The sequence below is a fragment of the Porites lutea genome, chromosome 5 (genome assembly GCF_958299795.1).
Source record: "Porites lutea chromosome 5, jaPorLute2.1, whole genome shotgun sequence".
NCBI classification, from domain to species: domain Eukaryota; kingdom Metazoa; phylum Cnidaria; class Anthozoa; order Scleractinia; family Poritidae; genus Porites; species Porites lutea.
Genome location: NC_133205.1, coordinates 43573896 through 43645825, shown reverse-complemented (window position 1 = coordinate 43645825; position 71930 = coordinate 43573896). Strand labels below are relative to the sequence as shown.

General features: G+C 42.6%; 2 non-coding genes and 2 pseudogenes across 2 annotated transcripts; 3 read left to right on the top strand and 1 right to left on the bottom strand.

The window, feature by feature from the left end:
* The first annotated feature begins 32401 nt into the window (after positions 1–32401).
* Positions 32402–32601, top strand: LOC140939451 (U2 spliceosomal RNA). Its single transcript, XR_012165797.1, has one exon. It is a non-coding gene; the product is annotated as a U2 spliceosomal RNA (small nuclear RNA).
* Positions 32602–42367: 9766 nt separating this feature from the next.
* On the top strand, positions 42368–43293 carry LOC140938424 (uncharacterized; annotated as a pseudogene).
* Positions 43294–48383: 5090 nt separating this feature from the next.
* On the top strand, positions 48384–49436 carry LOC140938423 (uncharacterized; annotated as a pseudogene).
* A 19263-nt stretch (positions 49437–68699) lies between these two features.
* LOC140939643 (5S ribosomal RNA) lies at positions 68700–68818 on the bottom strand. Its single transcript, XR_012165975.1, has one exon. It is a non-coding gene; the product is annotated as a 5S ribosomal RNA (ribosomal RNA).
* Between the last annotated feature and the right edge of the window lie 3112 nt (positions 68819–71930).

Below are 71930 nucleotides of genomic sequence, written 5' to 3'. Positions count from 1 at the left end.
GTGAGGCACCAAAAATGGTAGCTGATATGAATAAGGGATTCATTCAAGAAAAATTGACTTTCATTCAAACCCAGCAATTGCCATTGCCAGCTAAAATCTTTTTGCAAACCTTAAAAGAGCCAAATTATGTGAAACAAATATTAGATAATCCGGTGAAATAAATAAAGGATTAGGCCGGAAAAAAGCCCATTTGAGCACAACAAAAATTACCAGAAAGAGAAATAGGGATGAAATTGCTAAGTATGATGAAGGAATTGAGACCATAAGGAAATACAGACAAAGAATTGGCATTTTAGAGGAAGGAACAAAAACGTTAAAAGTGGGGAAGGGTATTTACACACAGAAAGAGAGAAACACTTATAAGATTAACCCACAAACTGGTGTTTACGGAAATGCAAATATTGATGTTCCTAAACTCTATGGGCAACTCAAACTAATTGCTCATAAGGATGGTAAAAAGGTCTATGAAAAGCAAGTGGACTGTGATACAAGGGGGTTTAATAGTAAAAAGAAATATTCACCATTATCAAAAATGGTATTTGAAAAATTAAACAGAATAAGTGATATCTCAATTCACCGAACAAGTAATGAATACAAAAACATTGGCTCCGGTGTTGTTTATTATAATAATCCAGCTGACCTTTTGGACATACTGGAATTGTTAGGTGGATCCATATTGGCTGCAAATAATGGTGTCGAAAATTGCTCACACATTGAACAAGTTAGGCGTTCTAAATAACCAGCTTAATAGTCTGTTGAAAGAATACATTCTCTAATAACAGAAAATCTAATAATATATAATCTAATAACATGCAAGAAAGAGCAATCCATATTTCATCTGTTGCTAAACAGAAAATAGGAAAAAATAAAGCAGAGGATTTTATATAATCATCAGTACATGAAAAAGAAGGGCCATAAAACTACTGATGCAAAAAAGACAATGTATATTACATTAACGTAACATTCGTATTGTCAAAATACAAGATTCTCGTTCAGATTGATAACAATTACCAATTGAATCTTAGAAACAGTAAATTAGGCGATTTAATTGGATTTACAGGGAAAATTGTGAAGAAAACAGAATATGTAGATGGTAATCTTCCCAATATCACAAATTCCATTGATGTGATCTATATTAACAGATACCATTACAAACAGCATTTTGAATGGCGTTAACACGAATACGGCAGCTGTTATTTCAACTGACAATTTGACAAGAAGTTTTCCATTCACATTTGAACCCAGAAGACTATTGTTTAATGAAGTTTTGCAACTAAATATCAGTCAAATTAGATTTTATATCACAGATTCACTAGCACGACCAATTGGGTTAAATAAGATTGACTGGTTTATGACCCTAATACTGCGATCCAAACCAGTATAATATAACCTAATTATATATATGAAACAATCAGAACTCAAGAGACGTTATGATGTTAAAATGGGGATATGTTAAGAAGCATATTTATGCAGAAGGTGTTACCGATGTTTTCAAAACGATTGGCAGAAAGTTGTTTGGAAAGACGGTAAAAGAAGCTGCTAAAACAGCAACCAAAAAAGCCATTCAGACTGCTGCTACAAAGACTGGTGAGTATGCAGGTGAGAAGACCAGTGATAAAATTATTCAGTTATTAAGCAAAAAGAATAAAACACAAAAACACCACTAGTAACATCACCAATAGAAAATCCACAAACAAGAGAATAATTTAAGCGATTATGAGATAAATAAACGAGTAAATCAATTATTATCTGGGGGCCAAATGGGAAAATTTATCTAATCTACTAATATCTGAAATCTTTTAGGAATCCAAAATATGTCGAAAGATATGAAGATGTTATTTTTGACTTAGAAACAGCATTGAATACAACTGTTGCAAATAATGGTAATCAGAAAAAAGATGGCTACAGATTTGTTGATAAAAGTGGAGAGGTTACACCATTCGATTGGTATAATGCTCGAATCAGTCTTGATTTCAAAATAAATTTGCTAGCTGATGGTGGTAACATTAAAGTAAACGATCATAATGGAATTGTGAAGGGGTCTTACTCATTTTTTAAACATTTTGATATTAAGCTCAATGGTAAAAAAGTGTACGATTGTAATGATGCAAATCACGCCGTTAATATTAAAAATTTACGTGACTATGGTCCGGCTTACGCAGAAAAAACAGCAACTAATGATACATCAAGATCAGCAGAAGAGTGGGAATTTGAAGTTAGTGGTACAAATCAGTTATCCCAAAAAATAGAAGCTTACAATAAAGGTTTTGCCCTTCGAAAAGCACTTCTGGGTACCTCATCAACAGTAAACACTGAAATACCACTGGAAAGATATTCATTTTTTGAAATGTTAGAAGATGAGCTATTACTCAATACAATGGTTGAAATGAATTTTGAAATTGAGTCAGATGATAATCTAATTTGGCAAGCCGGGGCTGATTGCAGGGTGGTTATCACGAGGATGCAATTGTATGTTCTGCGGATAACATTTAACAGTGAAGGCCAATCATCATACATGAGCCAATATCTTAAAACGCACAAGTGGACTTATTTGAGAGAAAATATTGAAAGATCAAATACCAGCCAGCAGAGATCTGGGCATTTCAGAATCTCAACTGGTATCTCAAAGCCCAGGCAGGTTTTTGTATTTATAATCAATGATGCAAACATCGATGCCCAGACGGCTAATCCATTCTTGTTTAATACATTCTCTGTCTCAACTGACCCAGGGACCTTATTCAATTTGTTTCGCTAGCTGCAATCCACTACGTTCATTACCATTCGCAAAGATGCATTACAACACCTTCGAAACCTAAAGTAGAATTAAAGTACAAATATCACTACGAGAACGCACAAATAAAATAATATAACGAATGTCAGATCAATGTTCCTCGATAGGTACCCGGTAGCAATTGTGTCCTGCACCCGCGAATGTTCGATCCATTGAGTCCTCTCAAATCCACTCTCCACTCTTTTCCACGACGAATCTACTCTTGCAAGTTACAACTTATGTCTTTGAATTAATTACGATTAATCGCCTTACTGAAAGGTACGATTTATGAATACTAAATATTAAGAGCTTCAACGAGCACATGCATATGGAATGTCACGAACTTTCGCACGTATCAGCGAAACACTCCCCCCACAAAACCGCTTGGGGAAGTTTATGTCGTCGCCGTTATACTTGCTCTCTTGTCTGTGCTCGGACAACTGATACATGTATTCCTTCTTACTGCTCAGCGGAGATTTCCTCGGTGTCGTCCACTGGAACACGATTAATCTGTGCACAGCTCTCTGCACGGTGATGAGCCCCTGCCCTCGTACTTGTCGATGGGTTCACCTGGTCTGGGGTTTTTGTATTCCACATCCACTTTCCTTACTCTGGCATCATCTCCAGGGTAAACCTTGGACACTTTACCGAGCTTCCAGTTACCTCGCACCTGATTTGAATCTTGGATCAACACTATATCACCTACCCTCAGGTTGCGCTTCTTTGTATACCACTTCTGCTGCAAAATCAGACTTGGGAAGAAATCTCTAATCCACTTTCTCCAGAAAGCGTCTACAATCTGCTGAACGAACTCAAAGCGGTGATTTGGGTTTCTCGTCTCTCTAAAGGGACCACTAGGAATACTGTTAATATGGAAGTCTTTCCAGTTCGATACTCTAAAGCTCAAAACATGATTCCCACCTTTTCTTGTAGAATGGTCTGTGGAGAGAGTTGGACAATTTCTAGAACAAAAAGGGTTCGAAAAAGAAGTTATTGAAAAATTCGCAGGGAAGCTGCCATTAAGGAGTTCAACAAACTGCCAAAGCTCGTGGCAACTCGATAAATTGTGCAGCTTAGTCGAGTTTCTGGTCTTAATTTTGTTGCAAGAACAAAGAGTGAAAGGGCGACACTTGTCAATTATGAAGAAGTCTCAAGACAAGAGTGTGTTCCAGGCATTTGGACTAACAACTGTTGGGGAGCAGATGGAATTTATTTTGCATATTGAATCCTTAGAGAACATTCAAGGTAGGACCTTACATTTTTCGTTCTCTTTTGTTCCTTTTCTGTGTGTCTAGTCCAACTTTGCTGAAGGCAAGCACATGTTTTTTTGAGTCTTAAATGGAGAATTGTAAAGCAATCGTGATTTTATATGGCTATTGCGAATCATCAAAATTAAAATGGAGTAAAGTACATTTACTTCATTTCACCTCCTGTGCCAGCCCGTGCAAACGATTCGCCAAAATTGCATGATGCGAGGGATTTATAAATTTTCGCTAAACTTCGACACCTTTTCCCTCTTTAGGTGAGGTACATACAGTGCCACAATTAAGTGCAAAGACAAGTTCAGTTGTGTTGCCGAAAAACATCAAATACAGCCCACCTACAAGGAAGGAGAAGTTAACAGCAGCGGAGATTAAAAAACTAGACCCTTCAACTAAATTAGTTTACATGAGTGTGTAAGTATAACAATGTTTCTTTGTAAATTTAAAACTGTGGCCATTTCCCTCAATAGAATATTTTGTCTTTTGAATTGCATTGCAGTCTAACAAGAATACATAAATCCACAAGTGAAAAATTCTCAGGAAATGAAATACCGTCGATAAGATCAAACCCGGAAGGAGCTGCGAAAGTTAATGCCTTAGTAGACGAACTTGCAGATGATTGCTGTATCAAGTCAATTGAGTTTGGGAAAGGTGTGAGATTTTAGTAGTTTTACAAAAACTTTTAACCAAAAGACTAGCTTGTTTTGTAGTTTTTCCTTAAAATAGTGAAAGGTTTTAACCCAGGAGTCAATTTCTTAACCTTCTTACTTTCCATATTTACTCAAAAAAGGTGCCTTAACGTCTTTGTTTGTTGGTGCCATGCCTATTTGAGGGCGCTGCTTTTCGTTTTAAGTAGTGACATGGCAATGAAACTTGAATTTAAAATACTCTAAGAGTACTACAATGTATAACGATATACATATTATGATCACTGTCAGCTGTTTCATAGTTTGGCATTTCAATGAACTATTGCAAGGACAAGCTTTAAATTAATTCCAGATCAACCCAATCCCAATAAACGGCTGTTTTGTGGCAGGCTTAACTAAGTAGCTAATTTTTCCAGATGTAAAAGGTTATGCTTTCTTTTCCTTTGTTTCCTTTCTTATGTCCAGATGGAATCAGACAACACATTAAAGCAGTCCTCTATGAGCGCAAGAGAATGATAAATTTGGGACACAGCTATGAGGTTTGTCGAACAATTTTACTTGATAACACATGTATTTATTCTTGTAAAAAGAAACAAAATGTTTCTCCAGGGCAAAAAAAACACCCTCTGCCCCCACAAAGGGTTTTAGGTTTGTATCAGCAGACATTCCACTAAAGGCTTTGTTTTCCTTCAAAATGTAGAGCTCTTGGTCATGAGACCCCCATCTCTGGGGGATAATTGATATGGAGCCACACAATTATTGTACCGCCTTACCTCGTATATTTTAAACTTCAAATCAGAGCTGTAAAAATAACTTTTTGTTCTTTCCAGAGAAAAAGCAAAAAGGTGCGTGAGTCAGAACCCTCAGAATCTGCATCAACGTCTGCTGGTAATGACACCAACATTTTGTCGGATGATGACTCTTCCAGTGACACATTTAATGGTAAGGTACAGAAGATTTTTATTTCAGCTTCTTATTATATTGCATGTGGTCAGACCACACGCTTATTGTTGTTCCTTGTAGAAGTTCGCATAAAAGCCCTGATAAATGATGTGACTAAGAGAGGTTTGACTGGATGTTTTGTTATTTATAATTTAAGCTTTTCATCACAAAACAGGAAGTTAGGGTCATTAGAAATTTGCTCCTCAGTTTAGAGCTCAAAAGTTGAAATTGATACTTGACTTTATACTTGAGTTTTGGCTTACCATGATTGTGGCTTCTTTGCCATTGTTTAGCTTTGTGCTTACTATATTTTTTGGAGTGCTTATACCATGCAATGTGTTATGTCTATTAAAGAGCAAATTGTCAGTAAAATGTCTACTGCAAGTTAGTGACTTGGTGGCAGATGCTGGATTTCAATCATCCCTTAAAGAGAAATAACAGGTTCAGATCAGACAAGTCAGATTGTCGGGTCTTGGTCAGATTTTCTGAAGTGCTTTCATTGTTTACCCATGATACATAACAGAGTAATGTCTAGCTGAATAATCTTATCCAAAGGATGTCTTAAGAAGATAATTCCCTTCACCATAGTCCAAATAAGTCAACAATAGCAGTCAATGCACTTGTAATCTTATTTTCTCAGTTGAAAGTCATTCCCAAATGTTTTGATGTAACATTTCATGGCAAAGCATTCCAAACAAACACCCATGCAAAAAGCAATAACCATGCAAGAAGCAGTCTGAGGCCTTGAGCAAAGTATAAGTCAAAAATTTATTATTTGACTGATCTCAGTTTCTTCATGTTATTTGTGTGTTTTTGTGCACTTTATTTGTAGAGTCAGTATCAAATCATACCCAGTGTTAAGGTGAAACGATTAATTCATCTACTAGTTTCTTCGTTTTTATCCCTAAAAACTGTTACTTATCCCATCAACAGCTGTGAGCCCCTGTATGCCTCTGCAGTCAGCAGAACAAATAGTTTGTAAAGTGTTTGGAAAGACAACATCAAGTCATGTGCACTTGCATCGTCATATTATACCTGCATGCAGGTATCTCAAGGTTCATGGAGTTAGAGGGAAATCCAAAGTGCATTGTTTAAGAAACCTGGCATCTGCTTTAAAAGAACAAGAAGTTGTTAAAATAGAGAATAATATTAAGATTCTGACAGGTGATGACATTAAGTTGTCTGGTGATCGAAATTTGCTTGATGAAATTAGGGCTTGGGAGTAATCAAATAAACAGAATAAAGAAAATAAGCCTATCAATTCATTGAGGTTTTGTATTTTCATATCATTGCATTCTCATAGTAAATATAAAATTTCATACCTCTTTGCAGAGGCAATACAAGTATGGAGATGCAAACCTTAAATATCTCAAGGACATCTAGGAGGAAGAGACGGTAGTAATGCGTGCACTCTGATAGCAATTATTCTGGGAAGAATGTTTTGTTGAAGTGAATCAGAATTGGCTATTTCCAATCAGAACAGTAATCCTCTGAAAAATTGTTAGGTTCATGCTTTAGCAAATGCTATTGTTGATGGTAACACAGTATATGACAAGAATATTTTGAACCAACAAATTTCACCTGCTTGTTACTTAGGATGTTGAAACAGCTCGCACACTCACTCGGAAAGAGTTTAAAGTTGCTACAATTAATGAACCTCTTCCTGTTTGGTTTCAAGATTCAGATGATTCACCATTAGCAACAATTGATTATCAACTTTTTCTGTTTTCTCTTAAGAAAGGGAAGCATTGTTCAATATTGACATCAAATGGTAAATCAAGTGTTATTTTAAGTGAGGGTAAGGGTAAACTTTTCCTTATAGACAACCATTATGACATTTTGTCTGGCAGTGGCTCAAAATTTGTGTTGGGAAATGCACAGGGAGTATCAGAGTTTATAAGAAAAGAAGCACGTCAGTTCACAGAGAAATTAAGGTATGGTGTATTAACAATGGTTGAGTTTTTATCATAGTATACTAAATGACATTCATCTTTTAAACCCAGCCCAGCTTTGAGGTTTACAGTTTAAGCATCTTAATTTTTTTTTTTTACTTGCATACAATTTGTTCTGTAAAATGATTTTAAACCTGGCACTTCAGTGCTTAAATCACGATCACTATATTCATGGTCACTTCTATCCATTTTTTGAGAACGGTTTTTAAGAAGGAATTGTGCCTAAATTAAAACATATACACAACAAGTGGGCAGGTCTTAATGAGACACCTGCTAAAACTTTTTAATCTGTGTACAGTGAAGGCAGTTTGTTTTTGATTTGTTGATTTCAAAGTGTTAAGAATGGCACATGCTAAGACAGTAACCTTTAAAGAAAAATGTTCTGGTTGCAGTTTAACTTGTTAGCTGTTCAATTTATTTATTTCCCGCATTGCAAACACAACAAAAACACTGAAACAAAGTAATTGAATAGCTTTGGTTTGTGGAAGTTTACTATTCAAATTTATAGCTGAAAACTTACAAAAGATGTGAGGCCTTATGGTACATCCTAATTAAAATTATCGAATCACAGATAATTTGTAAGTTTAGTTTATAAGTTAAACTTATAAATACGGTTTTAAGGTCGAGTGCATTTTTGCTAGTTAACAAAGGTTATTATGATATTTTGCCACCTTGCATTGACTGGTTATAAACAAAACTGAAATAGTTGAAAGCTGATATGTATTTTATAACATACCAATGTATATGTTATGTGATTGATACATTAAAGACAGTTTGTATTCCAGCAAGCCTCGTTTTATTTCATCACAAAAATATTGTAATAAATGTATCCTGACCAAGGACGTTTAACTTACACTGTAAGAATCAGGTACCACGAAATTTAAATTGACAAAATCCCAAGTGTACACTTGGCAATTCCCAAATTTTCGAGGCAAGTGTTAAACAGTTGAATTCCCAATATTGAAACATTCTCCAATATTGGGAATAATACATTCCCATATAGGGAATAGTAAATTCCCAAGTCGTAATTCTGGGAATCGTCTCACTTTCATAAATTTAGGATTTTCTTGGGAATTCTCCAAATACCCTATAAAATGCCCAAAATGGGAACTGGTTATTTTTTCCTGTGTTTATTACCCCATTTTTATGTAACATATTGTATATTAATGATGAAATCTTATTGTGTTAAACAGAAGAAACAAACAGAATGTTTAGAACCTTCAAGGTTATAAAACAGCCAAAAATGGTAGACTTATGTTGTGGTGCACTTGCGGTGAATGTGGAATAAAAAAGTTCAAATTTGTAAAGAAGGGAAACTAATTGGGCCCTCTCAAGCAGGGGGCGATTTATTTTATACCGCCATAGCAACTGCTACTGTTCTGTTTGTCCATCACGGGCTTCCATGGATGGTTAAAAAAGCAGTTGAAATGGGAAGATATTATGGTTCAGAGGCGCTCAGAAACCCTAAATTACAGAAAAAAAGCTATCGATTACGCTTTGGACAAATTGAGTCCGATGATCCAGAATGTCGGTTCTCAAGCTCTTGACCAATTATCAGCCAAAATACCGCCAAAGAAAAACTGTAAAACAAACAGAAAAGATATTGATGGTGGTGCTTTGGACATCCACAAGGCCATTGGAAAATTACAAAGACCAGCAAGCGGATGGACCTTACTGGAGCATAAATATACAGGTCCTTACGCAATTGTCGTCTAAGCCCAGATTCAAGGTTAGTGATAAAGTCAGGATAAGCAAATATAAGAGAAAGGTGTTTGAATGAAGAGATATTCCTGGTCGATAAAATCCAGTCGACAAATCCAAATACCTACAGATTAAAAGCTCTCAACAATGAAGAAATACAAGGCAGCTTTTATGAGCCGGAATTACTGAAGGCAAAACAGGAAGTATTCCATATTGACAAAGTCATTCGGAGGAATTACAAGAAGAGACAAGCTCTTGTGAAATGGTTGGTTTATAGTGACGACTTTCATTCACGGATTCCATTGAGCAGCTTACAAAATTTATATAATTAATAGTACATGGACGATCATATAAGAAAGCTTGATACTAAAATCCGGAGTAAGGAAGCTGAACTCAATGCACTTTACACTAAAATCCAAAAATTGGGAGAAGAGATTGCCACATTACACCACAAGAAATTAATCTCCAAAAAACTAGAAACAGCTGAAACGTCATTAACCGGCGTCCTAGGAGTGATCTTTGGAACGGAGGAGGAGAAATAGTAAGGATGTTGCTAAGATCCTAGGTTAAAGTAATATAATGCAAACAAAATGAGACAGCTTTGTTGGGTTGTAATTCCCAACCTCAAGTCTTAGGTGCTGAAACAGCACCCCAAGCCCAAACTACATTTAGATAAGTCCAGTCAGCTATCTCCCTTCCAGTGTGGTTTTCGAAAAAATCATTCTATCCAGGGCGCGGTTACATATTTCACGGATTGTATTGGGAAAGGCACTGACGAAGGTTGTGTTACTGCAGCGGTGTTTGTCGTCTTTCGAAAAGGCTTCGACAGTGTAAGTCACCAACTTCTCCTAAAGAAACTGCCTGGGCATGGTATCAAAAACCATGAACTGAGGTGGTTCAAGAACTATCTTACGAGTCGATGTCAATCTGTTGTCTATGCCAGCGCACACTCTTCACCTCAGCAGATAAAATCCGGCGTCCCACAAGGGTCCATACTTGGTCCGATTTTGTTTTCGATTTACATCAATGACTTGCCGAACTGTTTACTTCAGTCAAAGATCCTACTTTATGTGGACGATGCTGTCCTTTTCTATGCTGACTCCAATATCGGAAACATAAGTACCGTTTTGAATAAAGATCTAAAAACAGTTGCAGTCCTGGACCCATCTTAATAAGCTGTGCACTCATCCTGTGAAGACCGAATGCCTTCTTTTCAGCACTCAACAATGAATCGCTTCGGCTACTCTTTCAGATGGGCCATTTAGCTTATTCCCTGGGGATAAGCCGATAAATCAAGCGCAACATTACAAATACCTTGATGTGCTAATAGATGCAAATCTTAATTTTAAACAGCACGTGGATAAGGTTCTGGTTAAGATTTCCAAGAGAATTGGTGTCCTCAAAAGAATTAGAAACAATCCAACTGTCGATGCAGCCTTGGAGCAGCATTGGGAAAATAGAACGTGATAAGTTAGATCGAGCACAGAGAAGGGCGGCTAAGATTGTTTTAAAGACCAAAGATTCAGATGCCGAGAAGAATTTAAAGTGGCTTCCCTTGTCTATGAGGCGTGATATGCACACTATTAATTTGACTTTTAAATGCTTGAAGGGATCCCCTCCAATGTTTTTTAAAGATTATTTTAAGGCTTTTAGAACAATCCACAACACGAAGGGAAGTGGGCACAACTTTCTGCTCCCCAAAGTCGGCACTGATCTATCCTTATTAATAATATTGCAAGTGAAGTAAAGGATTCTAAGTCAGTTGTGATTTTTAAAACTCGTACTTTGGAATTACATAGATCAAAGGTTTTTTAGTTACTTGTTAAGTGTTTGTATTATTTTAGCTTTTAAATGCATTTTAATTGTTGTATTTTAGCATTTTTTAAACAATTTTTGTTAATCTTGTTGTGTTTTTAACTTTCAGTCTATTTTAGTTACTGTAATTTAGGCTATTTTTGTATATATATATTTTTTATTTATTTTTTTTTTCAGGGCCCTCATTGATAGCAGCATTTTATGCTGAAGAGATAACCCTGGCTAAATAACATTTATTATTGTTATTATTACTATTTTAATCTATCATATTTACAATTTTTATTGGCCTGTATGATAATATTATCTAGTTAATTATTACCACCTGCTAGTATCACTATTACACCTGAACTGCGCGCGATGATCGAACGACCAACTAATTAATTTTCACTAACTGACTAAAACTTCACCTAAATTTTCGCCACTGTTTTTACGCTTTTTTACCAGTGGTGATTTTCGTTTAATTTTTGGTAAGTTTTTATCACATCTAGTTTTAACCGGTTCATCAATATTTGGTAAATTTTCATCACAACTGGTTTTAACCAGTTCATGGATAAATGCAAATTTCTGCAATTTTACTTGCTCATCACAGGGCTCATTTAAAAAAGCATAAGCCGGTTTCGATGTTGTTTTTTTCAAATATAAATTGGATGGTGGTTTTTTCACAACTGTTTTTAGCCGGTTGAACCGGTTTACCAATTCTTCATTTTCGTCATTCATTTCACTCCATTTTTTGTCATTTTCAATTCCCTGTTGTCGTTTTTGCTTCATTTTCTCAATTCGTAAAACCAGTTTTTCGTATTCCTCATTCTGGTATTGCTCTCGTCGCACTTCTTTTAATAATTTGACCTCAGGTCCACTTGGCTTAGCCTCGGGCTGACTTTTCAACGATTTTTTGACTTTTTTAATACTTTTTACCGCTTCTCTAAAATACTTGTATAATTCTAGTTTATCGAATTTGCCGCGGGAAATCGATTTACAAATAGAATAATTTTGCTGAATAAGAAGCTGACACAAATTTTCCATAGCAGACACCATTAATATTATTAAAGCTTGATCCTTTTAAATCCCTTTCGTTTTGCTTAAATAATTAGTGAAAATGACCAGTAAAAACTGCCCAAAACCCGTTACTAGGATAACTCCCCACAATCTCCTAGGGGTATGTGAATTTCGGAGGGGACAGCCACCTAGTGATAATCAAGTTTGTTGATGATAGACCTATTCGGCTAGCTCAATGTTGTACCCAATTCAAACCCTTTGGGAATAAAACGTTTTGTTTCAGGAATTTCCATATCATTTAAATGTGAATGCCACATTATAATGTAAATACAATACACAAAGAATCTTATCCCCGGAAGATTTGAATTGGGTACAACATTGAGTTAGCCAAATAGGTCTATTTATTATCCCACGTGCATGCTCGCCTCTCACCTGATGAATGTAAATCATGCGAGGGCAATATCACTTTACATGAATTAACTATGTCTCTTAAAGATATGGCGCATAACAAGTCTCCCGGCCCTGATGGCCTCTCTGTCGAGTTTTACTCAACTTTTTGGGCTCGTTTAGGCCCAATATTAGTTCGGGTTTTTAATGTTTGTTACAGTAGAGGTGATTTATCAGACCATGAAAGAGAGTGCAACTCATTTAATTTTTAAGAAAGGTAACCGTAAGTGTCTGAAACATTAGCGCCCGAGATCTTTGTTAAATGTTGATTATAAAATTTGTTCTTAAGCGTTGTCGCTCCATTTGTCTAAAGTTTTAGGCTCGGTTACTAGTTCTGACCAAACATGTTCTGTTCCTGGTCGATCATCCTTTCGTGATATTCCCGAACTAATGAGACTGGTATCCTGGTCAGTTTAGACCAAGAGAAAGCATTTAATAGAGTTGATCGCTCCTTTCTTCCTAAGTTACTAGATCATCTTGGCTTCGGCCCTAGTTTCTGTCAATGGATTGCGACGTCATATAGTGGTGCATTTATGCATATTATTGTTAATGGTTACCTTTAAGATAGAGTTAATTTGTGTACAGGTGTTCGGCAGGGTGACTCTCTGTCACCCATGCTTTACATCATCTGTGTCAAAGTCTTAGTGTGTAAAATTAGAGATTCTTCCAATATAGTTGGTTTTTCATTGCTCGGTGCTCAAGGCCGTCAGTTTAAAGTTGGACAGTACGCGGATGACACGAGTTTTGCTACAGATACACGCTCACTTCACGCTCTCTTTCGGGAGATCTGTTTATAGCAGGGCTCCAATGCGCGCTTCGCTTTCGCGCGCGTGGGAGCCCCATACCCATAGATTATGGTCAACCTCTTTTCCTTTGGTTGTCACGTGATTGACCGAGCGTACACGTCTACGGATTGTACGTGTGGGGTAGGGGAGGCTATCAAAAGGGAGGGTTGTCTCAGGCGTGTCTTGCCAAGTCCACATCTTTTACATTGGACATTCACAATATGGTCAATTGACAGCTGTCAAAACAGGATAGCCACTGACCATTATCCCATAACCATATCGTGGGCTCATGTGTCAACTCATTGAGGTGACGTGATTTATTTGGAAGCTGTCTGCTGACCAGTTAATTATTTTACTAGATCGTGATCAATGTTCAGTCTCATACTTTCTAGCTAGTTTGGGATCGGAGCACAGGAAAACTGATACACGTTAATGTTGTGATCCATTGACAGCTGTCAAAACAAGGTATCCACTGACCAGTATCACTTGACTGTATCGTGGGCTCAGGTGTCGACCCACTGAGGTCAAGTGTTTTTCAAACTGGTTTTCAAATGATCGCAGGCTCAAGTTTAATTTTTTTTAAAATTCATATGAAATATGTTGTGTTTATGTGCCGCACAATTAAAATTTTGATTTCAAACTGACCTCGGACGCGAAACTTCAGCCAGCTGCTACAGACAGGGAAGACAGTTGCTTTTGACTTTTCTCGCCATGTTCACGCATTAGTCACGCTCTACATCCAATTTTTATGCTCTGATTGGTCAAAATTTGACAGGTGAGTTCATGCGGAAAATTTATCCAGCATCTTGAATCTTGTTTACTTTGACAGCTGAAGCTGACAGAGTAAAGTGATTTTTTTAACTTTCTTTTTCCACTGGATGTACAAAATGAAATTCAGCTGCTATCAGGAGTCTTCTGTTATTCATGGGTAATTTTTTTATTGGGTTTTTGGTCGAGTCAAAGTCGGAAATCCGATTTCGGATGGCATCGTTTCCGTTTTCATCTTGCTTAATGCGTAAGAGGGTTGCAAAGTCTGAAGCGATACTGGCCTTACTTGATACCTTTCAGGAGCTGCATCACGAGTGGTAAGCCTAAGTAATTATTGTATTTGATGTTTGTTTTTTATTCCTAATTTAATGAAGTCGAGCATCGTTTATGCGGCTATTTTGTTTACGCACGTTTGTAAGATTTGAGACAATGATCTGACCGAGTATCAGGTTTGTTATAAGCTTACAGATCTTTAAAAAGCCTTTAGACATTTTCTCACCGCAAATAGAAAGAAAACGTTTCAAAGAATATTTAGTTATAATTCTGGCTGTAAAAGAAAGGTTTGAGCGATTTTCTTGCCTCGACTTCGTCTTTGAAAAAAGCAAACACCGGGAAGCCGGCTTAAAACATAAACTTCAGCTTTAAGCTCGAAGACTCAGGATTTTTAGAGACACTTTAATACTTGTCTTCCTGAATGAAAATTGTCGTCTCTGTATATGTTTCACCGAATTATATTTCTTTTATTGATTGTTAGTACTCTCTCTTGTAATTTTAATCGTTGTGCCGATTGTTTTCAGTCATTCAGTAAACAACGCTTCCCGGAGTACTCAAAATGCCGCACCTTAAAACGTTTTAAAATAAAAAATAAACACAATAAATTCTTTATTATGTTGGAGCGTAACTCTGTTAATGTTCATTCAAACACTCGCCACTGCTAGCACTGTAAAAGTCAGAACCGGCTGGCCGTATAGATGATTTTGAAAATTTTTTCAACAGTTTACGGCTAAAGCCCACGAGTGCTTTGATCGTCCTGAATAGCAATTTGTATCGCAAAGTTGTGAAATACTGCATTCTGTTGTCCGAGGTCTGTATGATAAAAACAGTGCCTCATAGTACTGTTGCACCTCAGATGTGATGTATAAATGATATAAAAGGTTAGTTTACACGCACCGAGATTTGTTGGCAAGATTTTGTAAAATAAACTTGTCGAACGCAAAAAATTCGGCCGGAATTTTTTTCCAGGCCTAATTAATCTACGGTGATCAAGAGCCATTATGGCTCTTAATACAAATGTGATCGAAGATAATTGCCAGTTTTTGGGTGTACTTATGAGGCTATCAACTCGATGTGAGATTTGGTTCACTCTTGGGCAGTTTGCAAATTATTTTTTGTAAAATCACTTAGCCTTTCCCTGAAAAGTCACACGAATGTGCTCTAAAGTTAACTGAATTGTGGAATACAAGTTTATTGTTTGATGTAAATTATAAATTTATTAATGGGAGCCTCGCTTTTAGCCCTGGCTAAATCTATATATTATGAGTGTGGTATAGGTGCGAAGCTTAATTTGTCTAAAACTGAGGCAATGTGGCTCGGCTCATGGAGAGGTTGCCTAGATGGGTAACTAAAATGAAGATTCTCGGTGTTGTTTTTGGTTCGGGTTTAACTGATGTATCTGCAGATAATTGGGAACCGCGTCTTGCTAAGCTTGAGAAATCACTTAATCTTTGGAGGTCGTGTTCCTTATCTTTAGTTGGTAAATCTTTAATACTCAATACTTTAGGTATCAGTAAGTTAATCTACGTCTCACAAGTTCTAGTTCTGCCACGATGGGTCATCGATCATTTAAATAAGCCAATTTGGCCTTTCCTTTGGGGCTCTAAGATTGAAACTGTTAGCCGCCATACTGTTTTCTGCCATGCCCGGGACAGCGGGCTTGATTTAGTTAATTTTTCCTTGAAGGCTAAAGCTTTACGCTTGGTCAGTTTGCTTCGTGTTTTGGATGACCCGTCATCTGTGTGTTTTTACCTCACTAGGTATTTCTGTGGCAGTAGGCTGTCCAGCTTGCGCCCTGAGTAGGCTTCTTTGCGGGACAACCACTGTCCAAACGCGTTTTTACCTTCTAGTTTTTATTCTGAGTGTCTCGCTGTTGCTGATTCCCTTTGTTTTCCCAGTGATCTTATTATTTCCTTTAAGTCCCTCTATGAGAAGCTGAGGAAGGTCAGTTTGTCTGCTCCTCCTTTGCATCATCAGTCTGGCAACACCTTTCTTCTCAATTCTGGTGATGAAACAAACCTAAAGGACTTTATGGAGTCTGACTATCGTAATACGCTGCCTGCGAGTAATGTTACGTGTGTGGCTGAAAATTCTGGTGTTTCTTATGCTGCTGCTGCTACACTACGTGTCGCTAGTGAAGATAGCTCGCTCGATCGCCCTGCAACTTATCGCAACGAATATTATTTAACCAACTTTGAACGTGCACATTTCCACCCGGAGAATGTAACTCCTGAACGACCCTGTACAGCTTACTTCAACTCCGATATTTTTGCCGACTCTAATGCTGTCTTTGGCGCACTCAAGACTCGAGGGTTTCCAGGTGAAGCAATTCGCTGCTTGCAAAGAAAACCTTCTAGCGATATGCTAATCACTTTTGCGAATGCACGTGTTTAAGACGCTTTTGTGGAGAAGAACATAACTCAAATTTACCAGCGTTGTTTTGTAATCAACGATCATGACAGGTACTTGACATACCTTAACATTTATGAGCTGTCTGACAATGTGTTGATTCGCCGTTTAGAGCTGTACTGTGAAGTCCTTAAGTCCTTGCCGTTTCTTAATGGCAATAGGCACTACCGCATAGCCATTCATGAAGCTATCCCGTCCTATTTGAGGTTTGGTAAATTCTTAGTTCGCCTGTTGCACGACGGTCAGGAGGATACTTGTCGTTGCTGTAATCGTTGAGGGCACTTTGTAAATGATTGCCCTAATACAGTTTGTTACAAGTGCGAGGAACATGTAGCTGAATAATGCCCTAACGCAGAGCTTTGTTCCATTTATAAACATCACTTACACCATGCATGCTGTCCTCCTCCCCTTCACCTCCTGCACAGAATTCTGCCCACCAGCCAGAACAACAGGAGTAAGATCGCGAGCAAGAACCACAACAGGTTCAGTTCAGTCTCCTTCTTCCCAGGACGACTCCGATATTCTCAACCCCCAGGGCTTATTGGTCTTACGCGATCTCTTTGGTAGTGATGACGACCTAGACATTTCTGAATCAGATGCTGACACTCCTGTAGGCCCTTCTGAAAGCCCTACCCCTCCCGAGGATGGTGCAGGCGCTGACGATGACAATAATTCAGACGCTGATGATGAGAGTGATGAGAGTTCAGACGATGATAATGATGATGATGATCATGGTTATGCTGTAGCTGAAGAACACTTCGATGCTGGCAATCTTGACGATGACGATGTCGCAATAAATGATGAATCTCCTTGTTTTCTTCTACGGAGCCGTCTGCAGAGCCTGAACCCCCCCCCCCCCACAACAGGAACTGTCTGGGTGCCAGATGCCTCATGGGATGTGACAGTATTGCAACCACCATACCTGGGATGGGAAGGAGCCAACCACACTAGGTCTGGAGGACCTAAAGGGGCATCGCTTCTCGGCCTTTTGGCTAAGTCAAGTGGTTTAGTAATTGGCTTTTTTTCTTGTTTGTTCGTGGGGGCAGTGCTAAGTACTGGCCGGGTGGAAACGCTGCGCCCCCCCACCACAATTTCTTAGCAAGCAATTTCTTTTTTCCGCGCAGCTTAGTTGATCTTAGAGCGTTCTCTGATTTTGCTATGGCTTCACGTTCATGGAACAATCAAGTTTTGAAAGAGGAGGCTTCTTGCCCCATTGATTCAGTTGAAAACCCAGATATGGTTGTTGAAGAAAATACTGCTGCTTCTCCTGAACATTCTGGTGAGAATTTTCCTGATGATTCTGGAAATGTTAATGCTGACAGTGGTGAGTCCCACATTGATGCAGAACCTGTTGCTGCGGCCAAGCCTCACACGGTTCTACAAGATGGTTAATATGCTGGTGCTTTGCATGTTAACCTACAGGATGTTGGTGATGGTTATGTTACTGATGAAGAACAGTGTATTTGTGAGCGTCACATTATGAGTATGTCAGATATTGAACAAGAGAACTTTCATCCGCTCAACATTACGCCCGATTGACCTTGCACAGCATATTTTAACGTGGGTGATAACCTTACTACCACTAAAGGTATCTTCGACGTATTACCAGTTCGGGAGTATGCCAGTTTTGGAAGAAGCGATGACGTCATGATTCCATTGTTCTGCTAAAAATACGCAAAAATGGGAAAAAATAATCGCCAAAAACAAGGGAGCTTTTTTCAAAGCCTGTTCCAGGTCCACTCGTTCAATATCCGGGACTTCCGAGCTAGCAGTGCTGATGAAGAAGCCTTTTCCTTGCTTTTTTGAATGTCAAGAGCAGTGTCGTGCCACATTACGGTAGTAAATTCGACAGTTATCAAACAGCGTTCGAAGACGTCACCGCCATCTTGACGGGCATCGAATGTAAGTACATGTCTTTGCGTTTAGTTTTCAGTATCTTGCCGAATTTTTACGAAATCAAGACTAATTTTCCTCAAAACTACAAAGTGTAAGGTGTGTTCAGGCAAAGTTTCATCGATGGTAACAACCTAGTAAAAATGGTAACCACACATTGAAAATTGCCAACGGACAGGAAGGGTTACTATATTGATGGTTATGCCTTAGTCTGTCTATGTATGTTTAATTATAAGCGATCAAGTCTGTTTTTGGTTGTGTTCACCGGCAATGTATGCGACTCTGATCTAGAAATCACTTCATTGATCCAGATTATGTGTGTGGAATGAGTTTTTAATCAGTGTGAGTAGGTTCTTATATTGATTCCTTTTGTTTTGGTCAGGATGTCCGTCCATGTAGACAAACATCTGGACATATTACAAACATGTTGTTGCGTTTGTGCCAAAAAGCTGGGAAAAGGAACGAGGAAGACAAATGTTACATATCTTCAGAACGACATATTTGCGCACTCAGGGCAAAATGTTGCTTTAGAATCGCCTAATGTTACTCTGTAATAATAAAATTTAATGTCCAAATTCAACCCTACCTCAGTAAAATCAAACGTGTTTTTGTTTCTTTATAGTGTGGTCACAGGCTTACCTACCACCACAAAAGCCCCTCCTCCCTCTCAAAAATGGGTAAGAGGGAAACAGGTTGGAGTGGGGGGCTTATATACCTTGTGAGTGGAAGCTCACACTCAATGACCATTCAACCATAGAAGAGACTGTGGCTCTTATTCAAGGGGCTTTAAAGGAGATAGATGAGGAAGGAGTCATGGAAGTGGAGGCTTGTGAAGATTTTCTCCACATAATGTTCAATCCCTGGCGTCAAATATTGTTTATACTTTACAAATGCCAAATACATGATATGTTCAGTCCCTGTGCTGTACAAAGGTCAATCTGAAACAGGAAAAATGCCACACTCTCCCCCATCAATACCTTTGCATGAGCAATAAGCCCACATTTTATGTCACAATATTGAATATGTTTGTATTTGAATAAATCCTAAATTATTGAGATTCTCTCGATGAAAAAGCATCTATATTAATGTATCGTCTTCAACAAATTATCCTTTCTAATAAATAATACATGAGGGACATCTCACAAGATAACTATTGAAAACCTATGTCAGCTGCTACTGTCTTCATTATATCAATTAAGCTTTGGTTTTTGGTTTTCATGTCCAAGAAGGTGTTAAAAAAACAAGATTTTGAGATATAAGAGTGTGTATAATATGTGAGCCATGGCAGCGAGTCATGCAGGTCAGGTACAACTCATTGAAAACAATACATAAAAATCAAAAACCGTAATCTGGTAATACCGAAAGAATTAACTGAAAGCTAACCATGGAAAATAAGTGTTTAACCCTAAACAGCACTTAATCATAACCCTAACCCCAACCTAAACCCTAATCAGTAAAAAGAATGCTAACCGTAAGCTGTAAAATTTGCAGTTTTTACTTGTTTTTACTTTATTTTTGCTGATGGTGTGCGTGACTTGCATAACTCCCTTGCTTGTAGTTTATGTCAGGGCCAGAAATCAAATGTTTATTTACAAAAAACAAAATGTAACAATAAAATTAATAACTTTTGTAATTGTATCTTTACTCTGATGTGAGCTTTGTTTTCTTGAAAGTGCTGTTCAATAGAACCATGGAGAACTATGAAAAAGAACTTTGGAAAACTTATGTTGTGTCCATGCCAAGTGCAACAATCATTATTATTTTGGGCCAAACCTTGTCTAATAGAATTCTTTGAGGGTCCCCACAGAGAAGACTTGGAGAAAAGTGCTCCTCAAAGTTACAATGCCTTTGGTTTGAAGGCAACCCCAGAGTTAAAAACAATAATTTAGTATTATTCGGATATACATCAAATCCCATATAAGAGGATATTTTATAACAACCCATAACCCTGTTGATATCTGACCTCTGGTCAAATCCGGTGGACTACAAGACTATAGTATCCCATTTTAATCAATATATCCAAAAACAACAGGCATTCTTAGTTTTCCAATATGTATATTAAATTTTAAAGAGTCTCTTGCATTTGTTAAGCTTGAGCAAATAATCAGTGAACTTCAGACAGTGGAAAAATTGAAAGCAGTAGGTTTTTTTGAAGCGGGACAAAGAAAAAATGATCAGGGATGATAAGCAAGATTTTCACTTTGTGGGTTTTCAAGAAGAAAACGCGGACACAATACCCTCAGAAATCCCTTGTAAACCTGTTGTATACCTGGACGGAACCGCTTCAGGACATACACCAACAGAACATCATCTTCGAAAAAAACAGATATTTTACTCACAAATGACTCGCTTGCACCAAAACAATAACCTGAATTACAGCCGTCTTCTCCGGCCACTCGCTCACTCCCAGAGAGAGAAACATAAGCAACGGGAAAAATTACAGTAAAACTTACTCTTTGCATAAGGAAATAAATTATAGAACAACTCACTTTTTTAGTGCTTTCCAAAGCATTCTTTTTTCTTATAATATAAAAAAATAATGAAAGAAATAGGCACAAACTTGTTAGCGTGCTTACCTATTTTCGATGTACTGATTACATACGCAGTGAGTACGATGTGCCTACATAGCGCGCAATAAGCGAAGAACTATAGCGCAAGAATGGTTACTCCTTGTCCTCAAGGTACTTCCCAATTCATAGTAAAGAGAAGACAAATAAAAGACTCGATGAAACAAGAATAAACGAGAATTTCTGTCAATACTCTTTCCTCTCCCTTGTCCGCCATTTTGTATGTTTTGAAAATGGCCATCGTCATGGTGATCATGTTATGGTTGGTGACGTAGACCATTGTTTTCGTTTCTTCCAAAACTGGCATGCTCCCGAACTGATTACCTCAAGATGGAATTCCTGCTACAGCTGTTTGCTGTCTACAACGACAACCTAATGGTTCTGTTCCTATTACCTTCTCTACATGGGAATATCACGACCGTTTTGTTGTCCGCAGAGTAGAACGTGTTTCTCACCCTGCTTCCCGCGGATTGACATTTGTGAATGTATACATATGCTCCGCATGACTTGCCTGACTCGGTAATTTGCGAACGTCTTAGTGTCTACCAGCAAATTTACTCTACCAGAAGAGGAAAATGCCATGAATATCCAGATGGCTTTAATGGCGTTCATCATCTTCAAATGGCGAACTAAATTCCTTGTTCAAACGATTTTCAAGATGACTTGGCGATTGGCAGAAGATTGTGGCGAGACAATTCGCACCTTGTTCAATGAGGAGCTTTCCAATATTTCTGGTGAGTCCGGAGATGAGTCTTGGGGTTTGGTAACAGTTTCGGAACGTAGCTATTATAGTGGATCTAGAGTTGATGTACCGAGAATTAGCACACTCTACAGTGCAGCTGCCACGAAGAATTTGCCAGCGGAAGAAACCCTTGAGGAAGTGACATTTCGCCCGAGCTAATTGTCTTAATTTGAGAAGGAGCATTTTCATAGAGAAAACGTGGTGCCCGATAGGCCATATACTGCCTTTTTTACTGCCCTTATGTCGGCCTTCACTGCCAAGGATATCTCTGATGCCTTGCTCACTGATGCCATTCCGGCCTCTGAAGTCCATTGTCTACAGAGGTCGCCTTATGGTAACGTCTTAATCACATTTGCCTTGAAGAAGTACCGCGATCTTTTTCTGCTTCGATCTTCTTTCATTGTTCGCTAGGATCACTATGTTACTCACCCTGGCTGGTGTCACCTCCTCTTCATCACGATCTACGATGCACTGCATGAGTTGCCGGACTCGGCGATCGAGTATCACCTAGGCCATTATGGTAGAATTTTCTCCTTCTGCCGCGGTAAGGTACAGGCCTCCCAGGGAATGTTCTCCCCAACAACCCCCATGCTGATGAGGTACTGGCTGATTTATTTTCATCTAATGATGATGGTGATGACGGTGAGTTCTCTACAGCTGATGATCACGAGTTAGTTTCCAAAGAGGAAGATCCTGATACAGAGACAGACGAAACCACACGAGCATCTTCCCTTACAGCAAATGCTGCTCAAGCTGCTGTCTTTAAGAAAACCCATAAGAATGTGAAAAAGAGAGTAGGTGACCACTTGACGCAGAGGGGGAGATCAGACCCTGGTCCTCCCGTTAGGAAGGCTACCCGAACTACCCTGTTCACATCATGGAAAGCAGGTCCGAAATAGGTAATGCTGTTCTTGTTTGCTGTTTAAGTTACATTAGTATTTAAATTACTGATCATTAACACGCGCGTTTACTTATTATTAACTGAGCTTCAAGTTATTGACCATCAATTTGCGCAGTTTTAATGCCCGCCAACATGACTTGATTTTTGATGTTGGCCGTACTCGCTCTGTTGATTTCTGCGCCATAGGATGCGACAGTATTGCAACCACCATATGTGGGATGGGGAAGGAGCCAACCACCCTAGGTCCAGAGGACCTAAAGGGGCATCGCTTCTTGGCCTTTTGGCTAAGATTTGTGTAATTTTGTGGCCCTGGCTAAGTCGCTGGAGTTATAGAATGAAGAGAAGTTATTTTGCTGCTTTGTTTTTTCAAGCTCAAGTTTTGTCTAGGTATTTGGTGTGCTGATTTTTTGACGCTTTAATCATTTCCAGTGTGTGGCTTCACGCGGCGCGGCCTCCGCCACAAGGCCGTGCAAGTTAATTATGAAACAATCTCAAGCCGATTTGGAGATACCTTTTTGTTAAGTTCTGGAAATGAAGCCGACCTTGATAATTTCGTTGAAACAAACCGCCGCAATTCTCCTAATATTGTGGATATCTCGGATGTTGCTACCACCTAGTTCTGTCTCTTATGCGGCTATCGCTCCACCACGTGTTACTGTTGAAGACAACACGCCGTCCTGCTCAGGGACATAGTGAGACATATTATATTTGTCTCCTTTTGAGCACACGCACTTTCACCCGAAGAACGTTACTCCCAATCGACCACGTACTGCATACTTTAATTCGGAAGTTTTTGCTGATTCCAAAGCAGTCTTTGAAGCGCTTACAACGCAAGGTGTTCTAACTGAGGCAATTTGTTGTTTGCAACGCAAACCATCGGGAGATATGCTAATTACGTTTGCCAATGCCCACGTGAAGAATTCCTATTTAGAAGAGAATGTTATGCAAATTCGTCACCGCTGCTTTGTGATTAATAATGAGCAGAGGCAATTAACATATCTTAATATCTACGACGCACCGCACCAACTCTCCGACGATGCTTTAATGTGACGTTTGGAATCATTGTGAATTTTTTCACTACCGCCGCGGCCACTATCACACTAACAGATCAGTTTTAAATGGTAATTGCCACTACAGAGTGCGTGGACATGCCGTCATTCCCTCTTGTTTGCGTTTTGGCAAATTTCTGGTACGACTCTCCCACGCCGGTCAAGAGCAGACGTGCCGGAAGTGTAACTGTCAGGGTCATTTTACTAATGATTGTCTGAACACTTTTTGTTTTAATTGTGAAGAGCTTGGACCCAAGGCCAAGTCATGTCCCAGTTTAGAGCTGTGTTGTATCTGTAAGCACCACTCATATTGAGCTAAATATTGTCCTCATTCATGGTACCACCAGCCGTCCCACCCAGATCTTCGCCCAGTCTGCAGCCCCCCAAGGTGAGAAGCAGCCGCAGCCAGTGCGTGACGAGCCAGAGCAAACGGACATGGATATACAGGCTGACCAGCAGCCAGTTATTTCTGATGTCCCCCCGTACCAGAGATCCCCCTACTAAGGATTCTTCTCCTGCTGAGGACACCCCCCTTACTGAACCAGCTGATTCTGAAATTCTAACCTCTGAGGGTCTGCTTATCCTATGGAAACTTTTTGGTGAAGATGATGATTATTTGGACCTGGAGGAAAGCCCGGAAACCTCCTCGCTCCTGCTAATCTTGTGGACGGAGGTAGTAGTTCTAGCTCCGATCATGATGACGAGTCTCATGGTCACGATGATGAGTATAGTGAAGCTGTAACCACTGATGATCATGGTAACCCTGTCACTGATGACTCCCCCATGGAGGGTGAAGAATCTCAGCCTTTGTTCTCCTCCCACGGTTCATAACTTCAGCTCTTGAGCAGCGAGAACCGTCCTCCTTTGGGCCCATGCGTTCCAACGGCCCCGTGCCGTTGAGGAGAGCCGTTAGAGACGCTGCAGTTCCCGCAGTGACCCTATCACCCCTTCTCGCCCTTGATCATGGTAATGTTGATCCTGGCTCGGTCACTTGAATCCTTTAGATTTCACCTTCAAGATCTTGACTTTAAATTCTCGGGATTTCGATCGCAAAGCCGATCTTATTTTTGATCTTGTGCGTGTAAATTATGATATCGTGTTTTTTCAAGACACTCACTTCTAATGACCAGCAGATTAAGTCCTTGTCTGCTCGTTGGTCGGGCCCTAGTTTTTGGTCCCCTACCATAGGATAAGGCGGGGTTTGTGCTCTTTTTCACCCTAAATTTTAGGATAAATGTCTTTGCTGGCATAAAGATTCAAGTGGCCATGTTCTTAGTTTCTTAATTAGTTTTTTTTGGTTGTCAAGTTAACCTCCTCGGTACTTATGCTCCCACTAAACCAACTGAATGCAAATCCTTTTTTGAAAATCTGCACGAGTTCCTTATTCCTGCCAGTAGTACGATTATGTGCCGTGATCTTAACAGTTATGATAGCCAACTGGATAAATTTGGCGGTAATATTTCTATCTGTCGCGCTATTTCGATTTCAAAGTGCATTTTCACTTGACTGATATTTGGCGTAAACAACATCCTCGATCACGTGAATTTACTTGGTGTAATTCTGATCACTCTATTGCTAGTCGTCTGGATAAATTTTGTTTCTTCTGACCTTGTACAGTTTATTTCCTCTTCATCTATTCGCCCATGACGTTTTTTTGATCATTACCTTGTTGATCATGTGATCGATCTTTCTCACTTTTCGCCCCAAGATCGCGTCCTGTGGAAGTTTGATAACTTTTTAACTGACCACGGTTTTTGTGATCACTTATCATTGGATCGAGGAAGGCGAAAAGCCTACTCGTTATTTTTTCATCTCGAACAAGAGCAATTGAGAAAAATCATAAGTCTAGAATAATTCAGTTTGTATTTTATTTCTGTATTGTTTTTGGAAAATATTGAGGTCTGTGCCAAGGCCCATGTCAAATATGGTCTGGCAGGCCGCAGAGGTCACCCTGTGCATAAGACTGAGACTCAGGCCACCACGCTTATGGCTTGGCGGCTCGGCCCCTCAGACGGCGTCGTCCTTGAGTACATCAACTTCCACCACTTCCAGTGCCGTACCGAGAGCTTTAATCTCTAGAGAACATGTTCCTAAAAGTAATACAGGAAAGTACAAGGAATGAGTCCTCGTAATCGAATCAAAGAATTCCCAGGGGAAAATTTGTGTCTTCGAGGTGGAAAACTGTTTTGCAATGGGTGTAAGGAGATATTGAGCTCTAAAAAGAGCATTCTCAAAAACCACTTGGCTTCCAAAAAACATGCCGCAGGCAAAGAGAAGTTAAAAGTGACAAAAAAGCGAGATCATGTGCGCACATGCGTATTTGCCACGCTAAAGACTGTAACACTGGAATGTGGACTATATGAATGTTCATTAAAGTCAAAATTGATAGACTTAAGATACTGATGATCTTTATTTTCCTTAAAATCAGTGTAAAATCTAAGTAGCATAATTTCGGTGACAGAGAGCATAATTTTCAGAAAGTAGCATAATTTTGGCATAATTTTTAAAAATATGAGCACTGCTAAAAGCACAATATGCTTTTTTTCGAGCACAATCTACCAAAGCCTAGTCTGGAGGACCTAAAGGGACATCGCTTCTCGGCCTTCTGGCTAAGGTCAGCCAATTGCTCCGTAGCTTTCCCAAGTTTGGCTATTTTATAATTTTTGTTGAGGGTAGTCCTAAGTCTGGCCAGGCAAGGAACGGGAAAGCCCTCCTAAATCAGTTTCATTAGCAAAGGGATTGTTATACATGTCCGCGCGGAAAGCACATGCTTTTTGAGTGATGGCTGTGGCTGCTATAAGTGCCGGGACATCTCCTTTCTCTTCACTCAGTGTTGAAAGTGTCTCAAGTGAATCGTGTGAAAATTTGAGTCCTGTTGTTCATGGGGCTGATGGCCCTGTTTTTACCGCCCGTTTTAATCAAGTTGTTGCTGGAGAAGTTGGCGAACCTGTTTTATGATCTGAGGATGAGAACCGTTTACCAGGCCGACCGCTAACTGCTTTTTTTCGCCTCAAGTCCGTTTGCCTTCGTGTGATATTTAGTCTGCTTTACAAGAAGCTGGCCTAGATGGCTCAAGTGTAGCATGCATTCAACGAGATGGTAGTGGGGAAATCTTGTTGAAATTCAGAAGGCAGAACTTTAAGAACGCTTTGTTCGCTCCAGTGTTTTAAAAGTCAATGGTGCTCTTACGCTATTCAAGATGTTGACCGCCCACTTACTTTTGTCCAAATCTTCAACTCTCCACATAAACTCCCCGACTCAGTGATCATTCAACGTTTAGTGGATTATTGTGAAGTTGACTTACCACTGTGGAATTTTTTGTGATCGCGGATGGGAAAATGACAGGATGGCAGCCATCAATATCGAGTCAGAATGAAAAAGCCTATTTCCAGCTACACGTGTTTCGGCAAGAACTTTATTCAGTTCCGTTATGTTGGACAGCCTAAAATGTGCTGCCTTTGTCACTTTGCCAACGCTTGTCACGCAATCATGCAAATGCCCTTTCTTATGGACCACCATCAAGGAAATTTCTCCTGAAAATGGACCAGGCAACACACCGCTTTTCCCTTCCACTCATCCTTCTACTAACCTGCCCACGGACAGGGTTGACCCATTTTTGGAAATTTCTCAGTTTTCTGTTGGTCGGGTGGCTGCTCAACAACTTGACCTCATGGAAAGCGATGCTACCATTACTCCTGACAAACTGACGAAGAACTTTCCACCACCTCCAAAGACAAAGATGACAATTTTCAGGATACCGCAGATCTTTTTGACCCAAGCACGTAAAATATTTCGCTGACCCCTAAGCCTAGTCCTCCTCTACCGAATGGACGAACACAGTTCAGTGCCAACTAGGATTGCCACACAGCCAGCACTCATTACTGGCAAAGGCTGTGAACTTTTCAATGAATCCGATGAAAACACTCCTTTAGCCAAACGTAATCACTTTGGAAATAGAACAAACAAACATAAGAAACACCGTCCCAAGAACACTTAACTGATCTGGTATGTTTTGTTTATTCTAAGTCTTGTTTTTTGCCAGAGTTGTCTGTTCCTTTACCGTATAATTCAGACTTAATTTATCTACTTCAAACGTTCGTGGGTTTGGTGCTGACAGCAACCTGCAATTTATTTTTCACTTCGCTCATAATTCTTGTGCTATTTATTTTTTGGCAAGAAACGCTCGCCTCAAATCCTGATGTAATCCCAAATTTACGAACTAAGTCGCGAGGCCCTACTTTTTGGTCTCCTGCAGTTGGGAAACTAGGTGGTGTTGCGCTTTTAGTTCGGGAAAATTCGTGTTTTATAGTTAAACAGTGGAAAAAAAGATTTCTCTGGAAAAATTGTTAATGCGTTAGCTACGTTGAATGGTTTACGGCTAAATTTAGTAAACATCTACCCTCCCAATAATCCGAGTGAAAAAAAAGGTTTTCCGATAGTATTCAGAATTTTTCCTTTCCCCATTCTTTGACGATTATTGGAGATTTTAATTGTTTTGAAGGTGAATTTGATAAATTTCAGGGGAATATTTGTATCTCAAGCAAATTGCGTGACTTTTTGAACTTTGTACTGTTTGATTCACATCTGGAGAAAGACACATGGCCGAAAACTCAGTGTACCTGGTTTAATTCGGATAAATCGATCAGGAGTCGTCGGGATAAATTTTTCATCCATTCCTCCTTATCCTCTCATGCAGTTAAATGTGAAGACTCCATGGTGTTTTTTCCGATCACGATTCAGTTCACCTTGAGTTAAATTTAGACAATGTTTTCTCTCAAGGCCCTGGCATTTGGCGGCTAAATTTAGAACTTTTGCGCGATAAAGATTTTTGTTCTGTTATTGTGGATGTAATTCAATGACATATTTCTTTCAAAAACGCTTTTCCATTGCTTCATGAATGGTGGGAGCTTTTAGAAGATTGTGTCCATACGACCGCTATTGATTTTGGTAAACAAAAATTCCCGAAAATTAACTCAGACCAGGTGCACTTGACAAATTTGTTGATCACTGGGAAACGACAACTGGTGGCGGGAAATCCTACTGCTAGATTTACTATCGACTGGCTAGAAAACCAACTTAATGCCATTAATACTAAACAACAAAAATTGGCCCAAGTGCGAACTCCAGCACAATGGATCGAAGAGGGTGAAAAACCGAGTAAATATTTCTTCCTCCTATAATTGAACCGAATCAAGAAGAGTTTTGTGAACTCGATTCTTAACTTGCACAGTGTTAAAGCTTTTTCTAAACCGGGGATTGAACATGCCCTCTTTGATTTTTATCGTCGTCTACATAGCCAAGAACCTGCTAACATTCCGCTTCAGCAAGAGCTCCTCTCCGATTTGCAACCTTTTTTGGAGGAAGAAGATATTCAGTCCTGTGAAGATAAATTATCGTTGTCAGAAATTACTAAGGCCTTAAACAGCTTTCCGGCAGGAAAAACCCCGGTCCAGACGGCTTACCTAAAGAATTCTACGCTAAATTTTGGGGAATCCTAGACCCTCATTCACTTTTGATTTGGGCTGTTTTTCTGAGTCCATGGAGTCTAATATAACCAGATTAATTTATAAGAAAGGCGAAAGAAAATCTCTCAAAAATTGGCGTCCTATTTCTTTATAGAATATTGACTACAAAATTGCCTCTAGAGCTCTTACTAATACATTATTAAAAGTTTTACTTCATATTATTCATAGTAACCAAACTTGTTCAGTCCTTGGGCATACTGTTTTGGAGAATTAGTGTTTGTTGTAAGATGTGCTAGACCATCTTGATCTGACTAAAGAGACCGGAATTTTAGTTTAGACAAGAGAAAGCTTTTGATCACTTAGATCATTCATTTCTTATGAACGTCTTACATCCTTTCGGATTTGGGCCTGATTTTTGACACTGGATTGATACTCTTCACAGTAATGCTTCCATGAAAGTGATTGTTAATGGCTATCTCATTGAGTCCATCCCGGTTGCACAAGGTGCGAGACAGGGTGACTCACTCTCCCCGCTTTTGAATATTTTATGCACTGTGGTCCTTGCCAACTTTATTCGTCATAACCTCGGCATACGAGGTTTCCTCCTCTCCAGGGCACCTAGAATTTTTAAGATTAGACAATACGCTGACGACTACTTGTTAAGGATACTTTGGCCCTGAGTTGGTTGTTTCAAGTACTAAATAGATATGAATTGACCACTGAGGCAAAGCTTAATCTCTTTAAGACTGAAGCCATGTGGCTAGGCTCATGGCGGACCACGTCAGACACTCCTTTAAAATAAATAAATAAAATAAATAAATAACGATTTGCACGTAGCACATCCACGTAGTGGTTCTTCGTCTACCTGATTCCTGGTCGAATTGGAATTTGGAAATGTTGGTTTTTGAGGACAGGGGAAAACCGGAGTACCCAGAGAAAAACCTCTTGAAGCAAGGGAGAGAACCAACAACAAACTCAACCTACATATGGCCTTGACACCCGGATTTGAACCCGGGCAACATTGGTGGGAGGCGAGTGCTCTCACCACTGCGCCACCCTTGCTCCCCTTTAGGTCTGACTTGAATGAACAAAATGAAAATCTGTGGTGTTTGGTATTCAAATGGGACCATTAATGTGGACAAGGATAATTGGCAGACTAGGTTAGAAAAACTGGAGTCTAAACTCAACTCTTGGAAACGTCATTCTCTTTCCTTTGTTGGCAAAGCCCTCATTGTTAATGTTCTAGGAGCCAGTAAGCTTTGGTTTCTGGCCAAAGTTATACCCCTACCTAAATGGGTGGTCTCTCGATACAACAAGTTAGTGTACCCCTTTGTGTGGGGCCCTAAGATCAAATCTGTCAGTCGTAAGTCCTTGACCTTCCCTTTAAAGCAGGGGGTTTATCTCTTGTTGATTTAATTACTAAATGCAAGGCTTTGAAAGTAGCAGCTACTGTCTCTATTGCTGCAAATCCTGATACTGATGACCACTATCTTTTGAAATATTTTATTGGCTCTCAGCTAGCTTGCCTTGGGGCGGAGTGGTTCCACTTGCGGGATAACTCAGTCCCTAGCGCCTTGACGCCGACCAAGTTCCATAACTGCACATTACGTGCTATTACTGACCTCAATGCTCAAGTACATAATCAGGCCGCCTTCACGTATAGCTCTAAAGAATGTTATGAAGTTTTTCTTAAGTCAGAGGTGACCCGTCCCAGACTGCATTGGGGGCTAGTAATACTATGTAGGTTCTGATTTTAGCATTAGCCAACACTGCCTAGGTGTTCGTGACCATCTTACCGAGAATTTTAAGAATAACCTGTGGTTGAGCCCCCGAGGGGAGTCAAGGTTCAAGACTCCGTCATTCCTGGGGTTATATCAAATCTGATTCTTGTGCAGTATGTCATCATAAGGAAACTATAGATCATTGCTTTCTGAATTGTCATACAGTTAAGGTCTGGCCTGCTTTTCGCCCTGTCCTGTCATCTGTACTAGCTACTCCCTTTAAATCTAATGTAAAGACAGTCGAATTCTTTCTGTGGACCTGTGCTACCTGCAATAAGACTACAGTGATTGTGCGTTATCTCATTAAATCCATCTTGTATGGAATATGGGTTTTTAGAAACAAGAGTACTTTTCACAACAGCACTGAAGACTATTGGGCCATTGTATGCGACATGTATCATGACATTGCAGCGCGTCTCCACATTGATTTTTCTCGAATGACCGAACATTCCTGCTTTGTGGTGTCATGACAGCATATGTGTATTGAACCTCTTGAAATCATGCTTTAAAGCTTTGCATAACACTGAGACAGATTATCTTAAAATTATAAAACAGGAATGCTATAAAAAACTGTGCTCAAGTAATTCAATTAGTTAAGTGGTCCCGACCGAAAGCGGCACTTTCCAAGATAATGCGTTGAAGCTGTTTAAGAATCTACCAAAAATCTATTAGAAACTAAAAATTACAGAACCTAAGACTTTCAAGGAATTTTTTATGTAACGGAGTACAGAGTGATTAGTAAGTTTTGCTGTAATTTCAATTCTGTTTATCCTGCTTCTACTTTTAATTGTATTTTGCATAATTTGTAAATAAATTAATCTGATTGATTTTTAATTGTAATTGATGTACTTTAACAGAAACGAGTCACCCAGCAGTTGTGTTAATAAACTATTTTCATCATCATTATTATTATACGTGAAGTGTCCAGTGAGAGGCTAATAATAACTCTCTAACCCCAAGTTCTCCAGCAACTGTTTTTAACTTGTTCACCAGCTAAGACTATGTGATAAACTTTTACCCGGCTCAGACTACACGCGTAAAGATTAGTATAAATAGGAAGTGACTTCATTCATAGCTAAATCTCCGGAGTGGGGCTTATCCCTGTGACTAGAAGTGACTGTACCTTGTCTGAATTTGTAACTCATGAAGATCTAGCTTACCTTGTTTCCCGGAAATGGTCTTGTCCATAGCGGAAGTAGTCTTACTCACGACCGGGAGTTACTTTGTCACTATGTTAGACCTTGTGTAGCCATGAGTAGGATGTGTGAGATGAAAGACAAAATCTGTTCCTACCAGCTTGATATCAGATACGCTGCTCATTGAGCAGCTCGCATATTAAACTGATTTTTGGAATTGGGCTGTGGAAAGGAGGCTTGCCTCGTCCCAGCCACGGGTTGCCTTGGTATAGCACCACCTTCGAGTGTGGCCTACTTCCCCTTGGGGAAGAAATATTCAGTTGACAACCAACAGACTTTTTTCCTTTGCTTCTTGTTTAATTATTTTCTGGCAACATCTGCGTGCCCTGTGCCTCACTAGTGTTGCCCGCCTCAGGCTTCTATCTAGGTGAACGATCGGTCACGGAACCGGAGTCCTATGGCCGTCCAGACCTGCGCAGTTACCACAAGGGTCATAAGAAGGAAGGAGATTTTCCGATGGTCACTGATCATACTTCCTCATACTTACCTACTTACTGGCTCCTGTTTTCTACGAGGTTTTCCCTTTGCCTCTACTTTGGTAGTTGAGCTGCTTGGACACGCTTCTACTTGTAAGTTTTTTCCACTTACTTTTTGGGGGGTGCCCTCTCCTTTTTGTGCCCGGCCCATCAGGGCTTAAGTTTTTTCCTCGCCTACCGGCTCTGTCCGGCAGGTTCCCTTTTCTCTTTTTCCTTTTCTTTTGTGTTCGTTATGGGTTCCAGAACTGTTGTGTTCGACCTTCGGGATTTTCGGCCCAATATCGAACGTGAAGAAATTGCCCAGACTTTCTTTGACCACTTTAGCGATGAACATGTCATTTCCGCTATCCAAATTGTCCCCGGTGGGGTATGTAAGGTGACCTTTGAGTCTGCTAGGGTGAAACAAGACCTGTGTAGTAGGGATATTTCTAATGTTGGGGGTGTTGATTGTCGAGTTCTGAACCATGCTAAACGTGTTACTCAGGTTCAGGTTCACCACTACCCGTTTGAGAACGATTTGGACCCCCTTTTCAAGGTTCTTTCCCCATTTGGGGAGGTTAAACGTACGCGTTTCCAACACTAGACCAATATACCCGAGATCCGTACTGGTACCATTTTGTTGGATGTTATTTCCAACCATCACATTCCCCGGACCCTTCAAGTGGGAAAACTGAGGGTTAAGGTTTGGTACAGGGATCAACCCCTGTGCTGTGACATTTGTCGTGGTCCCCATAGAGTCACCGATTGATACGATACGTTGATACGTTGATACGTTGATATCATCTCCTCTTTTTGGTCGCACTGGTGTTCCAGGAGGGAGTCTTTTCCGTCCGTTGCGGATTGGTGGGAGAGAGGAAAGTCTCGGTTAAAGGGTCTTACCATCACGTATTGTAAAGAGCGGGCCTCTCGTAGACGTGCGCAACGCGCCACCCTGGTACGTCTTGTTGAACATCTGAACCGCCAAGTTGATAACGGTGTGCTATCTTGTTTAGACCCGTATCAGTCTGCCCTTGCTGAGTTAGAGCGTATGGACCGTGTTGAGGCGGAAGGGGCCAGAGTGAGGGCTCGGGTTCAGTGGATTGAAGAAGGGGAGGCTTCCACTGCTTTCTTTTTCCGTCGTGAACGTAAGCAGTCTACTGATCGTTGGATCCCGGCCCTGTGTGGTGCCGATAATGTTGTTTGTACAGATGTGGATGGTATTGGGGCGGTCTTGACTGACTTCTACTCTTCTCTTTTTACGGCCGAGCCTTGTGACCCTGTGGCTCGTGGAACACTTCTCTCTTCTTTGTCCACATCTTTGCCTCGTGATCAGGCTGCGTCCTGTGAGGGTCCTCTGTCAGTTGCTGAGTGTCTTGTTGCCATCAAGGGAATGGCTCGTGGCAAAACACCTGGGTCGGACGGGTTCCCTGTAGAGTTTTACCTCAAATTTTGGGAGGTTTTGGGGGAAGATCTGGTTGAGGTCTTTAACTACTGTTTTGATAGGGGTTTCCTTACTAAGAGTCACAGACGAGGTGTGATTTCCCTCTGTTTTAAAAAGGGTGACCATCTAAATCCCAAGAATTGGCGTCCAATTACACTGTTGAATGTGGACTATAAGATCATGTTACGCACTATCGCAGGCCGGTTCCTCAAAGTGAGTCACCTGGTGGTTGATGAGAGTCAGACATGTGGAGTACCTGGTTGTTTCATTGGCGATAATGTCGCTCTTTTAAGTGATGTAGCTTACTATGCTACGTCGTGTAATGCCCAAGTTGCTGTTCTTTCACTTGACCAGGAGAAGGCTTTCGACCGGGATGACTGGTCTTTCTTTCACGCCACTCTGTTCAAGATGGGGTTTGGTCCCTCCTTCGTTGGTTGGTTTGACTTGTTCTATGCGTGCCCCCAGAGTGCCGTTAAGTTTAATGGCCATATCACCTCGTTTTTCAATCTGTCTCGGGAGGTGAGGCAGGGCTGTTCGTTGTCGCCCCTCCTCTATGTCTTGTACGCCGAGGTGCTAGCCTGTACTATCCGTAGCAATCCAGCTATTACTGGGCTTGTAATTCCTGGAATGGCCCCTCTTCCTGTGGTCTCACAATACGCTGATGATACGTCTTTGATCGTGACGTCTGATAGTTCCATTGAGGCAGTCTTCAAGTCATATTCTCTGTTTGAAAAAGGCTCAGGCTCCAAGTTAAACTTGTCTAAGTCGAAAGGTCTGTGGCTGGGTAGCTGGTCTGGCCGCACAGACCCCCCTGTTGCTCTTTTATGGTCATCTGTTAAGCTTAAAGTTCTCGGTGCCTTTATTGGGCCTGGTGACCTGGAGGAAGATAATTGGCGTCCGAGGCTAACTGCCATTGAGAACACTCTGAATGCCTGGCGGGCTAGGCATTTGTCTTATCGTGGCCGTGCGCTGGTAATTAACGTGTTGGGTTTGTCCCGCATCTGGTATCTCGCGTCTGTGGTCCCCGTTCCTGATTGGGTGGTGTGCGAGTTGAATTCTTTGGTTTTCAAGTTCTTCTGGAAAGGGAAAGTGGATCTGGTAGCACGGTCGGTAGTAGTCCAGCCCTGCTGTGCGGGTGGTTTTGGTGTGGTATCTATCCGGCTTAAGGTACATGCGTTGTTGGTTCAGTGGGTTAGGCGCCTTTTGGTCAGTTCTTCGGGTTGGGTTCTCTTTTTTCGCTTTCATTGTCGTGCCTGCTTTGGGCTGTTTCCCTGGGATGTTTTGTCGGGTCCTGCTCCTTTTGACCCTGGGGGCTTGCCCCCTTTCTATCGTGACTTACTGCAGCCTTGGAAAGCAGTTGACATTCTGCATTCTCTGTAGCCAAGGCAGCTCTTGTGATCGGTGCGTCGTCTGGTTTGGTTTCTGCTCCGGTCTCTTGTGTCTCCACCAAGTCTGTGTACACCTATCTGTTGTCTGAGCATCGTTCGGACCCTCATTGTGAGGCAAAGTTAGCATAGCAGTACGGGCCACTGTACTGGCCACTTACTTGGGATCAACTTCATTGGTTTGACATGGATCATCCGGTCACTGATTTGTGTTGGAAGGTAGCTCACGGTGTGCTTTACACCGCTGAACGCTTGTCTTCTTTTGGCTATGCTGTTTCTACGGATTGCTTTTGTGGCCCTGTTGTCGAGTCTCTTAAGCACTTGTTCTTTTTCTGTCCGCTTGCACAATCTGTGTTGTCCTGGCTGTATTCTTTAATGTTCCGTTGTTCCCTGTTGGCCCCGTCGTTGCTTTGTCGTCATGTCCTGTTCGGGTTTAATCGGGATGAGTTGCGTTGTGTTCCTCGTGTGTTTGTTTACATGCTGAATGTGTCCAAATATTTTCTGTGGCTCGCCCGGAATGATTTCCCTTTCCGTGATGTGGCTCCCAGTGTTGTCACTGTGCTTGAAAATGTTAAAGTGCGGGTGCGTTTTAACTTACCTTTATTGTTCAAGCGTTTCCGGTCGCCTCGATGTTGTCGTTATTTTGTGCGTCAGTGGGGTGCTCGTGGTGTTGTAGCTTCTGTGCTGGATGGTCGGTTGTTCACTTGTGACTTTGCTTATTCTGCCGCTGTACTTTGGCGTTGTTAAATTGTTCTTTGGTGTACTTTGGCGTTGTTAAATTGTTTTTTGGTGTACTTTGGCATTGTTAAAGTGTCCTCGTTTAAATTGTCCCCGGTGTACTTTGGCGCTGCTAAATTGACTTTTGTAATTTTGCGTGGTTGTGTTGTCTCTTGGTGGTTGGCGCTGTTGGTTAAGTCTCTTGTGTTCTTTACCTGAGTTAAGCCCTGTTGGTCGGGGTTTGGTGTTTGGTGGGTGACTGTCTCTCTATCAGTCTCGTGGTGTACTGTGGCATTGTTAAATTGTATGTCCCTTGTTGTTTTTTCTTTTAACTGGACGTTGGCCCCTGCGTTGCTGCCTGGCCCTTTTGTGCCATCAGATAGCGCGCCATCAGTTTTGTGGGGTGTCTCTCGGTTGTTTATTTTTTGTTGTAGTTAGCTTTAGATAGGTGCAGTTAGATAGTGTCTTCCGCGTCTTTTAACTTGTCCTGCTGTGCCGTCTTGCCTTGTATTTGTTTGTCCTGTCCTGTGTTTTTGTAAGGGGTGGCGGGGCTCATTACCCTGGCGACTTTTGGCGTGCTTGTGCACCCATCCTGAGGCATGTTAACTTGTCATGTACAGTCCGGTGTCGTACAGTGATGTGGTCTTGTGTCTGTGTTCTTTGTTGTAAAATGGGTGACTTGGCATTGCACTTCCCCTTGGATGCCCGTCTCGAAACAAAAAAAAAACTTACCTGATGAGGGATTCTTCATTGTGGTACCGTGGTATAGTATCCCGTCCTTGTGACGTTTGTTTTCGAACTAGGTTGTTTTTTTGTGAACAGTACTAAGTACCTGCTGGGAAACAGCCCCAAGGGAACGCCAAGTTTCACTAGTTAGTGGTGTGTTATGGTTTCCTTTTGTGGGGCGCCCATCCAGTTTGGTTCCCTCAGGATCAGGACTTTACTTTCGCAAGTTTTTCCTTTTACTTTTCTAATTTGTTAGTTGTTTTTGCTGTGCTGTATATAGCTTTTGCTTTAGGTCGTTAGTTTTTTGGCATCCTGCCAACACCAATAACTAGGCCCTCTGGCAATTGGCATTCCCGCCAATTGCTTTTTTTTTCCTCCAATTAGTGTCTTCCTGCCACTAATTGTTTCTTTCCTTTTGTTGATTGGTGTCCTTTGGACCCTAATCTACTTTTTTGTGTTTTTCTGCTTTTAATTAGTGTCTTTGACATTAATTGTTTATCTTATTACAATCGGTGTCCTTCTGCTACTGATTGTTATATTTTCGCTTCTGCTGTGTGGGTTAACGTCTTTCGACTCTAATCTTTTTGCACTTTGCTGCTTTTTTTGCTTTTCGCTTTTTTGCCTTTTTCCTTTATGCTTCTTTGCTTTTGTTATCATGCGCCTACCAAAAACCATTAGCTTGCAGGTCGGCCGCAAGCTGGCCGACAAAACCAAAGATGAGATCATGACCGAAGTTCTTCAGGTTTTTGCCAGCCTTGACGTCAAGGCTGTCCAGATTGCGTACGAGGTCGTTCGTGTCACCTTCGTTTCTCCGGAGCACTTTCGGGCGGCCAAATCGTTTTCGGGAAAGCATCTTTTCGGTTTGTGGTGTTCTTTCTTGGGGGTTGGTCCCCCTGTTACGCGCATGCACGTTTTCGATTTTCCTTTTGAAGAGGACGATAGATCTTTAGAAATTGCTTTTGAGGCCTATGGTGCAGTCAAGTCTGTCAAAAAGCAGACTTTTCTTTCCAACCAAAACATCTTTAATGGTACCAGGCTTGTTGATGTTGTTTTATCCGGGGTATTACCCCGCTTTCTGATGGTGGATGGCTATTTGTGTTGTTTGTGGTATCGTGGTCAACCCCTTGTTTGCAATCTTTGTGCCGTTCAGGGCCACAGATCGGCAAACTGTCCCAACAAGGATAAGTGCAGAAAGTGTGGGAAATCTGGGCACTTTGCTCGGAATTGTACTTTTGATGGGTCAGCGGGAGACTCTGCGGATTTTCCGTCCTTGGCCTCTTCCTCGCAGTCTGCGGAGGCCAGTGTCTCTCGAGATTCTTCCGACTCTCAGCTCCTTAAGGATAACGAGCTTCATGTTCTGCAAAGTCAGTCGATTCTGCAAGACTTAGTCCCTTTCAGTGGTGATTCTTTTGAGGGGTCCAACCAAAGGGCTTCCAAAAGAGCCGGGAAAGATAAGGGCTCATCTGCTAAAAGGAGTAATTCTGCTGCAGACCCTGCTTTCAGTATTTGTTTTACCAACAGCCAAGAGTTTTCCTCTCTTCTTACTAATCCTGAATTAGAGAATAATGAGAATACTGCAGTACGTAATGAGCAATTAAATGTTAGTAATGAGAATATTAGCATTAATAGAACTGAAAGATCAAATGAAGTTATTAATAATAGTAATGAAAGAGTTAATGAAGTTATTTACTATAGTAGTACTGAAAGATCAAATGAAGTCAATGATATTACTGTTAATGCAAGTAATGTTGTGATCGTTGAAAATGTTGCTGAGATGGAGTCTGTTGATGTAATGGCCGGTGCTGTTGTGGCCACTAGTGGACGGCCTTTTATCGAGGTTATTGATGAGGGTCAGGCTGACCTCAGTTCTGATGAGATTGAGTCTTTTGAGGACTCTTCTTCCTCTTCGTCACTCCTCCCTATTTTCTCTGATCCTCCCCCTGACTTTGCTGACGTTATGGACAAGAGTGACAGTCCCCCCAAGGATACGTCCTCTCCTCCTTCTGTTGCCCCTCCTTCTGGTCAAGGTGGATCTCGTTATGAGGGGTGTAGCCTTTGCGCTAAAGCCAAGGGTTCACGTGGGGCTGCTAGTGTTCGTCAGTCCCTGCTTCTAAAGCCTTTGTCTGGCAAGCACGTTTTGCCGCAAGCCGTTTCTAGCAAACCAAAAGGGTCTGGTCTTCGTCATAGTGCTTCCCTTGAGGAGCTTGATCTGTAGTTTTCCCCCTTAACAGTTGCATTCAATTTTTTAACTCTCAATGTTAACGTGCTGGTTTATTACAGTGGCTGAGCCACTTGTCATGTGATTTCGTGTGTCTCCAGGAGACTCATGTTACTGATGCTGCAGAGGCCTCTTTATGGTTCTCTTCTTCTGGTTTCCTCACTGTTACGGCCCCTGGCACTGTTGCATTACCGTGCGTCATGTTCTTTTTGGTTTCAGTAGTGATGAGCTGTTGTGTGTCCCTCGTGTCTTCTGTTATCTTTTGTCCTTACTTAAGTTTTTTGTCTGGTGTCAAAGGAATGACTATCGTTTTCGGTCCAAACCTCCAAGTGCTGTGGGTCTTATTGCTAGTATCAAGGGTCGCCTGTCTTTCTATTTACCTCTGCTTTTAAGCGTTTTCGGTCTCAGCACAGGCGCCGTTTTTTCCAATGCCAATGGGGAACCAATGGCCCTATTGGTAAGGTCGTTAGTGACTCTTTTCATTTGTCTTTCTTAGTGGTTTCGGGTGTGTCTCTCTCGGTCGCCTTTGTTGGCTGTACTGTGGTCGTGTTCTTTTGCTTGAGTGTGTGTCTCCCCGCTCTTTGCTCCCCCTCGGTCGCCTTCGTTGGATGTACTGTGGTTTTCTTGGGCTCTGAGTTGGTTTTGCTCGAGTGTGCGTGTCTCCCCTCTCTTTGCTCCGCCTTGGTCAGTCTTAAAGTATTTTAATTAGTAGGGAGGCGGGGTTCGATTCCCTGGCGAAGTTGGCGGGCTGGCTCTGTATGAAGGTGCCCCCTCCCATTTTGGCGGTCTTTTTACCCTGAAGGTTACCCTAGTTTTTTGTTTTTCTTTTTGTCGGATCATTTTGTTCCCTTTGTTTTCATGGCCTCGGGGCATCGCACCGCGCCCCTTAGACCGCCAAGATACAAAAAACTTACCTGACACTTGATTTCGCGATGCGGAAACTCTACCCTTGTGGTGCGTTTTCTTCGTTTTTCAAGTGGTAAGTGTCGCTGCATCTCCAAGCGTGTACAAGTCTTCGTGACTACGGACGTCTTTGGTGCTGTGGTTTTCCTTATCTTGGCCTACTTGGTAGTGCTGCTTTTGAGGCTACGGTCGTCGATTTTGTAAGTTTTTGCTTTTTTCTACGCTTGGGTTGCCCCCCCCGGTCCAGCTTCTAGTGGTCTTGGGTGGTTGTCCGTCTCCCGCTTGGGCTTCGCCCACCCGAGCTTAATTTTGGTTTGTGGTCTTCTGTTTTTTAGTGGGTCACTTTTTTGGTCGCCCTTCCCCTTTCCTCCCCCGCCCGTCAGGGCTTAACCCTGTTGGGGTTTCTCCTTTTTCTTGTGTTTTGCGTTTCTCTGTCATGGCTCTGCGCGCATTCCGCGCACCGTCAGTATGGATGTTTCACAGCTAGCTGGTTCTAATGACCGCAAAACGGTCAGTACGTTTATCATTGAACATTTCGTGCGGCATAAGATTCACGCTGTTCAGTTCATCGGCACTGTTGCAAAAGTGACCTTTTGCTGTTGAGGCAAGCAAACAAGAGGTCATCAGTCACTAGGCAATCAATATTAATGGGGTTCAGTGTGCGGTCCGGGGAGGTGGTCCTCGGGCGCAAAATGTTCTCTTGTACAATTATCCTGTTGAGGGGCCTGAGGACCCCATTCGTAGAGCCCTGGGTGTGTATGGGGTAATTGAAGAAGTCAAGTTTCGTCACTGGGCGCATATGTCGACTGTTGGGGATGGGGTTCATATTGTGCGCATGGTCTGCCGCGAAGCTATCCCGCGGCACATGTCTATTGGTGAAGTGCGTGTTAAAATTGCTTATGTTGGTCAGCAGCAGGTGTGCGACTTGTGCGATGCACCTGGCCATATTGCGCAGAATTGCCCCTATCGGAATAAGTGTTTCCAGTGTGGGCTCGAGGGCCACTTTTTGAGGAATTGTCCTCAGCTCGCTAATTACCGCGATCGTGATTCCATTCTGGATGAGTTAGACCCCACCCCTGCTGAAGCCGCTGGCCGTGCTGTCTCTGCTGCTGGCGCTGCTGCTGCCGTTCTGTCTGAGTCCACTGATGCCCCGCCTCGTTCCGACGCGGATTCCTTGGACGGGGTGTCTGTGTCTTCTGCTCTTGTTGCATCTGCCACTGGTGCTGCTTTGGATGCCGATATCGACTTGTCCAACTCCGAGCTTACCCCTACTGTGGGTTCCACTCCGTCTCCACCTTCTGATGCTTGTGACAACCAGCTCGACGAATTGGCTAACCAGTCCCTGCTCTCATCGCCTGCTCCGTCTGGTGAAGACGTTGACTCACTGCATGGGGCTACCATTGAGTCTGCCGTTTTTTATTCCTCCACGTCCCCGTCTTCCCCTGGCAAGGGCCCTCCCAGCAGCGCTTCTAGTGTTGGGCTTTTGGGTAAAATTAAGCAAAGGGTTGGGTTGCATAAAAAGAAAGACTCTAAAGTTCTTGACAATGTTAATGTTAGTGATACTGGTAATGGAATAGTACAAAGTAGTAATGCAAAGACATCTACTAGTAATAGTAATGGCAATAATAATGTTAGTGATATTAGTAGTAATGCAAAGACATCTATTAGTGGCAATAATAATGTTAGTGATATTAGTAGTATTGCAAAGACATCTATTAGTAATGGCAATAGCAATGTTAGTGATATTAGTAATAATGCAAAGACATCTAGTAGTGAGATTGAATACATTGGTCTGGGTGTTCTCGCTGGTCGGGAAAACAACAGCGATATGGAATTGGAGGTTGAATCTCAAAAACGTTCACACCCAGATTCTGATTCAGTTGACTCTGTGGATCATAATTCCTTTGCTGCGCCTGAGGCGCCCCCCCCTCGTTCCTCCAAAAAGAAGCCAGCTGTTGTCGTCTCTCCGGGCACTGCTAGGCCCGTTGCTGTTGACCATGACCGCCGCCGCAGACGGTCCCCTAAGCGCTTGCCTTCTGCCACTCGTTCCACCTCGACTGGAACCCATGCTCTGCCACCTTCTCTTGGTTATGTGCCGAAGCCTCCCAGGAGCTCTAGTGGCTCTAAGGGCTCCAAACCGAGGTGATTCTTACTCACTTAAATGGTTCAGTCGTTGTTGGTGCAGTGGGTCAGACATTTTGTAATCAATTCAGCTGGTCTGCTTTTGTGCATTTCTGGTTTCACTCCATCTTTAACTCTTCTCCGGTGGATGTGTTTTCTTGGCCTTTTGCTTTTAGCCCTCGTGCTCTCTCTCCGTTTTATCAGTCGTTACTGTTGGCCTGGCGTGCTGTCGATGGCTCTTTCTCTCGGTCGTGGGCGGCCTTAGTTATGGCCTCGTCGGACCCCCATTTGTTTGCTTTGGCTTCTTCCATGACAGCCAAATCTGCCTATCTTTACTTGCTGTCTGTTAACTTTGTTCCCCCTCACTGTGAAGAAAAGTTTCTCCCCCTGTACGGTTCTCTGTATTGGTCAACTACCTGGAGGCAGCTTAGCTTCTGCTCTGTCAATAGATCTGTCATTGATGTGGCTTGGGAGGTGGCACATGGTGTTCTATACACTGCTGACCGGCTGATCTCCTTTGGGTATGATTATGACCCAAATTGTTTTTGTGGCTCTCTGGAGACTCCGTCTCACCTTTTTTTCGAGTGTGCGCTGGCTCAGAGCGTTCTTGGCTGGATTCAGTCTCTTATGTTTCGCACTTCCTCTTTGTGTCCTTCTCTGTTGTGTCGTCATGTCCTCTTTGGCTTCTCTGCTTCTGAGCTTGCTGTGGTTCCTCGTGTTTTTGTTTACTTGCTGAATCTTGCCAAGTGCTTCCTGTGGAGGGCACGTAATGATTATTGTTTCCGTGATGTCCAGCCTGGGGCTCTTCCTCTGATTGAGGTTGTTAAGGCCCGTGCAAAGTGTCACCTTTGTATCCTCTTTAAAAGGTTCAGGTCATTACGTCGTCAGCGTTATTTTCACAGGCAGTGGGGAGCAAATGGCGTTATTGGGAGAGTGTCAGAGGGTTCATTTTACTTTTGTCTTTAGCTTGAGTGAGCGTGTCTATGGTCTCTTGGTCGCCTTTGGTGGTTGTACTGGGTTTCCTTCGTTCTTGAGTGAGTGTCTCTTGGTTTCTTAGTCGCCTTTGTTGGTTGTACTGGGTTTCCTTTTGTTCTCGAGTGAGTGTGTCTCTTGGTTTCTTGGTCGCCTTTGTTGGTTGTACTGGGTTTCCTTTTGCTTGAGTGTGTCTTGCTCCTCTTAGTCGTCGGTGGCTAAGAATTGTCTTTGCTCGAGTGAGTGTGTCTTGGGTTTCTTGGTCGCCTTGTTGGTTGTACTAGGTCTCCCTCTTATTTGAGAGAGTGTGTCTCCGGACTGTTCGTGTCCGTTTTTAGTTTCCTATTAGTTTAGTTTCAGTTTCCTCCTTTTGGAGTGGTTCCGAGTGAGTGTGTCTTTAGTTTTAGTCATGGTTTTAGGCAGTGCCCGCATCTTTTAACTTGTTCTTTTGTCCCGTAGATGTTTGTCTTGTACTGTGTATGTAGGGGCGGGGGTTCAATTCCCCCAGTCAGTTTCTGTGCTGGTGCACTGCCCCGTTTGATGTGTGTTTGGTACTAGACGTTTAGTCTGGCGGCATTGCACTACCCTACTGGGGGCCGGCCATTCACCTCAAATACAAAAAAAAACTTACCTGACGCTTGATTTCACGACGCGGAAATTCTACCTTTGTGGGACAATTATGTGTTTGGGAACTGGCTTTTTGGTGAGTGTCGCTGCTTTTCCGTAGCGTGTGCAAGTCTTAGGCTTACTTGGTAGACGACTTGGTTTGGTCAAGCTTCGTTTCTGTGTAAGTTTTTCTACTTGCTTTTTTGGGTGGGTCGCCCATCTTTTTTGGGTCCCTGCCCGTCCAGGCTTAAGTTTTTGCTTTCTCCTGCCGGCTTTGTCCGGCAGGTTTCCCTTTATTTTTCTTCTTTGCTGTCTGGCTGCTATGGCTGGCACCAGAACTGTAGTTGTTGACTTGCGTGATTTTCCACCAAATTTTGAACAGGAAGATATTGCTAAGAGATTTTACGACCAGTATGGGGAGGACTATCCCATTGACGCAATCCAAATTTTTCCTGGTGGGGTTTGTTAAGTCACCTTCAAATCTCGTGAGTCCAAAATTTCTTTATGTGGTCAGGAATCTCACTTTTGGTGGAGTTGACTGTCGTGTTCTAAATTATGCTAAAGTCCAAATTCATTACTACCCAGTTGAGGCTGATTTAGATCATTAGGAAATGTCCTTTCCCAATATGGGGAGATTAAAAACCATCGTTTCCAACATTGGGCTGATATGACTGAAGTTAGTACTGGCACCCGCCTTTTTGATATGATTCTTAATTGCGATATCCCATGTACTTTAAACGTCGGTCAGTCTCGTGTTAAGGTGTGGTATAGGGATCAGCCCCTTCAGTGTGATATTTGTCATGGGAATCGCAAAGTTAGTGAGTGCGATCTTCGCAGTAAATGCCGTCGGTGTAGGCAAGAGGGCCACTTTTCAAGGAACTGTCCTGTGCCGTGGGGCCGTACTGATAATGTTGTTCCCCGGGTCTCCCCAGTGAGTGATCCTTCCCCTGCTGAGGCAGCCGGTCGTGCTGATGTTTCTACCGAGGCTGTCCCCTCCGGTCAGCCCCCCCGTACCCCTTCAATTGTTGAATCTGACTCCCTGGATGATGCCACAGTCCGTTCTGCTGGTCTTTTGCGTGACTCTGTCCCTCATGCTAGGGAGACTGATCATGAAGGCCCCTAGTGTGATTTTGTGATCGATGATTATTTGTCCACAAGTGGTAATGAAGACCCTACTGATTTCCGTGATAACCAGTTGGACGAGTTTGCTAGTCAGTCTCTTTTGCCCACTTTCACTCCCCCAAATATGGAATCTGACTCCTTAGATGGCGCCACGGTTGATACTGCCAGTCCTTCTCCAAATTCTCCAAATTCTGGTTCTCAAATTATGGGTGACGGGGAGGATACTACTTGTAATACTACTAGTGATTTAAATAATGCATCTAGTGTTGGTACTGCAAATGAAAATGGTACCGGATTATTAAGTAAAATTAAAAGCAAAGTTGGTTTAATTAAGAACAAAGAAAAGAAAGTAATTAAACAAAAGCAAACTAGTATTAGTAATGAAAGTAATAATGGCAATGAGAAGCAAATTAGTATTAATAATGGCAATAACATTAGCATTAGTAATGATGATAATTTAATCTGCGATAATGATATCACCCAAGATTCTTCCTGTGAAGGTATGGAAGAGGGTGAGGTTATTGAATATATTAGTGAAGGTATTCACGCTGGTAAATCTGTTGATGAGGTTGATTTTGCTGATGGTTCTCAGAAGCGTCCTCTTTCGGATTCTTCTGATGATACGGTTAATAGTGCCAACTTTGCTGTGCCTGTGGGGCCTGCTCTGCGCCCTTCCAGGAAGAAACCAGCAGTCGTTGTCTCTATGGGTCAATCTAGGAGTGTCGCTATTGGTGATGAGCGCAGTCGTAGCCGTTCGCCTGTTAGGCGTTCATTGTCTGCTGGGCGCTCCCCTCAGCCTGCTATGCATCAGCTACCGTCAAGAGTTGCTTCTGTCCCCAAACCTACGAGGGGTTCTAAGAGTAAGCGTAGTTCCAAAAAGTCTTGAGTTACCTACCTAATTCAAATGGAAGTGTCAATAATTTCACTTAACATCAACGGTATTAGGAGTCCCGATAAATGTGCGGGTCTCTTGCAGTGGTTGCGATCTCTTCCTGTCGTTCCTAATGTAGTGAGCCTTCAAGAGGTACACTGTGTGAGTGATGCCCAATGTCAATCTTGGTTTCTCTCTTCTGGTTTTCAGTCTGTTGTGTCACCGGGCTCAAACAAATTCTGTGGTTGTATTATTCTCTTTTGTCCCTCTTTGACTCTTGTTAAGGTTTCAACGGATGATGTGGGTCGTTTTGTTATGTGCAAGTTTTGTTTTCATGGTAAATCATTTCCTGTAGTTTCTGTGTATGCACCGAATAGCAACCCTGCTAGAGACCAGTTCCTTGAGCAGGTTGGTTTTTGGGTAGATCTGTCTATCCCAACTATTCTGTGTGGTGATTTCAACACAGTCTTTGACCGCTCGCTTGATCGGGTTGGCTCTGATCCTACTGATACTTCCAAGGAAAGTTCCTTGGCTCTTGCTCACTTGTTTGATGCATGTTGTGTTATTGACACTTGGCGCTACCTGTATCCCTCTTCCTCTCGCTTCACTTGGTTAAGTCCTGATGGCTCCGTTTCTTCTTGTATTGATTATGTTGGTTGTCCGTACGTGTGGGTTTCTTCTGTATCGTCTTGTGACATCGTTCCCTGTCCGTGTTCTGATCATTGTGCTGTCATTCTTCGTGTGTCTGTTCCTGATGTTGTTCCTCCTGACCCAGGCTTATGGAAGCTAAACATCTCTGTTCTCGAGGAAGAGGAGTATGTTAATCTAATTTCCAACTTTTCGACTAGCTGGCGCGGTCAGCGTCATCTTTTTCCATCTCTGGACAAGTGGTGGGAGGATGGAAAATCCTGTGTTAAGGGTTTATCTATTCACTACTGTTGCTCTCGGTCTTTGACACGTTCACCTTCTCTCTAGACTCCCGTCCCATCTTAAAGATCGGGTCGATGAGGGTCAATTATTGCTGGTCAAGGCCTATCAGTCTGTTCTCCAACAATTGAAAGATTTAGATATTGAAGTTGCCAAGGGGGCTCAAGTGCGTGCGCGTGCACATTGGATCAAGGAGGGCAAGTTCTCCAGCGCATACTTCTTTTGGTTGGAGAAGAAGCGTAGTGTGGATCGTTGGATTTCTGCTATCCGGAGGGATGACGGGACCATTGTGTCTTCTCCTGATGAGCTTTGTCTTTCTTTCACATCTTTCTACTCGTCTCTTTTTACGGCTGCACCCACTGATGCTTCTGCTCAGGATTCTTTGCTTAATAATATTGAGTCTTCGCTTCCTGCTGGTCAGGCTGAATTGTGTGAAGGATTATTAATGGTTGAAGAGTGTTTTGAAGCATTGTCTGGAATGGCAAAATGTAAAGTCCCTGGATCGGACGGCCTTGCAGCCGAATTCTATCTGAAATTCTGGAATGTGTTGGGGCGTGACCTGGTCCAGGTCCTCAATACCTGTTACCGCTCTGGTTCTTTGTCGCTTTCTCAACGTCGGGGCATCATTTCACTCTCTTTCAAGAAAGGCGATCGCCTTGACATGCGGAATTGGCGCCCATAACTCTCCTCAATGTTGATTATAAACTGGCTGCGCATACCATTGCTGCAAGGTTATTGACAGTTATTCATCTAGTAGTTGCTAAAGACCAAACTTGTGGGGTTCCCGGTAGATACATTGGGGAGAACGTTGCCTTTCTTTGCGATGTAGTGTCTTATGCTGGTTTCTTCGACTCTCCTTTGGCCATTCTATCTCTAGGCCAGGAGAAGACCTTTGATAGAGTGGATTGGGATTTTATGCATGCCACTCTTCGTGGGATGGGGTTTAGCACGTCTTTTCTTAAATGGGTTGATCTATTTTACACTGGTGTACAAAAGTTATGTTAATGTCAATGGCTACTTATCTCATTTCTTTTCCTTGTCTCGTGGCATTCGCCAGGGCTGCCCTCCGTCTCCTCTTTTATATGTGCTTGTGGCTGAGGTTCTTGCTTGTAGTATCTGTGCCAACCCACGTATCAAAGGCCTTTGTCTTCCTGGGTCATCTAATCCTCTGTCCCCCATCTCGCAGTATGCGGATGACACGTCTCTAGTTGTATGTTCTGATGATACCATCCGTGCTTGCTTTGAAGTCTACGATGTTTATGAGCGTGGTTCCAGTTCTAAGCTCAATTTGTCCAAATCTAAGGGTCTCTGGCTCGGGCCTTGGGCAAATCGTCTTGACCGTCCAGTTTCTCTTGATTGGGCTTCCGTTAAAATAAAGGTTCTGGGGGTTTTCCTTGGTCCTGGTAATCTTGATGAAGATAACTGGAGACCTCGCATTGATGCAGTGGCGAACACTCTCTCCTCTTGGCGTCAATGCATTCTGTCTTTTCGGGGTCGTCCATTGGTCATTAATGCTTTGGCTTTGTCGAGGGTGTGGTATGTGGCTTCTCTTGTCCACATGCCCCCCTGGGTTCATGGGGAATTAGTACGGCTGGTTTTTAAATTTTTTTGGAAAGATAAGAGAGATCTTGCCTTGCGATCAGTTGTTGTCCAGGCTCCTTCAGTGGGTGATTTTTGTGTAGTAGATGTTAAGCTAAAGATACAATCTCTTCTTGTGCAGTGGGTCAAACGGTTTATCCTGACCTCTTCTAGCTGGTCTGCTCTAATGTTCTTTTGGTTTCGCTCTGTCTTTAATTCCACACCTGTTGGCGTCTTTTCTCCTCCTTTTGCTTTCAGTCCTCGTTCTTTGCCTCCTTTTTACCAGTCTTTGCTTTTGGCCTGGCGTTCAGTTGATGGCTCCTTTTCACAATCCTGGTCTGCACTGGTGATGGCCTCTACCAACCCTCACTAGTTTGCATTAGCCGTTTCTATGTCTGCCAAGTCAGCACATCTGTATCTTCTGTCGTCCCACTTTGTCCCACCCCACTGTGAAGAAAAGTTCTTTCCCCTGTATGGTGCTTTGTATTGGTCCACCACGTGGAGACAACTCCACTTCTGTCCCCTGGACAGACCTGTCATTGACTTGGCCTGGCAAGTCGCACATGGTGTCCTCTATACTGCTGATCGCTTGATCTAGTTTGGTTATGCCTATGATCGTAATTGTTTTTGTGGTGCCCCTGAGTCTCCTTCTCATTTGTTCTTTGAGTGTGCCCTGGTTCAGAGCGTCCTTGGCTGGAATTAATCTCTCATGTTTAGTGCTTCTAACCAGTGTCCTTCTTTGTTGTGTCGTCATGTTCTCTTTGGTTTTTCTGCGGTTCCTCGGGTCTTTGTCTATCTATTGAATCTGGCCAAGTACTTCCTGTGGAGAGCTCGGAATGACCATCGTTTTCGTGATGTTCGTCCTGGGACCATCCCCTTGATGGAAGTCATAAAGGCGAGAGCCAAAAGTCATCTTCGCCTCTTCTTCAAACGTTTCATGTCGCCTCGTCGTCAGCGTTACTTCCATAGGCAATGGGGTGCCAATTGGGTCATCGGTGTAGTGTCCAATGGTTCTTTGTATTACCTTTTTTAATCGCTTTCTATCTTTCTTGGTCTCCCTGGTCTCCTTAGTTGGGTGCACTGGGTCGCCTTTTTGCTTGGTCTCGTTCCTCTTGGTCTTCAGTGGCTAAGAGGTTTCTTTGCGTGAGTGGGTGTGTCTCTTGGTTTCTTGGTCTCTTTGTTGGTTGTACTGGGTTTCCTTTTGCTTGAGTGAGTGTGTCCATGGTTTCTTGGTCGCCTTTAGTGGTGGTACTGGGTATCCTTCCTGCTTGAGTGAGTGTCTCTGGACCCTTCGTGTTCGTTTTTAGTATTCAGCTAGTTTAGTTTCAGTTTAGTTTTTAGTTTCCTCTTTTGGGGTGTACTTTTTGAGTGAGTGTGCTCTTGTTTTAGTTTTTAGGCAGTGCCCGCGTCTTTTAACTTGTTCTTCTGTCCTGTATATGTTTGTCTTGTATCTGTTTTGTCCTGTACTGTGTCTGTAGGGGCTGGGGTTCAATTCCCCCAGTCAGTTTCTGTGCTGGTGCACTGCCCCGTTAGACGTGTGATTGGTACTAGACCGCAAGTCTGGCGACATTGCACTCACCCTACTGGGGGCCGGCCATTCACCTCAAACACAAAAAAACTTACCTGACGCGGGACACTTCATTGTGGTACCGTGGGATAGTATCTCGTCCTTGGTGGCGCTTTTTTCAAATTAGCTTTAGCTTTTTTTGTGTGAACAAGGGCTAAGTACCTGCCGGGAGGGAATGCCAAAGTTCACTGCTTAGGTTTTCTCGCCCTCTCGGTGGGTGCGTCACCCAGCCGTTGGCCGTTGGTGTTTCTTGGTTGCCCACCGCTTTTGGTGCTGTGGATTTGTATCGTGGTTTTGGTCTTGGTCGTTTCAAGCCTCGAACTACGTAAGTTTTTGCACATTTACTATCTTTGGCGGGTCACCCGTCCCTTTTTGGGCCCTGCCCATCAGGGCTTAACCCCGTTGGTGGGTTTTTTCTCCTTTTTTTCTTTCTTTTTCATCATGCCCCGGCGTTTCCCTTGTACTGTTTCAATCGATGTTAGGGAGTTTGCTGATTTGGGTAAAACTCGCCCGGAGATCGTTTCGGCAATTATTAATTCATTTTATCCAATTAAGCCCATTTTTGCGGTTCAGTTTTTGGGTTATGATGCAAAGGTTACTTTTGAGTGAGGCCCATAAGCGAGTCCTTAATTCTGATGGCGTTGAGTTGTCTACTTTACCTGAAATAATGAAAGCTTATGAGGATTTTTATTCCTCACTTTTTGCTGAGGAGTCTGTTGACTTAGAAACACAGAATCATTTGTTATCCTTTGTTTCGTGTCGTTTGTCAGATCATGATCGCGATGTTTGCGAGGGGGGCTTTGCTGCTGGACGAGGCTACTGAGGCTGTCGGCTTGTCCAATTACAACAAGGCCCCCGGCCCACATGGCTTGTCTGTAGGATTTTATTTAACTTTCTGGTTTGCGCCTCGGACCACTTTTAGTGGAGGTTTTCAATGAGGGTTTGCATGCGTCACAGCTTATCGATTCTATGAAAACTAGTATTACTTGCTTAGTTTATAAGAAGGACGACAGGAGAAATTTGAAAAACTGGCGTCCAATCTCTCTTTTGAACATCGATCATAAGATATGTTCGAAAGCTATCTCCTTACGGCTTTCTAAGGTTTTAGACTCCATTGTCGACCCGGATCAGACTTGCTCTGTTCCTGGGAGATCTATTGCTTCTAATTTGTTCTTCTTGCATGACGTTTTAGATCATATTGAGCGAACTGGTGACACGGGCATTCTAGTTAGTTTAGACCAGGAGAAAGCTTTCGATCGTGTCGATCCGACTTTTCTTCTGAATCTCTTAAGGCATCTAGGTTTCGGTCCTTCTTTTTTGAACTGTATTTATGCTCTGTATAATGGAGCTAATATGCGGGTGATAGTGAATGGTTTTCTTTCTGACATGATTCCTACTAGGCGTTGTGTCAGGCAGGGTGACTCCCTCTCACCGATGCTCTATATTTTGTGTCGAGGTTCTGGCATGCAAGATTACAGCCAGTAATGATATCGAAGGGTTTTTGCTCCGGGGTGCTCGTGGACTACAGTTCAAAGTTGATCAGAATGTTGATGACACAACATCCTTTGTAAAGAATGTTGTGTCTCTTAATAATCTATTTAGAGAGATTCAGTTGTATCAATGTGGTGCGGGAGCTAAATTGAATATCTCGAAAACAGAGGCCATGTGGCTGGGGTCTTGGAAGGACTGCCTTGACCAGCCACTTGGTCTCAAGTGGGTTAATACGATGAAAATTTTGGGAGTTGTTTTCGGTACAGTCCCAGTTGAGAGAGACAACTGGGAACCGCGCCTGTCCAAGCTTGACAGTTGTTTGTCTTTGTGGAAATCTAGGTCTTTGTCTTTTCTTGGTAAGGTAGTGATTCTTAATGTCTTAGGTTTGAGCAAGCTTTTGTACTTGTCGCGTGTTTTGATTCCCCCGCGATGCGTGCTTGACAAGTATAACAGCTTGATCTGGCCTTTTTCATGGGGTGCTAAATTAGAGCCTGTAGCTCGGAGGTCAATCGTGTGCTCTCTGGACCAGGGGGGCCTTGGCCTAATCGATTTTTGGTCTAAAGGAGAGGCGTTGTGCTTGTCCTCTTTTGTTAAGTCCTTTTCGGATCCTAGTTTTAAGTGTTTTCATCTCGTCCAATATTTCTAAGGTTCGCGTTTGTCGGCTCTACACCCCGAGTGGTCTACTCTACGAGATATTTGTGTACCCAAAGCGGCTTCGCCTTCTAAATTTTATTCCCACATGATTGATCTTAAGTCTTGTAATTTTCCTGGGTCCTTTGCATTCGACTCGAAATCTATTTACAAGGAAATAATTAAGCGTCATTGTTCCCTCCCTGTCCTCCCCAGGTTTTGGTCTCCCTTAATAAGTAGATCCTTTAGTGTTTCGCGCCATTGGTCCTTGGTTAGAGATTCATTCACTGAAAACTATGAAAGCGATCTTTCGTGGCTCATTGACTTGAGAGCAGTCAAAGTCCGTGAGTGTTTGCCGAATTGGGGGTACATTGACAACCCATCGTGTGCGACTTACTTGCAAACAGAATCTGTTGATCACTGTTTTCGGGCGTGTCCCCAGGTCAACGCTGTGTGGTTCTTTTTCCTCCCTTTGTTGACCTCTCTTTTGTCGCAACCGTTCCCCCTTTGCGGTACCTCCATTTTCTTTTTTCAATTTCCTTTTCTCAATGATAAATCTCGGCATTTGCTCCTGTTCCTAATCAAGTCTATTTTGTATGGTTTTTGGCGCTTCAGGAATAAAGCAGTTTTTCATTATGGTAGAGAGGATTCCAAGGCAATAACTACATATGTTTTTACGGATATTAAGAACAGAATTAAAACTGATCGCTTTAGATTTTCCCCTAGTAAGTTTCACTCTTTGTGGTGCCACCCGGCACTCTGTGATTTCCACCAAGACGATAATCTAGTGTTTAAGTTTTAATCTCAGTAATATGATTATTGTTGTAGTTTCCTTAGTCTTTTCTTTAGTTTATAAGTAACAATTTGCTTTGAAAGTTTTTTGTCTTTTTGTATTGTAGTTGGGTTACCCCCCCCCCCCGATTCCGCTTTAAGTGGGCTTGGGTGGTCCCCCTTTCCCCTGTTGGGCGTTGCCCATAACGGTTTTTTTCGGTTTTCTCTGTTTTTGGTTTGGTTTGGTTTGGCTTTTATGGTCGCCCGTCTCGTTTTTTCCCCGGCCCGTCAGGGCTTAACTCCTTTGGTTTGGTTTTTGCTATGCATCTTTTCCGTGCACTGTTTTAGTGGATGTCTCGGGTCTTGCGGCTCAGGGCTCCTCCCGTCCAGATGTTGTTTCGGCCATTGTCGACCAGTTTCGTGCAATGCCAATCGCGGCCATTCAGTTTTTTGGTACCAAGGCCAAAGTAACTTTTGAACGTCAGGAGCATAAGCGTAGCGTTGTGCAGCATGAGTGTTTGTATTGGGGGGTGGATTGCGATATTCGTGGTGGGGGTCCTCGCCCTCAAAATGTTCTTATATACAATTTTCCTTACGAAATTGAGCATGATGTTGTGAAAACTGCTTTAAGTTATTTTGGCGATGTGGAATACATTCGTTTTCGTCACTGGACTCGCCTTGTTGACGCCTGTGACGATGTTCGTACGGTTAGGATGGTCCGTACTCAAGCTATTCCCCGTAATTCAATTATTGATGGTTTCCCGGTAAAGGTTTGGTATGTGGGCCAGGAGCCTGAGTGTGACATCTGTGGTAAGAAGGGGCACATTGCAAGAAATTGTGATATGCGGGGCAAGTGCATGGAGTGTAAGCAGCCTGGGAATTTTCAACGGGATTGCCCAGTGTGGCTCCGTCGTCTGTCTCATCCTGATCTTGACCTTCCCGAAAATAGTAAGTCTGTTCCTGTTGATTCTGCTCCTGCAGGCCTCCCAGCAGGGACCCCGGATGGTGCCGGCTCTCCGGGGGTTGTTCTTTCGTCTTCTGGGAATTCGTCCGTTCCTGTGTCTGGGGGTATGGATGGGGCTGGCCCTCTTGAGGATAATGCTGCCCTTGTTCTTGAGTATGGTGTCTACTCCCAAGCCGTTAGCCAGTTGAATTTGGCTGCTGTTTCTGCTCCCGGTGAGTCTGTTGACTCTCGTGACAATCAGCTGGATGAGCTTGTTTCTCCGGGGTCTATTGGCGTCGTTACAAATTCTTCCGACTCCTTGTTTGGAGCGGTCGTTTATACTCCAAATTCGAATTTGTCTGTGGAAGCTGGGGACCAACCTCCAAATTCTAATTCGCATGTAGTTAATGGTACTGTTAATAGTGAATTATTTAAAAATGGTAATAATGATATTAGTAATAACATAGTTAATAGTGAATTAAATAAGAATGATGATAATAATATTAGTGAGATGAAATTACAAATGCGAAGCAATAATGACATTAGTTCTATAGATGATGATGATATTAATGACAATAAGTACGAAACTAGTAGTGAAGGGCTGTCATCTGATGGTGAGATTAGTGAGGATGAAAGTGAACTGGAGGCTGGTGATACTCCACCTTCTGGTAGTCATAGTAACTTGGTGAGTCCTAGTTCTAGTGACCTCTCTGCTCCTTTTGAGCAGCGTCGTAAGGGTCCCACCGCAGTTGCTAAGGCCGGTGGTAATGGCACTCGTGACTCCTCGTCAGGTGCCAGAGTCCCAAGGGTTTCTAGTGCGGGTGTTCAGAAGTCTGGTGCCTCTGGTTCTTCGGGCAGCAGTGAGGGTTTGAAGAAGGCTATGAGTGATTGGTCGTATTTGGCTAAACGCCGTAAGTAATCTTGGCGGTGCTGTCCCTTATTACTTTAAACGTCATTGGCCTGCCTGACATTGACAAGTGTGCTGGTGTTGTTCATTGGCTTCAGTCTCTGCCCTCTCCGGTTGATGTTGTTTGTTTGCAAGAGACCCACTGCACTTCTGTTGAGGAGTGTACTAGGTGGTTCTCTGCTATGGGGCTTTCGTGTGTTGTTTCTTTTGGACCCTCGCATTCGTGTGGGACTGTTGTGCTGTACCGTCCTCGGTTATCTCTGGCTCGTTCGTGGATGGATGATGTTGGTCGGTTTGTGCAGTATGAGTTTACTTTTCAGACCAAACTCTTTCGCGTGGCTTGTATTTATGCACCAAATCGGAATCCTGCTCGGGATGATTTTTTCCCAGATGTTGAGGCTCATGTTAACCCTTTGGTTCCTACATTGCTCTGTGGGTACTTCAATACTGTTTTTGACCGTCTTCTTGACCGGGTGGGTTCTGACCCTTTCGATATTCTTCGTGAGAGCTCTGCTTCTTTCTCTCGCCTTTTTTCGTCCTGCTGTGTCCTTGATATTTGGCGGTATTTGCATCCGTCCACTAACAGTTTTACTTGGTCTCGGTGGAACGGCCTTCTTGCCTCCCGTATTGATCTCTTCGGTGTTCCTTTTTCTTGGGTTTCTGCTGTCTCCGCCTGTGATATCCTACCTTTTCCGTTTTCTGATCACTGTGCGGTTCACCTATCTGTCTCTGTCCTGAGGCCATTGTCCCGGGTCCTGGACTCTGGAAGTTAAATCTGGCTCTTCTCGATGAACCGGAGTATGTTACCTTAATCTCCGATTTTTGGGCCTTTTGGCATTCGCGAGCCTTTGCTTTTTCTTCCTTGGATGATTGGTGGGATGAGGGAAAGCGGGAGATAAAGCATCTATCTATTGATTACTGCAAGAAGCATGCGTCTGCTAGGAGAGCTGAGAGAGACCTGGTTCAGTTAGCTGATTTCTTGAAACAGGGTGTGGATTCTGGTGCTATGTTCTGTTTTGGTCCTTATCAGTCCAACCTGTCAAGCCTTGCCAAGTTTGACCTAGATGCGGCGCATGGTGCTCAGGTTCATAGTCGTACCCGCTGGGTTGAGGAGGGTGAGTTCTCCTCTTCTTACTTTCTCCGTCTGATAAAGAAGCAAGGGGCTGAACGTTTAGTGTCCGCCTTACGTCTAGATGATGGGTCTATTATTAACTCCGCTCCGGATCTTGTTGACTTTTTCGCAAATTTTTATTCTACTCTCTTTACTGCGGAAGAAGTTGACCGTGTTTCTCAGGAAGAGCTTTTATCAAAGATCTCTGCACGTTTGTCTACTGATCAGTTGGAGGTTTGTGAGGGTGTGCTGTCAGTTGATGAATGTTTTTCTGCTCTTAAGGGAATGGCTCATCGTAAGGCTCCTGGAAATGATGGTCTCCCGATGAAGTTTGATGTAAAGTTCTGGCAGGTTTTGGGGGCTGATTTGGTGAGAGTTCTTAACTCTTGCTTCGTAAATCGTCGCTTGTCCAAATCTCAGCGCAGAGGTGTTATTTCGTTATCCTTCAAGAAAGGTGATACGCTGGACCCCGGAACTGTAGGCCCATATCGTTGCTTAATGTGCATTACAAGATTGCGTCCAGGGCGATTGCTGGCCGTCTGTTGAAAGTTTTACATGTTGTGGTGGGTAAGGATCAAATGTGTGGTGTCCCTGGACGTTTCATCGGCGAAAATGTTGCGTATCTGCGAGATGTTGTTGATTATGTTTCTCAGGCTGGGGTCTCTTGCGCCGTTCTCTCTTTAGATCAAGAGAAGGCTTTTGACCGTGTTGACTGGTCCTTCATGAGGGCCACTTTGTCTTCGATTGGTTTTGGCCCTTCTTTTATTGGTTGGATTGATCTATTCTACAGTGGTTCGCAGAGTGCGGTAAATGTCAATGGGCACGTCTTGCCTTATTTCTCTCTGTCTCGTGGTGTTCATGTCCTTTATCGCCTTTGCTTTATGGTGGCTGAGGTTTTTGGCTTGCAATATTTGTTCTCACTCCGACATCTCTGGATTATCTCTCCCCGGTTCTGCGGTCCCTTTGCCCCCTCTGTCGCAGTGTGCGGATGATACTTCTGTTGTGGTCACGTCCGATGAAGCCATCACTGCTACTTTTGAAGTGTATGATGTTTATGAAAGAGGATCTGGGGCTAAGCTCAACCTGACTAAGTGCAAGGGTCTTTGGCTTGGTGCGTGGAATGGTAGGACGGATGCTGCTGTTGCTATTGAATGGGGTTCCGTCAAGGTCAAAATTTTGGGGGTTCTTCTTGGCCCTTTTGTGTCTGAGGAAGATAACTGGCGTCCTCGCATCACTGCTGTCCAGAATGTTCTTGTTCTGTCATTGTGGCATCAGTGATCTTTATCCTACCACGGGAAGGCTCTGGTGATTAATGCTTTGGCCCTTTCAAGGATTTGTATGTGGCGTCTGTGATTCACATGCCTCAGTGGGTGTTGAGTGAGTTGAACAAGGCAGTTTTTAATTTTATCTGGAATGGCAAACCTGATCTCTTTACTAAGGATGTTATTGCCCAACCTCCCTCAAGTGGTGGTTTTTTAGTCATCAATATTCAGCTGAAGGTCTGCGCTCTTCTGCTTCAATGGGTGAAGCATTTTTCGTTGTCCCGTCAACATGGGTTTCCTTTTTTTCGTTCTGGTGTGGCCAAGGCTTTGCTGCCTCTCCTGTTCAGGTTTTATCCAGCCCGCCTTGTTTCTCTGGTTTGGGTGGGCTGCCGGTTTTCTATCTTGCTCTCCTCTCTGCTTGGAGGTCTATTGGTGGTTCTTTCTTGACTAGTCGGGGTGCGCTTTGTGTTGGTCGCGGTTTGATGGTATCACCTGTGCCTTCGTTATCCACCAAGTTAGCGTATCTTATGCTTTTATCTGATCGTTCTGGGGTTCCTCATTGTGTTGGGAAATTTCTTCCTTCTTTTGGTCCTTTGTATTCGCCTTCCACGTGACGCAGGTTATTTTTCTTTGATATGGACCCGCAGGTGATTGATTTGTCATGGAAAGTTGCCCACAGTGTGTTATACACTGCTTATCGTTTGCCTTCCTTTGGATAAGCCATTCCTACTGCCTGTTTTTGTGGTCATGCATTGGAGTCTTTGGATCATCTGTTCTTTTCTTGTCCTTTGGCTGTTAGTGTGCTTTCATGGCTCTCGTCGCTGTTGTTTCTGTCTTCTCCATCTTTCGGTCCTATCCTTCTTCACCATGTCCATTTTGAGTTCTCGGAAAAGGAGTTGCTGTGCGTCCCTCGGTCAACGTGACACCAGAGGGCCCTTGTACGGCGTATTTGCAAGTGTCTGTTTTTGCTGACTCTGCTGCTGTATTTGACACCCTTTAAGCACAAGCTTTTGCTTCCTCGTCCATTCGTTGTTTACAACATCGTCCGACTGGAGAAATGCTAATTACCTTCTCCAGTGTGCATATGAAGAAGGCCTTTGTTGAGAAAAACAGTATTTAAACTTCCCAGCGTCAGTATGCCATTAACGATTCAGACCACTTTCTCACATTTTTAAATACCTACGATGCGCCTCATGAGTTGTCCGACAATGCGATTATTAAGCGCCTAGGCCATTCTGTGAAGTTGTCAGCTATCGTCGTGGTCGACATCTTCGTAATAAATTAGTCTTCAATGGTAATCGTCATTTTCGTGTCAGAATAAATGCGGCTATCCCGTCCTACCTGCGCTTCGGGAAGTTTCTTAGCGGAGCTCTGGCGCGCGAAGAGCGCCTGCGGAGCACCATGGGTAAGTAAATCTACCCATCCCAGAAAATTTGGTAATCACATGACCGTACACCGCTCGCCTGCTGCCCCTCCGTCCGCACCACAGGCATACCAATGTTAGCTTCTTTGGGAGCCAAGGAGAAAGCTGATTGCACATCAATGTTGACATCAATTGACAGCTGTCAAAACAGGGTATCCGCTGACCAGTGTCACCTGACCGTATCGCGGGCTCAGGTGTAGACCCATCAAGGTCCAGTATTTTTTTGAAGCTATTGGCTGAGAATTTACTCATTTTCAAATGATCGCAGGCTCACGTTTACTTTTTTTAAAATTCATATCAAATATGTTGTGTTTATGTCAGTATCGCCCCACACCATTACGATTTTGATTTCAAACTGACCTCAAACGCAAAAATTCAGCCCTTTTTTTAAAATACAAGCGGGAAAGACCTTTTCTAACCATGGTCACTTGTTGGTCACGCTCCACGTCCAATTTTTATGCTCTGATTGGTTAAAATTTGACAGGTGACTTCATGCCTAAAATTCATGCAGCATCTTGAAAGTTGTTTACTTTGACAGCTGAAGCTGACAGAGTTTTCAGTCAACTTGTGATGTTTTTAATTGTCTTTTTCCACTGGATGTAAAAAATGAAATACAGCTGCTATCAAGAGTGTTCTCTTATTCATGGCTGGTTTGTTTACTGGGTTTTTGGTTGAGAAATACGTTGCTTGTCAAAGTAGATAATCTGATTTTGAATGGCATCGTTTTTGTTTTTCACCTTGCTGGACGTGTACGAGAATTATAAGGATTATAACGGCTCAAGCAATCCTTGCCTTACTTGATAGCTTTCAGGAGCTGCATCTCGAAATATGGTAAGCCTGAGGAATTATTGTATTTATATCTAATTTCATGAAGTCCAGCGGCGCAGTTTATGAAGCTAGTTTATGCAAGTTTGTATTAAGATTTGACTGAGACACTGATCTGACCTAGTATGAGGTTTGATATAAGCTTAAGCTTACAGAACTTTAAAAAGCCTTTAGTCGATATTCACCGTAAATAGAAACAAAAACTTTCCGAAGAATATCAGTTATAATTTTGGCTGTAGAAAGAAAGCTTTGAGCGATTTTCTGTTGTGAGTCATCTCTGAAAAAAACAAACACTGGGAAACCGGCAGCTTAAAACATAAACTTAATGTTTAAGCTTACTAGTAAAGACTTGAGGATTCTAAGAGACACTTAAATACTCAATTGTTTTTGTGAATGAAAATTGTTCTCTCTGTAAATGTTCTACCAAATTATATTTCTTTATTGATCATTGGTAGTCTCAAAAGTGCAATTTTCATCGCTTTGCTGTTTGTTTTCAGCCGTTCATAAACATCGCTTGCAGGAGTACTCAAAATGCCAAGCGTATCAAACGCTTTTTAAGATTAGACGTCGTTATAAAACCCTTAATAAAAAGTAGACTCAATAAATTCTTTATCACGTTGAAGTGTAACTCCTTTAAAATTTCTTCGCAAATTTGGCGCTTGTCAAAAGTTAGAACTGGCCGGAATATAGGTGATTTTGGACATTTTTTGAACGGTTTCAATAATTAAAAGTCCACGTTTGCTTTGATAGTCCTGAGTATTGAATGAATGTAATTTGTCTTGAAAAATTGTGAAATACTGCATTTTGTACGAGGTCTGTATGATAAAAACTGCACCTCATAGTACTCTTTCTCCTCAGATGTGGTGTAAAAAAAAAAAGGAAAAAATGGTTTGCACGCACCCAGATTTATTGGGAAGAATTTGTAAACTTGTCGAACGCAAAGAATTCGGCCGGATTTGTTTTCCAACAATTTGTTTTCCACGCCTTATCTACTGTGATCAAGAGCCATTGTTGCTCTTAAATGTGACCGAAGACTATTTTTTTGGGTGTACATATAAGGCTATATCAACTCGATACAAGATTTGTTTTACCCCAAAATCACTTAGCTTTTTCCTCAAAAGTCACATGAATGTGTCCTTAAGTTAACTGATTTGTGGAATACAAAATTATTGTTTGATTTAAGTTATAAATTTATCAATGGGACCTTCGCTTTTAGCTGTGGCTAAATCTATATATTATCCGCCTTTCTCACGATGGTCAACAACATACTTGCCGAAAATGTAATCAACGCGGCCACTTTGCAAACGACTGCGACAACACCGTCTGTTTCAATTGTGATGAGATCGGACACGTTGCGGAAACCTTCCCTAACCAGGAGCTTTGTTGTATATGCAAGGAGCCATCTCATCGAGCTCATTTTTGTCCTTACTCTTGATTCCGTTAATCTTCTGCTCGGTCGCCTGCTCCGTACTCACCTTCTTGACAGGAACAGGATCGCGGACAGGAATTTCAGCAAGAATTGCCTGCGGGAAATTCAGCGTGTATCACAACCGGAACAACCCTTGTCCTTGCGTGACGAGCCTACTAACCCCCCCTCTGCTGCTGCTCCTAGTCCAGAGGACTCGATTTTGGATTCCCAGCGCCTACTCGTCCTACGTCAGCTCTTTGGAGATGGTGATGATTTTGATCTGTTTGTTTCTGAGTCCCCCGATCCTGTTTGTTCTCTGAGTTTGTTCACATGCTCAAGGAGCGTTTTGCTTCATGGAAACTGCTGGAAGTTCAGTTCTTGCCAGGCCTCAAAGCCCAGCTTACCTTTGATTCAGAAGAGGCTCGTGTTATAATTGAGAAAAATACTAAAAGTGATATTGGTGGCTATCCATGTCAAGTAGTTGGGGGGGGGGGTCCGAGGGGGGAAAATGTCTTCGTTTTCCACCTTAGCTATGAATTGGACAATGAGGCCGTCAAAGTGGCCTTACAACGTTTTGGTCCGGTGCACTCTGTGCGCCACCAGCATCACCCGCATACTTCTATTCAGCCTATTCAGCCTATCCCTAGGCTGGTCAGCCAAAGTTTGGTATCGAGGACAGCCGGTTGAGTGTGATATTTGTGGGGAGGGCCACGTTTCGTGCATGTGCCCATTGCGTGGGAAATGCAGGTTTTGTAAAGAGGAGGGGCATTTTGCTTGTAATTGCCCCAATCATAATCGTAATGATTGGGGGGAGGTCTCCGCTGATGGTACTGCCCCTGCGAATGCTGAGGAGGGTCCTGCTACTCCGGTTGACTCTGCCCCTTCTATTGGTGTTATTTCTGATTTGAGAGACAACCAGCTCGACAAGCTGACTGGTTCGGTTGCTCCCGGCTCGGGTGCTTTGTCAGACTCTTTGGAGGGAGCTATGGTGGTGTCCCGGGTTGACTCTTTGGAGGGGACTACGGTGGTCTCCCAAGAGCAGGCCCCTGTTAGCCAGAATATACTGGCGGAATTGACTGTGCCAAATTTGCCTAATTCTTGTGATGCTCCAAATTCCAATGATTGTATTGATTTATTTAATGAACGTAATGAAAGTAGTATTGTTACTTTAAATAATAATGCAACTAGAACTGCAAATAGTAATATTAATAATGAAAGTGAAATACATAGTAATGATAGTAGTGGAAATAATGGAAATAGTGAAAGTATTAATATTACTTTACCTAATAATAATGAAATGGAAGTACTTGATAACTCGAGTGATAGTGACTCTGATGGTTCTGATGATCCTGAAATCCGCAGCGATGCATCCATCGCTTCCTTATATGTTGATGTGTCCTCTCTTGACTCGGTTCACTCAGTTGATCATGAGGGTTTTGCAGTTCCGCTGCCTAAGCGGGCTCCCCGTTCTTCCAGGAAGCCTGCCGTTGTGATCTCGCCTGACAGGTCACGCTCTGTGTCACCTGCTGATGGCTGTAGGAGCAGGTCTCCGCTTCCTTCTGGCAAGCACCCCTTGCCTCCTGTTGTGGGCTCCAGGCCTAAGTCTAGGAAGTCCTAGACTGCTGGCCTCTCCCTTTTCTTTCATTCAAGCTTAACGTTATATCGATCAACGCCAACGGCCTGTGTATGGCCGATAAGCGTGCTGGTTTCTTGCAGTGGTTGCATTCTCTACCTGTTGTTGATGTTGTCTGTATCTAGGAATCTCACTGCGCTTCCCTGGCTGAATGTGATTTGTGGTTTCGTTCTTCTGGTTTTTTAAGTGTTGTTTCTCCTGGCTCTAAGAAATCTTATGGTTGTGTTGTCCTCTTTCGTCCCCCTTTGTCTTTGGTTCAATCTTGGGCAGATGAGGAGAGGCGTCTGTTGCAATGTGAGTTTTCCTTTTGTGTTGTTTCGTTGCATGCTCCCAATCGCAACCCTGTAAGGAACCAGTTCCTTGAGCAACTGGCCGATGAGGTTGATCCCTCTGTTCCTACACTTCTTTGCGGTGGTTTTAACACGGTCTTTGACCGCAATCTTGGTCGTTCTGGCTCGGACTCTTCTGACACCTGGAGAGAGAGCTCGGCCGCACTTACGACTCTCTTCGAGTCTTGTTGCTGCATTGATGCCTGGAGGTATCTCCATCCTACCTCTGCTGGTTTCTCTTGGACCAGGCCGGACGGCTCCATATCTTCTCGTATCTACTTAATTGGTTGTCCTTATATCTGGGTGTTGTCTATGTCTTCTTGTGATTTCGTTTCCTGTCCCTATTCTGATCATTGTGCTTTGTCGTTTCTGTTTTTGTCCCTGGCATTGTGCTGCCTGGTGATAACCCCTTCTTCTTTGTTCTTGCTTGAGTGAGTGTGTCTATTCTTTCTTCTGGATCTTCTGGTCGCCTTTGTTGGCTGTACTGGTCCCAGTCTTTGCTTGAGTGAGTGTCTTTGTGAGTTTTAATGCTCGCTTTAGTGAGTGTGCATTTAGTTTTATTTGCCCTTTACGGCATTTGAGCGAGTGTGTTTTAGCTATTTTAGATAGTCTAGTGCCCGCATCTTTTAACTTGTTCTGCTGTCCTGTATTTGTGTTGTCCTGTACTGTGTATGTAGGGGTGTGGGTTCGATTCCCCCGGCTAGTTTCCATACTGGTGTACTGCCCCATTTTGCTGTGACTGGTACCCTACTGGGGGCCGGCCATTCACTGTAAACACAAAAAAAACTTACCTGACGTGGGATTTTGTGAGGCGGAAACTCTGCCCTTGTCAGAGGATTCTGCGTTTGGTAACTGGCTTTGGCGAGTATTGCCGCGGCCTTTTTCGGCGTTTTGGGTCCATCGTGACTACTGACGTCTTTGGCATAGTGGTTTTTCCATCGTGGTCTTGTTTGGTAGGCAGTTTGATCTATTCAAGTCTCGATTCCTGTAAGTTTTTGCTTGTTATATTGGGTGGGTCACCCGTCCTTTCTTGGGCCCTGCCCATCAGGGCTTAACTTTTTTTCCGTTTCGCCCTTTGGCCTTATTTTTTCTTTTTGTTTTTCTCTTTGCCATGTTGTATCGGAGTTTACCCGTCGGAAGCATTTGATAGTATTATTGAAGAGTTCATTAGTTCTTATGGCACAGTCAAACAAGTTAAGCGCCAACATTGGCTGGCTCTACCTGACGTGCAATTACTACTAAGCAATGTATTAGTAAAGGTTCTGCTAAACAATCTTCTAGTATTAATGGTAAAAGTATTTCTAAAGATAATATTGGTGTTAATAGTGAAAGTATTATTAAGCTAAGTACTACTATTAATGGTGAGAGTACTCCTAAACAAAGCATTAGTATTAATAGTGAAAGTACTACTAAGCAAAGTGAAAGTACTTCTAACCAAAGTGTTGATAATGTTTATGATAATGGAGTTGCTGCTCAGCAGGACTCTCGTACTATTAATGATAATGGGGTTGCTGCTAAGCAGGACTCTCGTACTATTAAGCATGCCTCTGGCCAAAAGCCAAGTAACAACACTTCTGTAAATTCTGAGGATGAAATTGAGTATAAGTCTGTTCAGGGCAACAAGTGTACCGCTGCTGATGATGGGTCTAGTGATGAGCCCACTCTTTCTTGGAATGATGTTGTTGTGTTTGAGGAGGTCATCAATCCAGCTGTTCGCTTTCTGCTGCTCAGGTGCCTGCTTTATGTAAGAAGAGTAGACCTCCGCTTACTGTGTCTCATAAGGTTCTTTCTGTGGCTGGTCGTGTCGTCGCGGATGACTCCCTATATAAAGGAGGTCGCCCTCGGCATCGCCCCCCCAAACAATCCTAAATGGCGGTGTTGATTATATCTTTTAATATTAATGGCATGGTCAGTCGTCTCTGGTCGAGACCCATCAGTCTGTCCTCCATCAATTGGCTGAACTGGATGTTGAAGTGGCTAAAGGGGCTTAAGTGCGTGCTTGTGCTTGTTGGATTGAGGAAGGCGAGTCGTTCAGCGCTTACTTCTTTTGTTTGGAGAAGAAACGAGGTGCTGATCGTTGGATCTCTGCAATCCGGAATGATGACAAGACAACTGTCTCGGCTCCTGATGATCTTTGCCTTTCATTTTCATTTTTTTACTCATCTCTTTTTACAGCTTCGCCCACTGATGCTTCTGCTCAAGAGTCGGCTTAATAATGTTGAGGCTTCGCTTCCTGCTGACCAGTCTGACACGTGTGAAGGTTTATTGACTGTTGAAGAGTGTTTTGCAGCTTTCGCTGGAATGGCAAGGGGGAAGGCCCAGGTTCGGATGGCCTCCCGGCCGAATTCTATTTGAAGTTCTGGGCCGTTTTAGTGCATGATCTGGTCCAGGTCCTTAATTTGTGTGGTCTGGTACCTTATCTCTTTCTCAGCGTCGGGGCGTTATTTAGCTTTCCTTTAAGAAAGGTGATCGCCTTGACAGGCGGAATTGGCACCCCATCTCACTTTTAAATGTTGATTATAAACTGGCCGCTCGCACCATCGCTGCCAGGCTGTTGAAGGTTATTCACCTTGTAGTCGCAAAGGATCAGACATGTGGAGTTCAGGGAAGGTACCCTGGGGAAAATGTAGCTTTTCTTCGTGATGTTTCGTTTGCTGGTACTTTTGATTCTCCTGTTGTCATTTTATCTCTGGACCAGGAGAAGGCCTTCGATAGGGTGGATTGGGGTTTTATGTATGCCACTCTCCGCAAAATGGGGTTTGGCGCCTCTTTTCTCAAGTGGGTTAATCTATTTTATACTGATGTGGAGAGTGCTGTCAATGTAAATGGCTATTTGTCACCTTTCTTCTCCTTATCTTGTGGTGTTTACCAAGGCTGCCCTTTGTCTCCACTGTTGTATGTTCTTGTGTCTGAAGTGTTGGCTTGTAACATTCGTGCCAATCCCCGTATCGAAGGTCTTTGTCTCCCTGGCTCGTCTGATCCTCTGTCTCCAATCTCTCAATATGCTGACGACACCTCGTTGGTTGTCTGCTCTGACAACGCCATCCGGGCTAGTTTTGAAGTCTATAGTGTCTACAAAAGTGGTTCAGGATCTCAGTTAAACATGTCAAAGTCTAAGGGTCTGTGGCTTGGGTCTTGGGCGGGTCGTTCTGATCTGCCAGTCTCTCTGGAAAGGTCGTCGGCCAAGATTAACGTTCTTGGGGTTTTAATAGGTCCTGGAAACCTTGATGAGGATAACTGGAGGCCTCGTATTACTGCTGTTGCTAACACTCTCTTCTCTTGGCGTCAGCGCATCTTGTCTTTCCGAGGCCGTGCATTGGTCATCAATGCTTTGGCCTTGTCTAGGGTGTGGTATGTGGCTTCTCTCGTCCACATGCCCCCCCCGGGTTCATGGAGAATTGGTGCGGCTTGTTTTGGGCTTTTTTGGAAAGTTAGGAAGGATCTTGTTGCTCGGGCAGTTGTTGTCCAGGCTCCTTCGGTAGGAGGTTTCTCTGTGGCAGATGTCAAGCTGAAGGTGCAGTCTCTGCTTGTGCAGTGGGTCCGACGTTTCAACCTGACCTCTTCTTGCTGGTCTGCTTTACTGGTGTTTTGGTTTCATTCTGTTTTTAATTCGACTCCTTTGAGGTCTTTTAATGTCTTTTTGCTTTCAGCCCCCCCTCTTTACCTCCTTTTTACCAGCCTTTGCTTTTGGCCTGGCGTTCAGTTGACGATTCCTTCTCACGCTCTCGGTCTGCATTGGTAATGGCCTCATCTGACCCTCATCAGTCTGCCTTAGCCTCTTCTATGTCTGTTAAGTCGGCTTACCTGTATCTCCTGTCGCTTCACTTTGCCCCTCCACACTGTGAGGAAAAGTTTTTCCCCAGTATGGCGCGCTGTATTCGTCTACAACGTGGAGACAACTTTATTTCTGCCCTTTGGACAGACCTGTTACTGACCTTGCCTGGCAAGTCGCGCACGGCTTCTTTTATACAACTGATTGGCTGATCTCATTTGGTTACGCTCGCGACCCTAACTCCTTTTGTGGTGCCCCTGAGACTCCCTCTCACTTGTTCTTTGATTGTGCTCTGAATCAGAGCATCCTTGGTTGGATTCAATCTCTCATGTTTCTATCCAGTGTCCTGCTTTGTTGTGTCGTCATGTCCTTTTTGGTTTCTCTTCCTCTGAGCTTTGTGTGGTCCCTCGTGTCTTCGTCTATTTGCTGAATCTGGCCAAGTACTTTTTGTGGAGAGCTTGAAATGACCATTGTTTTCGCGCTGTTCGTCCTGGGGCCGTCCCTTTGATGGAGGTCATAAAGGCGAGAGCTAAATGTCATCTTTGCCTTTTCTTCAAGCCTCGTCATCAGCGTTACTTTCAAAGGCAATGGGGTGCTAATGGGATTGTTGGTGTAGTGTTAGACAGTTCTCACTCTGAGATTTAGATTGAGGGCTACCCTTTCCAGGTGGTTGGGGGGGGCCTAGATTAGAGTCTGTTCTTGTTTTCCATCTCCCCTTTGAGCTGGATAATGGATTGATACAGGCCAAAATGCAGGAGTATGGGAGAGTGGGGGGCATCCGTCACCAACTGCACCCCGACTCCACAGTCCATACTGGGACTCGTGTTGTGCGTATGGTTCGTAATGGTCCCATCCCTAGACATATCTCCGTGGAGGATTGGTCAGGTTAAGTGTGGTACAGGGGGCAGCCCGTTGAGTGCAACATCTGTGGTGCAGGCCACGTTTCGCGGGTTTGTCCCATGCGAAATAAGTGTTGGTTCTGTGGGGGGGAGGGGCACTTTGCCTGTAGTTGCCCAGGTCGTAATGGTTCGGATTGGGGTGAGGTTGATGCTCAGGGGGCAACTGACGCCCCAGTTCTTGGTCAGGAGGGAGGTTCTGTTGATTTGAGGGATAACCAACTGGATGAGTTGTCCAGTCAGGATGCCCCTGGCTCTGCTACTAGTTCTGCTCATAGTGCTGACCCCGATTCTCTTGAGGGGGCTACGGTTGTTTCGTGGGCTTAAACCTGATGTGAGTCAAAGTGTGTTGGCGGGTCTAGCTTTAAATTCCAATTCTCCAGATGCTCCAACTTCTGTTGTCAATGATTTCTGCTAATTTTAATAATTGTGCTGATTTACCTAGCAATGATAGTAATGATTCCTTAAATAATGAAATGAAAGTAATTGACAGTAATTGTAATGGTGGCAATACTAGTGATATTAGTAACTTTGAAATAGTTAAAGGAAATAGTAATGATAATAATGGAATAGTTAATAGTAATGACAATGGTAATGAAAGTAATATTAGTAGCAATAGTAAAATGAATATTACTGAAACTAGTGATAGTAGTAGTGATTCTAATTCGTAGGATGGTGAAAATCGCAGTAATGCCTCCATTGGTGGTGGTCCTAGTGGTGACGAGTCCACTGTTGACTCTGTTTACTCTACTGATCGTGATGGTTTTGTGGTGCCGCTGCTGGTTAAGCGGGCCACAGGGAAACCCCCTGTTGTGGTGTCTCCCGGTAGGTCATGTTCTGTGTCGCCTGTAGCTACAGGTAGGAGCAGGTCGTTCCCTGCAGTGTGAGTTTTCTTATCATGATCAGTCTTTTCGTGTAGTCTCTTTATATGCCCCGAGTCGCAACCCTGCAAGGAATGAGTTTCTCGGGCAAATTGCTGATGAGCTTGATCCTACTGTCCCCACACTTCTTAGTGGGGATTTCAACACAGTTTTCGACCGTTCTGTAGATCGCAGAGGCTCTCTTGTGCAAGCTGTGATTTGAAAAAAGTGATGTCACCAGTGGTGATTTGAAGTCACAGAGTAAAATGGAACATTACCGCGCGCTCTCGGACTAACGCGCGATCTATGTCCAAGCTATCCTATTATGAAAATAAATTACCCCACAACTTGATTACTTCGAAGAATAATTTGGCATAACTTTGGAACTGACAGCAGAGGTACATTTCAGCAAGCGGTAAAACAGCAAAAATGATGAAAAAATTCCACAAAAAATAAAAGAAAAGAAGAAGCCTACAACACAGGGTATTCTCAGGCAGTCACCCATCCAAGTACTAACCCCGCCCAACAGGGCTTAACTTCGGTGATCAGACGATAACCGGTGTTCTCCCTGTGGTATGGTCGTAGGCCAGAGAAAAGAGAGAAAATTTGACTTCTTATACCGAGTATGGTGAACATGTAAGCGAGGCATTAGTTGATTACCCTCCTCAGGCAACCCTGACCTTCAAAACAGGGTATGAAGTCTTCCTTTGTAGCTGTAAATAAATTTATGTGGCCACTTACATTTTTCTTCGCGGGCTTTAAAAACCCTTTAGGGCCTAGTAAGCGGTCCCAGTCTACCTCGTGTTCGTGTTCCCTGTCCTCCTATAGGTTAATGGCCAAGCTGTTAGGGCCTGGGTACCCTGTAGACGCTATTTGATCCCTGTCTATACACACTGTAGTGTCCTGAAGAGCTTGGCCGAGTATCTGTGCTCGGACTGAGCCAATGATATCTCCCTGTCCTCGCATAGAGTGTTAGATATATATATATATATTTTTTATTTTTTATTTTATTTTTTTTTTTATTGACAAGAAAAAAATTAATTACAAATACTTGTTATTTTAACTATGAAAAATAATATATATATCTCTATGGCAAAAAACAAACTAAATTTGTAAAGGAAAAAAAAACAAACAAACAAACTAAATTCAAAGGAAAAAGACGCAAACCTGATAAGTGAAACGGTATAGCAGTAAAGTGTAGCTTGAAGGAAATGACACTAGCATTCACGTATCTAAAGAAGTTTGTCCCATGTTTTTTTGAATTGCGATAGGCAGTTAGATCTAAAAGCTATGGTGCGAAGAATATCAATTTTGTTGTTGAGACGCAGTAGAAAACTGTCAAAGTCCAGGACGCCGTTGCGTACGCTTGTAGCAAAAACATTATATTTGGCGACAATCAAACAGTAATTAAGCACTTCCCAGTTATTTGACTCTTTGTGCCAACCATATAGAATAGTGCTTTCAGATAAAGTCAGTTTGTGATTAAATTTTTCGTGCCACCAGTTAGAAAAAACAAGTCCAAAACGAAGAGGATACACTACAGGTAATTAACATATGTTTTAGAGATTGACTTTCAAGGTTGCATAAAGGACAAACATCAGTATCAGTTATGCGCGCGCGGAAGAGGCTAGATAGGGTAGGTAAAATGTTGTGAATAATTTTGACTTGGAACATGATCAGTTTTGGTTCTTTCAAGATTTTAAACGGGAGCATGTAGATGTAAGGAATTTCCTCTTTGGTGAACCCATGATCTAGAATTCTGCCTTCAGCAGTGGGTGCTGAGAAGCTTTTATCAAGTATGGAAGAATAGGCTTCTTTTGTGGAAAAAAGCTTCAAGGATGTTTCGCACTTTTCAGATTCATCATGCACGCCTGCTTTAACTCGTAGTGCACTTTTCCATTCAGTTGGTATGGCTCTTAAAGGGCCGTAATAAGTGGTAAAAGGAAATTCAAAGTTATATTTCTCTTTCATTTCTGATAAGGTAAGAAATTTAAGGTTAACATTTAGAAGGTCTTCGATGCAACGAATTCCACTTGTACACCAGGATTTAATATAAATAGGTTTTCCATCAATACATATGTTACGGTTATTCCAAATTATGTGTTTTTTTATGGAAATTTGCTTGTCACAGGTGAGTCTTCTGAAGTCATGCCAGTAATTTAAAATGGTGTGGTAAAACTCCGGAAGATTCTCTAAGTTGAGTAGCTTAGGATCGTAGTCGAATTCGATGAGGAACTCTAGACCTCCGTATTGGTTAAGAGCTTGATTTGGGATTTTTTTCCACGAAGCGTTACTTGATTCAGCAATACGCTTTATCCAAGCAATCTTTAGCGACCGCTCCATGATTTCAAAGTCAATCATTTTTAGGCCCCCACAGTGTTTTTCACCAATGATAGTCTTTTTCTTAATTTTGGGAGGCTTACCCTCCCAAATGAAGCCGAAAATAATCTTATTAATTCTGTCTATAAGGGGTTTAGATATGGTCAGTAACGAACTGCAATATATGAGTTTCGACAAACCTAATGTCTTGACAATATTGATTTTGCCAATTAAAGTTAGCTTTCTTTTTTTCCAGTTGTTGAGTGTTTTTTCTAAAGAACAAACCTTTTCTTCAAAATTAAGGGTGTTGGCTTGCTCTAAGTCATAGGAAAAGTGTATACCAAGGGCATAGACTGGTTCTTGGGGCCATTTAAAACCAAACGGCTTGTCTTTGCGCGACCTCCAACATCCTAACCACAACGCTTCGGTTTTGTTTGTGTTAATTTCGAGACCACTGATCTGCTTGAATTCGTCTAAATGTTTTAGTAATTGTGTGACAGAATCAAGATCTCGCACCAAAACGGTGGTATCGTCTGCGTATTGGGTTATCTTAATTTCATTCTGACCGACTTGGATGCCTTTAATAGTATGGTCTTTCTTAAGTACTCTAGCTAAGAGTTCGATTCCAACGAGGAAAAGGAGGCCAGACAGTGGGCAACCTTGTCGCACACCTCGCTCAAGAAGGAAGAAGTCCGATGCATGACCATTGTGCAGTACACAGCTCGATGCTTGGTTGTAAATAACTTGAAACCAGTTGAGTATGTCAGGGCCGAAATTAAACGTTTGTAAAGCGGCTCTTAAGTAGTTCCATTCTATTGTATCAAACGCTTTTCGGAAGTCAAGAAATATGGCAATACCGGGTTTTTCTTCCTGCTTAGTGTGAGACATTACGTCTTGAATTAGTCTAACGTTTTCACCGATAAAGCGTCCTTTAATGTAACCAGTTTGGTCAGAGTTTATGATTTTAGGAAGGACTTTTTCTAGTCTTTTTGCAATAGATTTTGTCAGAATTTTGTAATCAACGTTTAGTAGAGATATGGGTCGCAGGTTTTCAAGTAAAGTTTTGTCTTTGTTCTTTTTGGGGATGAGTGAAATAATTCCGCGCTTTTGGCTGATAGATAGTGAACCTTTTTGGAAAGCATAATTAAAACTGGCAGTCATCTCAGTGCCAAGTTCACTCCAGAAGAATTTGTAGAATTCTGCAGAAAAACCATCAGTTCCTGGCGTTTTATTGTTTTTAAACTCTTTTAAGGCAGTTAAGCATTCTTCTTTTGAAATCATGCCTTCACACAGTATTTGTTCGTTTTCATCTAGCGGATCAATATTCTCTAAATTGAATAAATCAGATTCAGGCAGATTATCCTGGGAATTTTGCGACTT